This window comes from Balaenoptera musculus, chromosome 3, assembly GCF_009873245.2.
Source record: "Balaenoptera musculus isolate JJ_BM4_2016_0621 chromosome 3, mBalMus1.pri.v3, whole genome shotgun sequence".
In the NCBI taxonomy this organism is placed as follows: Eukaryota; Metazoa; Chordata; class Mammalia; order Artiodactyla; family Balaenopteridae; genus Balaenoptera; species Balaenoptera musculus.
This window is the reverse complement of record NC_045787.1, coordinates 156677117-156738064: the sequence shown is the minus strand read 5'-3', so window position 1 is coordinate 156738064 and position 60948 is coordinate 156677117. Positions and strand designations below refer to the sequence as shown.

Here is a 60948-nt window from a genome sequence, read left to right as displayed (position 1 = left end):
AACAAAACAAAAACATGATCCTCTTCTCAGAGTACACAAGCTATAAGCAAGTCCTCTCACCAAGAGAACATGAGCATTTCTGCAGGGATAAAAGGCCAAGCTCTCATAGGCAGCACAGGGCAGAGCAGAGCAAAGGAGTCACTAAATTCTTATAGTGCAGGAGTCTGGTTTCAATACGAGAATGCAATTTTTTAATGACCTTCATAATAAATGCTTTTCTAACAATTCAATGAAAATATCACTATCCTTCCTGCAATAACTGTCTTGATTTGTTTTACATTTTACTTGGAAACACATATTTAAAAGATTCTTTCATCAATCTTATATACCTTTAAGGCTGATTAGGGATAAGGTATACCACAATCAACTTTTTACTCACCCTTTTACTCTTTCTATCTATGTACACTCTGCCTACTCCCCTGTGCCACCATCTACCACAAGAATAATGAGACTGACCTTTTTAATTGTGGCACAGCAAAAGGACCTGGGTCAGAATTCTGGCTCTGCCACTTATTGGAGAGTATGGCTTTGGGTAAGTCACTGATTCAGCTTTTTCAGCCAGAGAATGGGAATAGTATCACCTACCTTGCAGCATTGTGAGAACTAGAGATATTATGAAAAGTTCCTAGTGTAGCACAAAATCATTATCATTACTATCAGCTTCATGCAAAAAAAATACCTAAAATCCAAAACTGGCAAAAAAATATTTATGTGACAAATATTTTTAAAGAAAGATACACAAGTCAATCTCATAAGATTATGAAAACCCTGTCACCTGCTTTATTTCTAGAGAGGGGTAAAGGGAGAAGAGGAAATATTCACTTGAATTTGAGGGGCAGCTAAATTGGAAGCAACAGTAGCAACAATTTTAGGCCTCTAAGGTTACTCTGATCCATAAGGGAATGCTGAAATTTCCTTGTTTGGAGATTTAAGAGTTTAATTTTCCCCTAAAGCGAGATCATCCACTTTGGCTGGGATAAAAGAATAAAGAACAACAAACTCAGTAGCACCAAATGGGGTTTAACACAGAAAATAGGGCCAGGTTTCACTTTTCAAGTGCAAAATTTTACATTAAAATATGTTTATAAATCATAATGTTTTTACTCCTGATTCAATCCTTCTCCTTCCCCTAGCAGGAGCCCCAGAAACCTGAAGAGCATGTGCATTACTGACCAGATATACAATCCAGCTGCCCCTTCCAAACTGGAATCTGATTACAAATGGACTGGCCTAGCTCAGGGCTGCCCTCAGTGATGGGAAGCAGTATCTATGCTCTCAGGGAGAATGGATACTGAGGATGCCACCAGTCAAAAAGTCGAACGCTGTGCACTGGGTCCAGGATGACTTGCACACCCTGTTCACTGCGCAATTTCCGACCTCCATGGACAGGAGAATCTTGGAACACCAGTCTCACTCGATGATGCCGCATGTCCGTGCTCACATTGATAGTAAACTGGGAGGGAAAAATAAATTCAGTACTCAAATTAAACAACCTTGTTTTCCTATGACTCACTCTAAAATGAGACAATCTAGACAACTGACATGAACTAGGCCACAAAATAATCTCTTAGTTATACCAACAGCACTATACTATCTTTTTTTGCAAAGATATTAAAAATTAAGGGTGATTTTTGTAAGTTTTTCTTAGCTTCATATATTTAAACTGTGCTAAAGAAAGCCTCTTAAATGGCTGAACAGATTAGCATACATGCACAAAGACTACCTTAATGACAATTTTAAAAAGCTGGATTAGAGCTATAAGAGATGACTTGAAGGGATTCTGATGAGATATTGTTGAGCAAGTTAAGCAAGATGCATGAAACTGATCTGATCACATTGTTTTGGAAAATAAACCACAAAATCTCTAAATATGTTTATGTATATGTAAATCTGTATAGAATTCTACGAGTAGGAAGTATATGGAGTATAAGTATATAAATAAGTCATTAATGTGGCTTAATGAGAGGTGCCTACAATAAAAACAGATATATGACATAATCTCAATTATACAAAATTATTTAAGAGAGTGGGTGTATACATGTATTGAATATATATTAACAGATACATTAAAGAACAGTTCCCCAAAAGTTAACTGCAGTTATAGGATAGCGGAAGTCTAAGTCACCTTCACTGTCTCAATGTGTTTATGTATTATTTAAATTCTTCACATGAAGTATGAATTATTTATTTTACCATTAAAAAAAGAATAAAGCTATTTTCAATGTGGAGGGGGAAACATATCTCTGAACATAAGCCTAAAATACAGAGAAGATAAATTACATGAACTCTCCAGTTGCCAATCCAGTTAAAAATGTTAAAAAACATGGAAAATACACCAGAAGCATATTTGTTGTTTACTAATCTAATTCTTAGCTAAACCTTGAATAGTCAGAGCATCACACAAAAGACAGAGCTGGTAACCCTACATTTTAATATTCCATTTATGATACCACATGCATGCCTCAGGTCCTGACATACAGTGTTCATGTATAAGCTTCATCATTAACCTTAACGGAATAATGTTTCTCAAACATTAATGAGCACCACACAGGAGATGCAAAAACATTCTGTTCACTATAGAAAAGGAAACAGAAGTAAAATATTCTCAGACATAATTAACTTCTCCACAAATATGTCTGTTCCTAGTATACAAGTCTGCTTTCAGATTTTGTTTAAAATTATTCTTCAAAGATTTCTTCCTCAATGGTTAAATTTACAAATTTCTTTCAAACCCAAAGTATAGTGAGAGTCTATGAAAGAGCTGAGGATGACATCCTGTCTCCACTTACCAGGGTAAATATCATTCCCATGACAATTGGAATAAAGATGAAATTGAGGGTGGTGACCTGCAGTAGGCAGCAGTCCTGGTCTGGGTTGGTATGAACATCTTCGTACTGAATGGGAGGCTGCAATCCTCCCATACACTTGCTCTTTAATCTAGGGGACTGAAGAGAATTAAGAATTACTCTAATGGGTTAGAGGAAATGTTTATGGTTCTAAGACTCCACCAATGAAAATGCTATGGCTTAACTAAAGCTGCTGAGATCCATTTTTCTGTTATCTCTTCTCTCTTTAATATACATATCAGTTTCTATACAGATCAAGGAAAATCTGACCTTTGAAAGACATGGAAACACATTTGGATGAGAAATGTGACAGTGGGTGCTTCATTTAGATGGTGTTTCCTACCATCTGGCAAGAAATGGAAACTTATAGCTCTATCAGAGGCTCTCCAATGTTTGAGAGATCACAAATTCCTTGTGACTTGTCAGACTCCAAAGAACATCTGCTGCACAAAAAGGGATGGAAGCAGAAGTGACCATCTAATTCCAGGCATCATAAAACAAGAGTCACAACTCTCAGAGCTAGAGGAAATCTTAGCATTCACTTTCCTGCAGCAGTTCTGGTCTTAGCTTGTATACACTGCGAAGACTGCTCCTCAGTTCCCTCCCAGAAAGGTGCTATGGTGGACTTTGTACCAACATCTAATGGATATCATAGATTGTGGACATCTTACTAAAAGCAAATGATCAGAGCCAAAATTCGTCCCTAGAACCGTGTTTTTGAAAAATCAATGTAAAAATATGATTTACTTTAAATACAAACTTATCTGGAACACACTTGTCATCAAGTGAGAGATAACTATAATTTTATTTGTAATGTGTTACCTCAGTGAGATACTAAGTAGGGGAGACAGATGGAGGAAATGAGGCTGCTGAGGACAGGAAGTAAAGACATGCAGAACAGATCTTCACTGTAGCCAAGATCTCAGGTACAGTCCAAGAAAAAGGCAGAGACAAAGGTGCAATAGTATCTACTCTTCTTATAAATAGACTCTTGGCAGTCCCTCTCCCCATGGCTTGCCCAAACTGCCTCAGATATAAAACCATATGAATTATTGTTGTTTACAAATACATTTGCTTTGAAAAACAAGAAAATTCTTAGTCAAATAACCTCACTACATTGTTATAACAAGTTTTTCCCTTTTCCCCACTTTTAAAGTCTTCAAATATATAGAAAAGTTAACAAAACCGTGCAATAAACTCCTGTATACCCTTTACCATTGGATATTTTGCCACGTTTGTTTCCTCTCCACCTCAGCTCTCATTTTATATATATTCACATATTAAAAAAAAAAACACATGAACTCTTGGGGTGGGGGAGGCAAAGCCATTTGAAAGTAACACTGGCATTCTACCCTTATTCAACATGAATAAAGACACTTATATATAACCTCAGTAACATTATCACACCTAAGAAAATTAACAATAATTTCATATAATCTAATATCCAGAGCATACTCAAATTTCTTTAATTGTACCAAAAATGTCTTTTATTGCTCTTTGTTCATTAATCCAGGATCCACTCAAGGTTTACTCTTTGCATTAAGCTATTGAATCTTTGTGCCTCTTTCATATAAAATAGTTCTTTCTTTTCTTTTCATGACATTATATGCTTTAATATGTATTATCTGATTTTAATGAGGCAATTTTATGTCTAGTAAAATTAGAGCAAGATATTACCTGAAAAACAAAGAGATGATAAAAGCACACACCTGCTTTTTGAACTTGAAGTTGAATTCCCACATTGGCTCCTGTCTGTTCCCAACAATCTTTCTGCACCAGAAAAGTAAGCACTGTAAGAAAATAAAAATAACCTTTCTGTTTGCTAGCTCTAAAGCCAGCCACGGTCCCAATGCTGAGATTTTACTTTGGCACAGATAGAAACCCCCACCTCCCCCGCACCACCACTACAATTTGACACTGGTGCAACATGAAAAGAGACAATCCCAAGACTATTCAGTAAAGAGAAGAGGTACCAATATAAGTCAACCTCAGATGCTATTGAGGTCAACCCCTACTGTTCTCATCTTTAAAGACAGAAACATGGTCTCTAGAGACTGGGGCATTATCTGAATCAGCAGGCCACTCCTCTATATTAAAATATAAGGGCAGCCAGTAGCCACCAGACAAGATGATAACAAAGCCATAAGGCAGGCAGAGACAGCCAGCCCTGTACGTAATAGGAGCAAACCACTCAGGACCTTCTGGGAGCAGACAGCCGGTATGGAAACTACAGAGGTGAGCTGAATTCAGTCTAGAGTAAGCCCCTCAAGGAAAGTCAGGCTACAGCTAGGGTTAACACAAGAAGTTAAGTACCTCCCAGGGGATAAGGGGTGGGTCGTCCGCCGTGCCAGCTGTCCTGCCCTTCAGACATGCCCTGTACGTCCTGCTGTTCCATCAAAAATAATGGGCTTGGCTTTAAGGGGCAAACACTTCTGCTGCCAACACAACGGCTCCAGTGTCCCACACAAGCTATGCTACTGAAAAGAGAGAGAGGGAGAATCAAATACGAAAAGGTGGAGTCCAGGAACATGGGACAACTTCCTTTAGGCATGCTGGCAACTTCCTGAATGCCATGCGACGTGGTTATACTAGCAAGGCCATGCATGGGACACCTGCCACTGCAGGTCCCACATCCTCTTCAGAAGATCTCTAACAACAGGCACAAAAGCAGCAGACAGGTGGCCTAGTCTTCCTGTCTGGATTAAGACCTTAGTTATCACCACCTTGACTTTTAGCCACTTAAAAGTCACTTTTTTAGTCCACTTAAAAAACTTAATATACAATTATAAGAATATGAAGACATGGGTATTTTAGATTTAGGCAGTAGCACTTGCATTGTGCACTGGAGCCGCGAGGATGTGTCAAGCATGAGGAGTTTGCCCAATGCTGCTCTGCTCCCAACAATTGATTCACCCCTAGCATGGTTAGCTTTGGGACGATCCCCACCTCACCTGATATGATCAAATGTTTTTTGGGGGAGAAAAACTATAAATGTGAAATGATACACTGTCCACTCATATTACAAGGAGAAGGAATGAAATTCTACTCACCCAGCATTCTAATCCTGCCCTAAGTCCATCAGCTAGTGTGACATTAAATTGGCTCAGCCAATGGCCCTGACCACCTCAGTCTGCAACCCTGGGGGGAACCATGATGATCTTGAAATCAACAGTACCCTTTTAATCAATATGTATCAGGTAGAATGTTATCACACTAGAGCTGAACTAGGGGAAAAGAATCATTATGTAACATCCAAAGCATAAAAACAAAACAGAAGAGAATAGGAAGTGCTATAGAACACCAGACTTTGCGTAGGAACAGAGTAATAAAAATTATTAACAAACTCAAGATACAAAATTTAGACAACAGTATTAGTTGAATGAGAAAAAGGCCGAGACATCAACTTGCCTAAATAATCATATATGCTATACTAGTCTAGCTTGGCAAAGGTGTGTTCACTAGATATTTCATTATGGCAGAAAAAAGGAGAGAATGGACCAAAGGCTTATAGACCTACTTACAAATCAGAAGAATGCCAGGACCTTGAATACAATGTACAAATATAAACTACTGGGGAAATCCCAAGATATAAGGAATGGCCTAGAACACAGGAAGAATTTTAGAGGGCTAAAGTCTATGAGTGGAAGTACCTTATAGTCTCTGAAACAATCCACCCCTGAGCCTGGCAATAGTGGGCACTTTGCAAATGCTGAAGAAGTCTACACCAGAATCTTTTAAGGTTAACAAGAAAGTGGAAATCCAGATGTCAAGGTCACATTAGAAAAAGAAAATTAGTAAGTTGTTTTATATCTTTGTATCATGATTTAAAGCACCTTTTAAGAATTATAGTTTACATCTACCATTTGAGTTGTGTTCTTCCTAGCCCAAACCATCAAACCATCTAAACCATCTAAAGTGGCCCAATGTATAAGGCATGAAAATAAATTAAAATAAAGAGAATAAGGAATATGCTAAAAGTACAAGAAAGCTTTAAGGTAAAGATAACATCAGCCAACCCAGCACAGCAGGAATGTCTTGGAGAAGAGATACCCACGAGCCCTGAAAGTTTACGTTAGTCCCTTAGCAGCCTGGTACCTACGGCCCTAGACCACCCCATCAAGGAAGCTGGAAACAAGCCATGATAACAGGCCCATTATACAAGAGTCCATTTGTTAAACCCCAACACTAATTGTCACTTACTTTGGAATTCTTTAATGTGCTAGGAGTGCTTTCTGGAATGGCTGGATTCTTGGAGATTCGAGCAGCAAATGGCTCATACATATGGTACAGAGATCGGATCACACATGCCCGGAGACAGCGCAGCTTCTCCATTGACTCTGGTCGCAGGCGCAAAGGCAGAGAGGCATCCAGCGTGTAGTGCCTAAAACATGACACATTACTCCTACCAATAAGTGACCTCTCTCTTCTGCTCTAAGACAGTCTCCTAGGACTCCTGGGCTCAGTACAAATTTTACTATACTATTCCACTGGCCAGTAGTTAGTTTGTCCCTAGTGCTCTCACATACACACACACAAATCACTATCTCCTTCACTTCTTAGCTACTTTTGCGTCTTTGCTATGCAAAACCCAATTCATATATACCTTGTAATCCTGCACTTCTCTATTCATTTAAAAATTTTAAATCCTCACTATTTCACTTTAAAAAAGGGGCAAGTCTCTGACTTTATACCAGTACAATATACTTCAGCTGCTCAAAAAGAATCTGCACTGGGGAAGATCCACCAAGTTCTCTTGTCACATGTCTCAGAAAGTTCTCTACTCCCTGATACCTCACCATCCCCTTCCACCACATTCTTACTGACGGTTTATAATCTTCACTACACTTCTAACCCAGCATCAAAAGTTAGCCCTCTTACTAATCACATCATTCACTCCCTCTTCACCACTACAACTATACACAGAGCAGCATAACTACAAAGACTATATGATACTTCAAGATGACTAGCAAATCTAAGAAACAACAAATCCAGTTGCAAAGATAAACCGATGGGCATCCATAACTTCTCCAAAATTCTAGCTAAGATAAACCGCTGAAGAAAAGTGGGTCACCATAGGGAAGACAATTACCGGATGAATTAATAATATCAATTTTAAATTAAAGAGTAGCTCAAGGAATTCAAAGCTAGGTTCATGCCCAGGCATGCAGTAGAGAAAGTGAAAAGAGGTCACCATCCAGGGAGTAGCTCCAAATCAAAAACAACAAGAAATAAGCAACGCAGCTAACACAGTGAGCTCTCTGTGGTCGCACCTTCGGTACAACCTGGTCCAAAAGGCAGCAGTGCAAGTGACAGTCCAGGCATTCTTACAAATCAGGGAAAAATTCACAATGTCCTCAGGACGGATATAGGAGGCCAGCAAGAGCCAAATATCCATGGGATACTCTTCTCCTCCAGCCCCATCCAGATCTTCTGAAACAGAAAAAAGAACTATAACTTTTGACCTTCTATTATATGCACATATAAAGATCCCCAATCATTTCAATTCTCCCAGGGCTTGCACAGTTAAGAAAATGGTTTAAATAGGTCCAAGGAAGCCTCTCAAACTCATCATTTCCTGCTTATTCTAGCTGCTGAAAACTGTTGTTTCCTGTTGCCCAAGTGAATAGGTCTTGTTCTTAAGGCCTTTATTTAACCACTATTTACATACTATTTTGAAGTTTTCAAAGTACCTTTGCATACATCATATCATTCAACTATAATAATTTTTCAGTGGAAATAAGGAAAATATTACTGTGTCCATTTTACTATAAGAAAACAGAACCTTGCAAGTATTCAAGGTAAACAGAACCCAGTTTTCTCCAAAGTCCAGCTTTTCACTATAAATTCTGCCCTTGATTTCCCTTGCAGTTCCCATCCACCAAACATTTTCTTCAATTCAGTCATTTAAAAAATAAAACTGATTTTAAGATGGTATGAGGAAACCTCAAAGTACAAACTAAATTAAAAAACCAAGTAAGTTACAGTGTAATTTCATTACTCAGTAATTGCCTTAGATATGTTTCTTTTCTTCTGGTTTCTTCTTGTTTCATTGTCAGCTTGATCTACAATTCTGGCCACAAGCATCCAGTATTCAAGGATACCCTGTGATGATGTATCCCCACCTCTTCCTCCTTCAGACCTCATCAGTGTTAATTCTCTTGACCCTGAGGTCCACAACACATGTCAGGTTCAAATAAAAATTCACACTCCACAGAGATACCAGAATCTGGGCTAACCGTAAACTTTAACTGAGACTTGGTTATATAGCTATCTAAAACACAGCTTTCTTCTTTCTGTTTCCTGAGCAAAAAGCCCCTACAACTACCTCCCTGAAGCTGCCTCTGCTTTTCTAGCTGCTTCCTGTAGCTCTATGACTCAATCAGGTTCTTGCATTAGGTTCTTCATAGCAGAGACCAATGCTTCTAAAACAACATCGTCTTTTCTGGTTCTTATGCTTCTTGAAATCTCCAGTAACCATTTAAGGCTCAGCCTACCACATTTGGGGCCCCCTTCTCCCACATTAAATCTCTCTCTAAAAGAGAAGGCAAACAACTATCGGAATTTCCTCCACTGAGACCCATGAGGACTTTTACAAAGCAGAGTACTATTAAAATTTTTCTGTCTTTGGGGACAAAACTAAGTAATTATAAAAACTGCCAATGTTTTACACACAATTATTAAGAAATTTCAAAACGTAGGAAATGGAATCAGTAAAGGAAAGCTTCATGGAGATAAGTTATGAAGGACAAAAAATTTGATATTCATAGGTTAAGGGGAAAAGTATTCCAAGTGAAATAAACAGCTAACATGAAGCCTGGATATTTAAAAAAACAAAACACATGTGAGGGCAATAAAGAGACAAGTCTAACAAGATTTTGCTGATATTAAGAAATTACTGTTGGGCTTCCCTGGTGGCACAGTGGTTAAGAATCTGCCTGCCAATACAGGCCACACGGGTTTGAGCCCTGGTCCGGGAAGATCCCACATGCCGTAGAGCAACTAAGCCCGTGTGCCACAACTACTGAGCCTGTGCTCTAGAGCCTACAAACCACAGCTACTGAACCCGCGTGCCACAACTACTGAAGCAGGCGCGCCTAGAGCCCATGCTCCTCAACAAGAGAAACCACCACAGTGAGAAGCCTGTGCACCTCAATGAAGTATAGCCCCCGCTTGCTGCAACTGGAGAAAGCCCACGTGCAGCAACGAAGACCCGACACAGCCAAAAATAAATAAATAAATTTTAAAAAATAATAATAAAGTAGCTTTAAAAAAAAATTAATAACTTTTTTTAGATGTGATAATTTTTTTAAGAGCATTTATCTTTTGGAGGTAACTACCAGAATATTTACAGATATAAAAACGGAATATCTGGAAATTGTTTCAAAATAATCAAGTGTGTATGGGGTGTGTGTGTGTGTGTGTGTGAGTGTGTGTTGAGGTGGGGATGAGGGGGTAGTGGCTGAAACAAAAGTGACCAAGAGTTGAAAACGAAGCTATGTAATAGCCACATTGGATTCATTACACTATTCTCTCTTCTTTTGTATATGTCTCATTTTTAAAAAGCTAAAAGAAAAAAGAGGGGGAAAAAAAAGACCAGTTTGATGAGAATGAAGGACCCTAATGGGGGTAAAGTGGAGCAAGGAAGTAAAAGATGAATTATAGCTAAGAGTTTGTAAACCACAAATCATGTATCTGATAAGTGACTGGTCTCCTAAATACATAAGAATTCTTACAACTCAGTAATAAAAAGATAACCTGTATTTGTTTGCTAACACATATATATGGAATCTAAGGGAAAAAAAAAAATAGGTCATGAAGAACCTAGTGGCAAGACGGGAATAAAGACACAGACCTACTAGAGAATGGACTTGAGGATATGGGGAGGGGGAAGGGTAAGCTGTAATAAAGTGAGAGAGTGGCATGGACATATATACACTACCAAACGTAAAATAGATAGCTAGTGGGAAGCAACCGCATAGCACAGGGAGATCAGCTCTGTGCTTTGTGACCACCTAGAGGGGTGGGATAGGGAGGGTGGGAGGGAGGGAAAGGCAAGAGGGAAGAGATATGGGAACATACGTATATGTATAACTGATTCACTTTGTTATAAAGCAGAAACTAACACACCATTGTAAAGCAATTATACTCCAATAAAGATGTTTAAAAAAAAAAAAAAAGATAACCTAATGTAAAAATGAGCGAAGAATTTGAATAGACATTTCTCCAAAGAAGATATACGAAAGGCCAATAAGCATATAAAAGACGCTCAACATCATTAGCATGCAAATCAAAACCATGAGATACCACTTTACATCAACTAGAATGCCTATAGTTTAAAAAGTTAGACAATAACAAGTGTTGAGGAGGATGTGGAGAAACTGTAACTCTCATTCATTGCTGGTGGGAATATAAAATGGAAACTTCATAAAAAACTTGGCAGTTCCTCAAAAAGTTAAACATAGTTACCATGTGATCCAGCAATTTCACTCCTACTGGACAGAAATGAAAATATATGTTCACACAAAAACTTGTCCATGAGTGTTCATAGTAGCATTATTTATGATAGTCAAATAAAAAGCAATAAAAAGGAATAAAGTACTGATATATACTACAATATGGATGAACCTTGAAAACATTATGCTAAGTCAAAGAAGCCAGACGCAAAAGACGACATATTATATGATTTCGTTTATATGAAATGCCCGGAATAGGCAAATCTGTAAGGACAGAAAGTAGATTGGTGGTTGCCTGGGGGAAGGGATGGGTGGGAGAGAGTTTTGGGAGGGAATGAGGAATGATACTAATCGATTTGAGTTGATAGAAATGTTCTAAACTTAGATCATGTTGATGGCTACACAACTCTGAGAACATACTAAAACTACTGCATTGTACACTTTAAAGGGATGAATTTTATCTCAATAAAGATGATTTAAAAGTCTGTAAGCTCTTCTGTGGAATGTGCTCAAAACCAAAAAGGAAAATCAAGAGAAATATCTAATACAATGGTGATGATGAGTAGGGATTTAAAGCAAGAAATTAAGGAACAAAGAAGTGTGAGGAATGTCTATTAACATTCTTGGTTCCGGAAAAGAGCGGTATCACTGACAATAATTGGTATAACTTCAAAGCAAAGTCAGTTCATTGATTCATTAATGTATTGATTATTTCAATATATTTTAACATATGCAAGAGTCTGTCATCTGATTCTCAAGTATAAGTGAAAGTTCTCACAGATCTGACACCAAAAATACATATATCATTTATTATATTAGTTTCCTCCTAACTCTAGCTGATCATCAGAACCACTTTAGCTTTAAGAATTCTGGGCTCTACCCCAAGAGTCTGATTCCTTAAGTTTGGAGCAAACCAGTGAATGATGGGTTGGCACACTGTATACCACTAGTTTACCTTTCTTTGTTTCATTTGTGTAAGTTTTATTGCCACTAATACATAAATATCACATATTTTTCTATTTCCTACAGTACCTACTAGACATAAAGCAGGTATTAACAATTACAGAGCACTTAAGAGTCCACGATAATAATCTAACTTTAGCTGAAATGAAATTGGTTACATACAATCCACATATTTGGAAGAGAGAACATTTTTGTCACAATTCTGCTTCCTTACACATTCAGAAATCCAGAAATGCAAAGGCTTTTTGTTTTCCTGTTGCTACATGGATTTTACCTGATAATGATATGTTCTCAATGAATGGCTACTACTGTTACCAATCTCCTTTCCTCTCAAATTCAGATATAAGTAGAAAGCCCTGGTATATTAAAGTCCTGTCCCGCTACAAAGATCCAAACTCTGGTTCTCCACTGGTATCACCTCTTGTGCTACTGAGAAAGTGACAGCTTCAAGTTATCACCACAGATAGGACTAATAATCCAAAAGAGAGCGAGCCCTGTACCTTTGTGCCTCTTGCTTTTCTTTTTTCTGGAGGCAGTTCTCTCATGGATGCTTTCCTCCTGGGCATCAATCTCATCACTGCTGTCGATGATGTCACAGGGCTCACCAGCCCCAGAAAGAGCTTCTACTGCAGGAACCTGGGAGGCTTCCAAGCCACAAAGAGATTTTACTAGAAGAAAATAAGAAGAGAATGAGATGGCAGAGTACCATGGCTTAGGCAGGATATCAGCATCCATAAGGAAAAGAAAAAAGCAAAAGCAGTGTGAGAGTCTGCTAAAGGAAGCTGAGAATCTTAGGGAAAAAAAAATAGCATTTTAAACACAAAAAATTGGAAAGTAATGAGCAAACTGACTCCAAAGTTGCAGAAACTGCTTCAGACCTGAAGAAAAAGGGAGTGAATTATTCTCCACTATAAACCCTTCAGGGTAAAAGCAAAAGGTGAACGCTATTTTCATTTGCATAAATTCTGAGGAGCAGTGTTTGAGAGGAATTAAACCCAATTTAACCTTATTCCTGGGCTGGAGACAGTACATATCATGAAAAGACAAGTTTCAAGGACCCCTGAGTAAGAAGCCTGAAAGTAAGAGAAGCATGAGAAAAGGAAAAGAATACTTCAAGGTCATTACACAAAGAAGCAAACAGCAGAGTTAAGTAGAGAATATATGTGAACAACAGGAATAAGATTAATAACCAAGAAGAAAGCAGTGGAAACCACAGAAGAGTATGCAAAGGGTTTTTGTTTGTTGTTTGTTTGTTTTTTACGGTAAGACAGAAATAAAATATTTCTGCTACAGAAACTGCTACTGCTCTTGGCTAATCCTTCCCCTCCCCTGAATATATGAGTAACCATCGAGGAGAGCAAACACGTTTACGGGAAGATGCCTAAAGGATTTCAATAAAAACACTGAGGCAGAATCCCAGGAAAATAAAGCACCGAGTTCTCTCTTCACTGAGTCTGAAAAGACTCGTCGGAAGCCTACCTTCCTGCTGAACAGCATTGGCGACGGCTTTCTTGACCCTTCCAGACCTCACGACGGCCGGATCCGAGTTGGCATAATCCGCCACGGTCACTGAAACACAGCACCAAACCTCAAAGGAGGAGGCCTTCTCTCCTCAGCTTCCTCCCCACCAAGATTTCCTGCTCACTCCAAGTCCCCAGTCCAGCCGCCCTCCCGTCGCCGGCAGGCGAGCACTCGCCTCGGTGCTGTCCAGCCCCCTCCCTGCTTCCAGCCCCAAGCCTTTCAACGCCCCCGCCCTTGCCCACCTCGCCCAGAGCAGGCGTCTTGGGCCCGGAACTTGAGTCGCTTTCCTCTCTTGGGCATGGCGACTGTGTCGGGGCGAGGCCGGGTTAGCGGGCCAGGACCCCGGGCCATGTTTGGGGCCAGAGACTGGGAAGCAGGAGCCAAGGGCCAACTCGGCCCGGCTCCGCGGCCATCCCGCTCCAGGACCGCACCTCTCGCGAGGCTTAGGACAGGGCTCCGCGTCGCACTGGCGGCCAACTCCCCTCTTCAGAAACCAATCACCACCTGGTCTAGGGGTACGTCATCACCCAGCGCCTAAGGATCGACCTGCGTCTGGTTCCCTAAGGGTAGGTGGCTGTTCTGGGCAGTGCGGGTTTTTAATCATACGTCTTGTAAGGTGATTTGGTGTCTCAGACCCGAAACCCACAACCCCGTTGATTAGAACTGAGTTTACATTATGGTCTCCCCGATTTTTCTGCTACTGCCTCTGTCCACACTCCAGGTTCACTTTAGTATCCCAAAAGCACATCTATTGTCATCTTCGTGCTCCATCTCTCAGGCCACGTAGACATAGTCCAACATGGGTCTAAAAGAGTCTTCACTCTAATTTATTATACAAAAGCTATATTGGGCTTCCCTGGTGGCGCAGTGGTTGAGAGTCTGCCTACCAATGCAGGGGACACAGGTTCGTGCCCTGGTCTGGGAGGATCCCACATGCCGCGGAGCAACTGGGCCCGTGAGCCACAACTACTGAGCCTGCGCGTCCGGAGCCTGTGCCCCGCAACAAGAGAGGCCACGACAGTGAAAGGCCCGCGCACCGCGATGAAGAGTGGCCCCCGCTCGCCGCAACTAGAGAAAGCCCTCGCAGAGAAACGAAGACCCAACACAGCCATAAATAATAAATAAATAAATTAAAAAAAAAAAAAGCTATAAATTTCTGAATTCTCAAAGCTGGGGGAGGGGTTCTTAAAAGTTTATTAATTTACCACCATCCTCCAAACTTAATACTAGAAAGATCGATGAGGAAAGAATGGTGTCTTTCCTTTGTATTGAGAGAAAAAACCGAGAGAAGGTTACAGAACTGTGAGGGAGCAGGATCCTGGTCTAGTATCACCAGTACGAATAAGTTATTGTGTGTCCTAAGTTAGGTTCTTTGTCCTTCTAAGTTCTTTGCAGCTCCCAAAAGGTGCTAATCCCTGGCTTGAGAAGCATGGTACTTAGGGACCAGGAATCCAAACTGTTGGACCCATCAGACAGTGCCACCCTAACATATTTAGAAACAGACTTCTGTTTTTAATTACTTAATACATAGACATTCATTAGGCGCAAACCACTGGCCTTTTACTAACATCGTGTAATGGACTATCACTAGAGATGGTGCTAATAGGGTTGAATCAATTAGGAATTATAATTGAAACTGAGTAATTGATTATAGTCGTGAACTATTCAAATTTATCTAAAGTTATAACATGAACAAGGGTCTAATAGACTGAACTAAAAGAAAATTGTTTCAAATAATTTTTCCATGATTGATGTTTGTAGTCAAAACACAGCTGGTAAAGCACCAAGGCTTCTCATTTCACAACATTAATAAAAAGTTCATAACGCCCACATGCAAGTGTATTTCTGCTAATGTGGTACCCTGTTGAAAACACCGAGGCATTGAGACTCTGGAGGAAATCAAAGGTGCAAAAGAAATAAACCCTATTTTTATGCCATCACTATCGGAGACTTAAAGGTTTTAACTGAAACATTCATTTTCAACCTTATAATTACTATTTTAATTCATTGGAATGAAAGAAGTGCTAACCCCAAAACTGTTTATCTTTCAAATTTCAAGAATATGAAGATCTAAAGCAAAGCCCCCTCTTAAGTCCTTTGGCCACATTAGTGGAACCAAACACATGTAAATCTTTTATTTCACCTTTTACTAAAAAGCAGCAATTTTTAATTAATGACACTGCTAGATTCCAAACTCAAAGATACACATTCTTTCTAGAAAGACAAGTTGTAAAAGTTACTAAAAGAGCTGTTATGTTTTTGCAAGTTCCAAAAAGAATTTTATTGAAAATTTTTATGAAAATTTCCTTCAGCTTATAGACTTGATTTGGGAATGAATTGACATCTATATACTATTGAGTCTTTCCACTCAGGAACTTGGTATGCATCTCCATTTAGTAACATCTTCTTTTATGCCCCTTAATTTGTTTTTACTCAAACTTATTGTTTATTCTTGTCAATGTTTTCTTTATCTTTTTATTGAAGTATAGTTGATTTACAATATTATATTAGTTTCAGGTGTACAACATAGTAATTCAATCTCTTTATATATTATACTCCATTTACAAAGTAATGGCTATATTTCCCTGTACTGTACAATATATCCTTGTTGCTTACTTATTTTATACATAGTAGTTTGTGTCTCTTAATCTCATACCCCTGTCTTGCCCCTCCTTCTTCCTTCTCCCCATTGGTAGCCACTAGTTTGTTCTCTGTATCTGTGAGTCTGTTTCTGTTTTGTTATTACATTCGTTTTATTTTTTAGATTCCATATATAAGTGATAACATACATTATTAGTCTTTATCTGACTTATTTCACGAGGCATAATCTCTAGGTCCATCCACATTATTGCAAATGGCAGAATTTCTTTTTTTTTTATGGTCAAGTACTATTCCATTGTGTGTGTGTGTGTGTGTGTGTGTGTATATACACATCTTCTTTATCCATCCATCTTTTGATGGACATTTGTGTAGCTTCCATATCTTGGCTATTGTAAATAATGCTGCTGTGATAATTAGCGTGCATGTATCTTTTCAAATTAGTGTTTTCATTTTCTTCAGATATCCAGCAGTGGAATTGCTGGATTATATGGTAGTTTGATTTTTAGGTTTTTGAGAAACCTCCCTACTGTTTTCCAGAGTGGCTGCACCAATTTAAAATCCCACCACTAGTGTACTAGCGTTCCCTTTTCCCCACATCCTTGCCAGCATTTGTTATTTATGGTCTTTTTGATGATAGCCATTTTGACAGGTGTGAGGTGATATCTCGTGGTTTTGATTTATATTTCTCTGATAATTAGCAGTGTTGAGCATTTTTTCATGTGCCTGTTAGCCATCTGTATATCTTCTTTGGAAAAATGTCTGTTCAGGTCTTCTGCTCATTTTTACATTGGGTTCTTTGTTTTTTTGATATTGAGTTGTATGAGCTGTTTATATTTTTTGGATATTAATCTTTTATCAATCATATCATTTGCATATATTTTCTCCCATTCAGTAGGTTGTCTTTTTGTTTAGTCAATGATTTCCTATGGTGTGCAAAAGCTTTTAAGTTTAATTAGGTCCCATTTGTTTATTTTGCTTTTATTTCTTTTGCCTTAGAAGACAGATCCAAAAAATATTGCTATGATTTATGTCAAAGGGTGTTCTGCCTATGTCCTCTTGTAGGAGTTTTATGGTTTCTAGTCTTACATTTAGGTCTTTAATCCATTTTGAGTTTATTTTTGTATATGGTGTGAGGAAATGTTCTAATCTCATTGTTTTACATGTAGCTGTCCAGTTTGTTCAGCACTATTTACTGAGGAGACTGTCTTTTTTCCGTTGTATATTCCTGCCTCCTTTGTTGTAGATTGATTGACCATAGTGTGTGGGTTTATTTCTGGAATCTTTTTTCTATTCCACTGATATATGTGTCTGTTTTTGTGCCAGTACTGTGCTGTTTTTATTACTGTAGCTTTGTAGTATGAACGGAGTCAGGGAGTGTGATACCCCCAGCTTTGTTCTTTTTTTCTTCAAGATTGCTTTGGCAATTTTGTATCTTTGTGGTTCCATATAAATTTTAGGATTATTTGTTCTAGTTCTGTGAAAAATGTCATGGGTATTTTGATAGGGATTGCATTAAATCTCTAGATTGCTTTAGGTTGTGTGGACATTTTAACAATATTATTTCTTCCAATCCAAGACCACAGAATATCTTTCCATTTCTTTCTATAATTTTCAAATTCCTTCATCAATAATTTATAGTTTTCAGAGTATAGGTATTTCATTCCTTGGTTAAGTTTATTCCAAGGTATTTATTCTTTTTGATGTGATTGTAAATGGAATTGTTTTCTTAATTTCTCTTTCTGAGAAATTATTAGTATACAGAAATGCAACAGATTTCTGTCTATTAATCTTGTATCCTGCAGCTTTACCAAATTTGTTTGTTAGTTCTAGTGGGTTTTTGGTAGAGACTTTAGGGTTTTCTATATATGGTATCATTTCATCTGCAGATAGTGACAGTTTTAAGAATTCCTTTCCAGTCTGGATGCCTTTTATTTCTTTTTCTTGTCTGATTGCCATGGCTAGGACTTCCAATACTATGTTAAATAGAAGTGGCAGGAGTGGGCATCCTTTTCTTATTCCTGATTTTAGAGGGAAAGCTTTTGGCTTTTCACCATTGAGTATGATGTTAGCTGTGGGTTTGTCATAAATAGCTTTTATTATGTTGAGATATGTTCCCTGTATACCAACTTCGATGAGAGTTTTTACAATGAATGGTTGTTAAATTTTGTCAAATGTTTTTTCTGTATCTGTTGAGATGATCATGTGACTTTTATCCTTCATTTTGTTAATATGGTAAATCACATTGATTTGTGATTATTGAATCATTTTATGTTTTTAAAATTAATTTTATTTATTTATTTTTGGCTGCGTTGGGTCTTGGTTGCTGTGCGCGGGCTTTTTCTAGTTGCAGCGAGCGGGGGCTACTCTTCATTGCAGTGCACGGGCTTCTCACTGCGGTGGCTTCTCTTGTTGTGGAGCACAGGCTCTAGGCGCTTGGGCTTCAGTAGTTGTGGCACGTGGGCTCAGTAGTTGTGGCTCTCAGACTCTAGAGCACAGTCTCAGTAGTTGTGGCACATGGGCTTAGTTGCTCCACGGCATGTGGGATCTTCCCGGACCAGGGCTCGAACCCGTGTCCCCTGCATTGGCAGGCAGATTCTTAACCACTGCGCCACCAGGGAAACCCGCGATTATTGAATCATTCCTGATTCCCTGGAATAAATACCACTTGATCATTGGTGCATGATACTTTTTATAGGTTATTGAGTTTGACTTGCTGATAATTGTAGAGATTTTTTTGCATCAGAGATATTGGCCTGTAATTTTCTTTTTTTTTGTAGTGTCTTTATCTAGTTTTGGTATCAGGGTAATGGTGGCCTTATAGAATGAATTTGGAAGTGTTCCATCTTCTTCATTTTTGGAATAGTCTAAAACTTATAGGTATTAGTTCTTCTTTATATGTTTGGTAGAGTTCTTCTGTAAAGCCATTGGATCCTGGACTTTTGTTTGCTTGTTTTTGTTGTTTTGTTTTGTTTTGTTTTTGTTTGTTCATTTGTTTTTACTGATTCAATTTTACTCCTAGTGATTAGTCTTGTCAGATTGTCTATTTCTTCCTGATTCAGTCTTGAAAGGTTGTATGTTTCTAGAAATTTGTCCATTTTTTCTAGATTGTCCAATTTGTTGGCATATAACTGTTCATAGTATTCTCATGATGTTTTGTATCTGTGTGGTATTGGTTGTTATTTCTCATCTTGTTTGTTTAGGTCCTCTCTCTTTGCTTCTTGGTGAGCCTGGCTAAAGGTTTATTAATTTTGTTTGTCTTTTCAATGATCCAGCTCTTGGTTTCTTTGATATTTTCTGGGGTTTTTAGTCTCTGTTTTATTTATTTCCTCACTGATCTTTATTGTTACCTCCCTCCTGCTGACTTTGGGCTTTGTTTGTTTTTCTTTTTCTAATTCCTTTATATGGAAGTTGAGGTTGTTTATTTGAGATTTTTCTTATTTCTTGTGATAGGACTGTATTTTTATAAACTTCCCTCTTAAAACTGCTTTTGCTGCATTCCATAGATTTTGGAAAGTTGTTTCCATTTTCATTTGTCTTGAGGTATTTTCTGATTTCCCTTTTGATTTCTTCATTGACCCATTGGTTTTTTAGTAGCATGTTGTTTAATCTCCACATGTTTGTTCTTTTCCCATTTTTCTTCCTGTAATTGATTTCTATTTTCATACCACTGTGGTTGGAAAAAATACTTGATATAATTTTTATCTTCTTAAACTTGTTGGGACTTATTCTGTGGCCTAGCATGTGCTGTATCCTGGAGAATGTTTTTTCTTTTTGCTGTTCTAATTGGGTGATTTCCATTATTCTATCTTCCCGATCACGTGTGCATTATTTTGTATCACCAAGACTGCTGTTCATTTCTTCTAATGTGTTTTCATTTCAGTTATTGTATTCATCTGTTCTGACTGGTTCTTTTTATTTATATTTTATAGTTCCTAATTAAAATTCTCACTATGTCCATCTATTCTTTTTCCCAATTCCATTAGCATTCTTATCACTAATGCTTTGAATTCTTTATCGGTAAATTGGTTATTTCTGTCCATTTGTTGTTTTTTCAGGGTTTTTCTCTGGCTTTTCAAATGAGACAAATTCCTCTGTCTTCTCATTTTGCTTATCTTTCTCTGTCTCTATGAAATTAAGTTAAACAGTTACCTATAGCAGTCTTGAAGGAGTGTCCTTATGTAGGAGCTTCCCTATAGTCTGTGTGTGTCCAGTGGCTTTGGTGGGAGAGTTGTATTTGACATGAACACAAGTCCTGTCTTTCCTCAGGATGTGCTGGCAGCTATCACCTTGGTAAGAAGTGGGGCTGAAAATAGAAGGGCTAGGGCCAGAGTTGGGTGTGAGGCGGGACTTTCTCTCTGCTTAGTGGCTGTCACTGCCCTACTGGGGGTGGGGTCAGGTCCCAAGCTACTGGAGCAGAATCCCTGAGGGTCAGTTCCAAGCTGAGTCAGTTCCCTTTAAGTGCGTGCTCTTCCCCCTCCCAACACTGGAACCCTCGCCCCAGAGGGGAGCAGTACTGGAGCATGAGGGGTTGGTGTGGGTATCTGGTGAGGGTCAAGCATGGTGTGTGGCTGTCTGGCTGCTGTCAGAAATCGAGACTGCCTCTGATGGGCTGCCTTTTGCAATCATCTGTAATGGCTGCTCCCTCCCTGCTCAGATGCTGCTTTTGGTTTGAACTACTTCGGCATCTCACAGCCAAGCCTTTTCCTTAGTCATGGCAGCCCTTGCTCCAGTGTGGAACTGCAACGCCAGGTAAGTGGTGCTGGAGTGTTCACTCGGCTCAGGCTGGGGCAGGTACCAGGGCGGTCACAAGACACCAGTCAGCCACTCAAGCAGTTTCAGTCTGCCCTCTCTGCCCTGCTTTGGAAGCAAGCAAGTGTTTATGCACTCCTCAGCAGAGTCCGGGCTTCCCACAGCCCTCCTGTTAGTCTCACTGGTCCTCCAATCAGCCAAGGGGGCTCATCATCCTTTTGTTGGATTTGAGTGTTGGGGCACCCAGTGTGTGGCTCAAAACACTCACTCTTTAGGAAGGGTCTCCACCTGTGTAGTCTCTCTTTTACTCTGAGTCCTCTCCCAGGGGCACGGATCCTGACCTGATTGCTTTTCTTCCCTTGCTACCCAATTCTGTGTGATCTTTCTTAAAGCCTTGGTTGTGCAGGAGTCCTTCTGCTAGTCTCCAGTTAGCGTTCAGTGAGAGTTGTTCCACATATAGATATATTTTAGATGTGTTCACAGGGGCAGATGAGTTCTGCATCTGCCATCTTGATTCAAGTCCAAGGAGCCGTTTTTATTTCTTTATTTAATAAAATTATTTCTTTTTATTTAATTTGCAATACCTATCACTTCTTTTTTTAATCAGATCATATATACATATATTTATTAAAGTATAGTTGATGTATAATATTATATAAGTCTACAGGTGTACAATATAGTGATTCACAATTTTTAAAAAATAAATTTATTTATTTATTTAGTTTTGGCTGTATTGGGTCTTCACTTCTGCGTGGGGGCTTTCTGTAGTTGCAGCCAGCGGGGGCTACTCTTCATTGTGGTGCACGGGCTTCTCATTGCAGTTGCTTCTCTTGTTGCAGAGCACGCGCTCTAGGCATGCAGGCTTCAGTAGTTGTGGCGCGTGGGCTCTAGAGTGCAGGCTCAGTAGTTGTGGCGCACAGGCTTAGTTGCTCCGTGGCATGTGTCGCCTGCATTGGCAGGCAGATTCTCAACCACTGTGCCATCCAGAAAGCCCGTGATTCACAATTTTTAAAGGTTATACTCCGTTTATACTTATAAAATATTGACTATATTCCCTGCATTGTACAATATATCCTTGTAGTTTATTTTATATCTAATAGTTTGTACCTCTTAATCCTCTACCCTTATATTGTCCCTCCCCCTTCTCTCTCCCCACTGGTAACCACTAGTTTGTTCTCAATATCTGTGAGTCTGCTTCTTTTTTCTTATATTCACTAGTTTGTTGTATTTTTTAGATTCCACATATAAGTGATATCATACAGTATTTGTCTTTCTGTGTCTGACTTACTTCACTTAGCATAATATCCTCTAAGTCCATCCATGTTGCTACAAATGGCAAAATTTCATTTCTTTTTATGGCTGAGTAATATTCCAGTGTGTGTGTGTGTGTATACATACACACATACCACATCTTCTTATCCATTCATCTATTGATGGACATTTAAGTTGCTTCCGTATTTTGGCTGTCGCAAATGATGCTGCTATGAACATTGGTGTGCATATATCTTTTTGAATTAGTGTTTTCATTTTTTTTTCTTGGATATATACCCAGGAGTTGAATTGCTGGATCATGTGGTAGTTCTGTTTTTAGTTTTCTGAGAAACTGCCATACTGTTTTCCACAGTGGCTGCACAAATTTACATTCCCACCAACAGTGGAACCCAGTGTTCGAGGGTTCCTTTTTCTCCACATCCTTGCCAACATGTGTTATTTGTGTTCTTCTTGGTGATAGCCATTCTAACAGGTGTGAGTTGATATCTCATTGTGGTTTTGATTTGCATCATTTCCCTGATGATTAGCGTTGTTGAGCATCTTTTTATGTGCCTCTTGGCCGTCTGCATTTTCTATTTGGAAAAATGTCTGTTCGTTTCTTCTGCCCATTTTTTGGTTTTAATTGAGTTGTTTGGGTTTTTTGATGTTGAGTTGCATGAGTTCTTTATATATGTTGTATATTAACCCCTTATCAATCATAGTATTTGCAAATATTTTCTCCCATTCAATAGGTTGTCTTTTTGTTTTGTCCATGGTTTTCTTTGCTGTGCAAAAGTTTTTAAGTTTAAAGTCCCATTTGTTTATTTTTGCTTTTATTTCCTTTGTTTTAGGAGATGGATCAAAAAAATATTGCTACGATTTATGTCAAAGAGTGTTTTGCCTTTGTTTTCCTGTAGGAGTTTTATGGTTTCTGGTCTTACATTTAGGTCTTTAATACATTTCGAGTTTATTTTTGTATAGGGTGTTAGAGAATGTTTTAATTTCATTCTTTCACATGTAGCTGTTCAGTTTTCCCAGCACCATTCATTGAAGAGACTGTCTTTTCTCTATTGTATGTTCTTGTCTCCTTTGTTGTAAATTAATTGACCATAAGTGCGTGGGTTTTAGCCTAGCTATTAGGAAGAGGGTGGAAAGAGAATGTTGTTCTAAAATTTTTGTCCTCAACAAAGTGGAAAATTTAAGGACAGTACATGAATATATATAGCGTTAGGATGGTATCTTTCTAGATTATACCCATCCTACATTTTTGGTATTAAGTCAGCCTTTATTTTGTGCTAATAGTAAATGATAATGGTGGTGTTTGCTTTTTAAAGTCCTTTCTTGTCAAAACTTAAAAGTGGCAAATCTATATGGTTTGCCAGAATCTTCTTTTAAATTTTAACAGTCTGTGAAATTCTAAAGCCTAGGCACCATTGCTTTGGCGGCATTGGAAAATTATCCCTTCTGATTTACAAAAATATGTAACAGTAGAATTTCCTTTCGGGGGCAGTGTAGTATAATAAAACAATATAGAAAACTAATAGAGTGTGGATTCTGAAGCCAGACTTACCTGGGTACAAAAAAAGTATCTCTGCCACTTATTATCTGCATGACCATGGAAAAATTAATATTTAATCTCCCTGGGTTTCAGTCTCCTTTATCTATAAATTAAAGATAATAAAAACACCTGCTTCATTGGGCTACTGGAATAATTAAATTAATTAATCCATGAGAAGTTTTAAAATAATAAATCACTCAATAAATGTCAGCTATTATTATTGTGGTGGTGGTGATGGTTAAAACTGTGGTGGTAGTGGTTGTTATTTGAGGACACCTTAGGTAATTAATTTCTTTTTGCTTTTACTTCATGAAGAGAGAAAATATAGGGAAATCAGAAGCAAGACATATCATTTTTGCTGATTAAAATGCTAGAAGACTAGCTGATATTTATTGAGTGCTTGCCATGCAAGTGACAGAATCACAATTCAAACTGATGACTGCCTGGCTTCAATGCCCATATATAAAACCACTGTATTATACTGCCTCTAAAATGAAGAAAATCATATTAAAGCATTGCCTTTGAATAATATTAGGTGTCTAAATAGGTGTGGAGTCAAAACAGTGGCTAAGATGGAGAAAATCTGTAAGATAGAAAATAAATTGAAAGGGTACTTAAACAATGAGTTTCTATGATGTGCCAAAGCTATGGACAAGGTCTGAGAAGAATCTGATTCAAAATAAGATTAAATGGCACTAGAAAAAGTACATTAATTAAATCTGGAGAAAACTGCTTTTGAATAATTTTTTATATATCCTATTTAAAATATGATAGAATAGTTTTATCTAGTTAAGATGGAGGCCAAGTGTTTTTCAGTTAAAAAAACTAGAGTAGTCTAGTAATGGAGAACTCAGATTCTAGAAGCGTATATCTGGGTTTGAATCTCTGTTCCTCCTCTTAATAGCTACATGACCTTGTAGGTGAGGAAAAATTTTTCCTCTACCTTCTTAGGTTCTGAATCTTAGGAGTCCTGCAAATTAAACTGACAAAAGACAGATTAACAAGACAAAAAAACCCCAGTTATTTACATATGTAACATACATACACGGGGAGACCTCAGTGATGAGTAACTCAGAGAGGTGATTATAATTTGGGGTTTATAAACCATTAAGAGGTGAAGGGGAGGAAAAGGAAGGCACTTACAGGAAAACAAATTACTTTTTGGAAAGATAAATGGGCTTTCAGGAAAACAAACAGGCTATAAGAAAATTTGTGATAATGTTTTTCTATCCAGGTGTAAGTGGCTTTTCTGTCTACTTTAGGGCCATACAACTCCCCTAAATAAGGGATTTGGGGTAGGTTTTATTTGCATTCTCCCTTCTGGGAGTAGATCTGCCCTGAAGAAGAATTTACGGTAGCCTTGTTTTCCAGAAGTTGCTGCTTTTAGTCAGATAAGGGAAACTCTGAGAAGGTTGTTTTTGTTTTTGTTTTGTTTTCTGTATCTGTTTAATCTCAAATGTCTTTAGCTTAAAATAATCTTTATACAAAGGTGACATATTTAGGAATGGCATATTCTTATCTCCTTTGACCTTGAGCAAATTACTTTATCTTACCAAAATTCAGTGTCCTTATCTATAAAATGGGCATAATAATGGTACCCAATTCATAGAGTTGTTGTGAGCATTAAATGAGATAATATGTGGAAAGCTCTTAGATCAGCACCTGGTACATAATAAGCATTCAATAAACATTAGCTATTCTTTTTTTTTTCACACACTCACACACACACACACACACACACACACTGGGGTTTATTTTTACAAGAGATAAATAAACTGACACCAAGCATTGTAAATGGATGACCACAACAAAAGCAACAATGATTGCAATTACCAAACACGAAACACACTCATACTATGTCATAATATTGACATTCAGTCCAATAATCCTCCACTGTAACAGCTCCTTTACTTTGCAGTGAAAATTGATTTGTATATTTTTTGCCTCTGAGTCCTTGTGGGATTTTTTTTTATTCAAACAGAAAGTCACAAAAATTATAATCATCCTCATCAGTTCACTCAGTCCCATGTAATTAATTTTTTTATCTTGATCTTTTGTTAGCACTTTTATGAATTCATCAGTTTTCCATTAGAGTTCTGAAAATGCTTATTCATTCAGTTCAGCAGTATAGTCAGTTACCAGAAACCTGTACTTATCAGAGTCTTTTCCATGAATTCCTTGAAGATGAAACCCTTCTATAGGAACATTTTTGCAAAAGCATCAGAGTACACCCAGAACTGTCTGTAAATGACAAAAGACTTAAAAATGACCATGGTTAAAGATTTGATGAAAGTTTATAATAATGCAATTGACAAGGAAGTTTAGTTATTTCTGAGATATACATTTTAAAGTAATAACTAGAATTATGACTTATAACATTAACCAGAACATATAAGATTTTTAGAAATTTCATGTAATGTCTGAAACATTTATATTAACATATTTCCATACAAATAACCCAAAGAAAGTTTAGTATTAGTTGTTTTTTTGTTTGTTTGTTTGTTTTTTTATACTGCAGGTTCTTATTAGTCATCAATTTTATACACACCAGTGTATACATGTCAATCCCAATCGCCCAATTCAGCACACCACCATCCCCACCCCACTGTGGTTTCCCCCCCTTGGTGTCCATACGTTTGTTCTGTACAGCTGTGTCTCAACTTCTGCCCTGCAAACCAGTTCATCTGTACCAATTTTCTAGGTTCCACATACATGCGTTAATATACGATATTTGTTTTTTTCTTTCTGACTTACTTCACTATGTATGACAGTCTTTAGATCCATCCACATCTCAACAAATGACTCAATTTTGTTCCTTTTTATGGCTGAGTACTATTCCATTGTATATATGTTCCACATCTTCTTTATCCATTCGTCTGTTGATGGGCATTTAGATTGCTTCCATGACCTGGCTATTGTAAATAGTGCTGCAATGAACATTGGGATGCATGTGTCTTTTTGAATTATGGTTTTCTCAGGGTATATGCCCAGTAGTGGGATTGCTGGGTCATATGGTAATTCTATTTTTAGTTTTTTAAGGAACCTCCATACTGTTCTCCATAGTGGCTGTATCAATTTACATTCCCACCAACAGTGCAAGAGGGTTCCCTTTTCTCCACACCCTCTCCAGCATTTGTTGTTTGTAGATTTTCTGATGATGCCCATTCTAACTGGTGTGAGGTGATACCTCACTGTAGTTTTGATTTGCATTTCTCTAGTAATTAGTGATGTTGAGCAGCTATTCATGTGCTTCTTGGACATCTGTATGTCCTCTTTGGAGAAATGTCTATTTAGGTCTTCTGCCCATTTTTGGATTGGGTTGTTTGTTTCTTTAATATGGAGCTGCATGAGCTGTTTATTTATTTTGGAGGTTAATCCTTTGTCCGTTGATTCGTTTGTGAATATTTTCTCCCATTCTGAGGGTTGTCTTTTTGTCTTGTTTATGGTTTCCTTTGCTGTGCAAAAGCTTTGAAGTTTCATTAGGTCCCATTTGTTTATTTTTGTTTTTATTTCCGTTACTCTAGGAAGTGGATCAAAAAAGATCTTGCTGTGATTTATGTCAAAGAGTGTTCTTCCTATGTTTTCCTCTAAGAGTTTTATAGTGTCCGGTCTTACATTTAGGTCTCGAATCCATTTTGAGTTTATTTTTGTGAATGGTGTTAGGGAGTGTTCTAATTTCATTCATTTACATGTAGCTGTCCAGTTTTCCCAGCACCACTTATTGAAGAGACTGTCTTTTCTCCATTGTATATCTTTGCCTCCCTTGTCATAGATTAGTTGACCATAGATGTGTGGGTTTATCTCTGGGCTTTCTATCTTGTTCCATTGATCTATGTTTCTGTTTTTGTGCCAGTACCATATTGTCTTGATTACTATAGCTTTGTAATATAGTCTGAAGTCAGGGAGTCTGATTCCTCCAGCTCCGTTTTTTTCCCTCAAGACTGCTTTGGCTCTTCGGGGTCTTTTGTGCCTCCATACAAATTTTAAGATGATTTGTTCTAGTTCCGTAAAAAATGCCATTGGTAATTTGATAGGGCTTGCATTGAATCTGTAGATTGCTTTGGGTACTATAGTCATTTTCACAATATTGATTCTTCCAATCCAAGAACATGGTATATCTCTCCATCTGTTGGTATCATCTTTAATTTCTTTCATCAGTGTCTTATAGTTTTCTGCATACAGGTCTTTTGTCTCCCTAGGTAGGTTTATTCCTAGGTATTTTATTCTTTTTGTTGCAGTGGTAAATGGGAGTGTTTCCATAATTTCTCTTTCAGATTTTTCATCGTTAGTGTATAGGAATGCAAGAGATTTCTGTGCATTAATTTTGTATCCTGCAACTTTACCAAATTCATTGATTAGCTCTAGTAGTTTTCTGGTGGCATCTTTAGGATTCTCTATGTATAGTATCATGTCATCTGCAAACAGTGACAGTTTTACTTCTTCTTTTCCAATTTGTATTCCTTTTATTTCTTTTTCTTCTCTGATTGCCGTGGCTAGGACTTCCAAAACTATGTTGAATAATAGTGGTGAGAGTGGACATCCTTGTCTCATTCCTGATCTTAGAGGAAATGCTTTCAGTTTTTCACCATTGAGAATGATGTTTGCTGTGGATTTGTCATATATGGCCTTTATTAAAACATTAGCTATTCTTATTTGCTACACTTACAACTAGAAACCTATTGGTTTGAATCAGTAATTCTCAACCTTGGCTGCACAGTAGACTCTCTGGTGGAATTTTATAAAGTACCAGCCACCTAGCCCCATACCCAAAGGTTCTTATTCAATAGGTCTGAGATAAGGTCTGGACACCCACATTTTTAAAAAAGATCCCCAGATAACTTTAATGCCCAAATATTGAGCACTACAGGTTTAGGTTAGGGGCCAATAAACCAGAGGTGCAGGACAAATATGACCCCTTGCTTGTTTTTGAAAATAAAGTTTTAATGGAACACAGCCATGCCTATTTGTTTATGTGTTATCTGTGGCTACTTTCACTCTACAAGAGCAGTTGAGTAGTTGTGACAAAGACCGTATGACTCTGAAAGTCTATAATATTTAACTATTTACAATACGTTTGCTGACTTCTAGTTTAGGATGAAGTTCCTGGGCAGCCTATACTACATGGGGGCAATATAGCTTCATTACAGCGTCAAGATTTTTGGGATTAATAAAGCTTAAAAATTAACTCTGTAAAACTAAACACATCAGGAATGATAGAAATGATTATATTTTTTCTATCTATAAGATCCTTTCTCTAGTTTCCAATCATACATAAGTCTGTTCTGTCTTGGAAACATCTATGCCAAACACTGCTTCCTCCTCTATCTACCATTCATGACTAGCAAGTATAATTTTTACCAATGGTCTTTGTTTTTTCAGCACCCATCACTTCTTATGTCTCCAAATTCTAGCTTCAAAACTTACCTGTTCATTGAAACGTTACTCTCCAGGGTTGCCAGTGATCTCCTAACTGCATTTTCAGGGTTCTCTTCCTTCTTGTGTTTCTATGGAAATCCTCCTTGAAAGCATCTTCTCCGTGACACTTCACTTCCTTAGTTCTCTTGCTACCTCTCTGGCCACTCTCACGGTGAAGAAGCTCTTTGTTCTTCTCCTCTAACCTGTATTCTCTTAATATGCTCTGTTTAGTATGGGTATAAGTCCATGTCAGTGCCCTATTTTGCTTTTGTAAATTCCCTATAAAGTTTGGGAATCAGATTGCTAATTTACAAGGGGCATGGCCATGGTTTAGTATGAAATGCTACCGTTAAGAAGGAATTGATGTTAATAAAGAGGTTTGATCAAGTATCATGTCCGAAGGGCAGCCTAGAACAAGTTGGGGGTGGGTGGGGGGGTGGACACAACTTTGCTCAGCCTCATAAGCTCACACACACTTAATGACCCAGTCAACTTTGAGAGCCAAGTTCAAGTCTAACCTTAGAGACTTTTATACTGTATCCTCCATTAGGGAATTCCTGCTCCATTCCTTTCTTCTGAGTAACATTGGAGCCCTGTGTGATGCCAAAAAAAAAAAAATTGCTATCTGTAAACACTGCACTTGTGGTTTACTATAATTAGCTCAGAGCTCTGTGAATTATGCTTAAAAATTCCTGAAGTCATCTCACCCTATAGCTACTGCCTCACCACTGCTACCATACCAGAAAATATTTCCACTAGACTCCCCTTCGGTATTTCTCTTTCTTCCCACATATTGGAAGATGGAACACTGTTCCTGATTTACAAAAGTGTCTTAATAGGTCATTTTGAGGGGTATTGTACTTGGCAGATGTGGAACCAAATAACCATACTGGTCTATGTATGTGGTGGCCTCACCCATTAAAAAGTGGCTAACAGCATCATCCATACATTGAGAACAGGGGAGGGGTGGTTGGTTATCCATTAAGCCAACTAATTGTTTCTCTCTTTGGATGACAGAGTAGAATAAACTGTCCTTATGGGCCCATTTTCAAGGAAAGCCTGCACTAGAACCAAGCCAAAGCAATTGAGAACCACAGGTTCAGATCAGGGCTCGGCATAGGTAGATGGGAAGTAGAAATTTTATCTATGCAACCTTGCAGAGCTAAGAATGGAAAGCTCTGCCTCTCAGTTAATGCTAAGATAAACTGAGCTACATGATATGGTTTTAAGGACCAAGTCTTGACCTACCTTCCACATGGAAAGAATAGGGAATTCCAACTGTGCATGTAGGAGCACTCTGAAACACTGGCCACGTTTCCCCCTCGACACTCAGGCTCTTCTGGCTCAAAACCCACAACCACATTATTACCTAAAAGACCCAAACCTTCTACCTTACCTCACACGGCAACTTAACCATCTCTGTAAGTCAAAAACAACCTCCCTATCCTGCCGTGTTATCAGAATCCTAGATAAATAAGTCACATACCAGGAGGTGTTTTTTAACTTGAAGTAAAGGAAACTGATCCTGACATCTTAAGTATTATTGAATATAGCTGGTTCTAAGGAATTACTCTTCTGTCAAGTGGATGAGGCTTGTATAGTATAGAGAAAGCTTATTTGGCAAGAAGGAATGAAGCAAACTCTCCAAGAAACGCAGTGCATGAGATAGAGGGACAGTATTTCCTAGATTTCGAAGGCTAGGTTTCCTATGTCCCTATTACAATTCCTCTTGAAATCCAGGTGCATTCCTTTCCTTGTTTTCATGAGACACCCCTGCGGTTTTAAACTACTCTGAGTTGGTTCTTTCTATTTGTAACTAAAGAATATTAACTAATCTCTTTGCTCTCTAAGCCTGAATCCTACTTGCACCAACTTGCAGTGTGGATTCAGCAAGCCACTGACTCCCCCTGGGGGAGGGAGGGCAGCACACTTCGTGAACAAAAAAAACATATCCATTTTTAAAAGATTGCTACAACTTCAACAGGATCACTCAACAGGATGATGGCTAACAAACAGATCACCAACATCGTGGGCCATCTCCATAGACCTGAGATTTTAATGAATTTCCATCTTTTGGCATTAGCCAAAAGAGTATGTTGGCTTCTTCTGACGGATTCCCTTGTATTCTTCCTAGGACTAATGAATGGATTTCTCATGGCCTCCTAGAAAAAATAGTTATCTGTCTAGATGACATTTTGATTTATATGCCCATTTGACCTCTCATGATTCCCTGCTCTGGGCCACAGCACCTCTGAGATAACCTTGAGCAATTTACATTTGAGAGCCCAAAGGTAGAGTTCCTGGGCAACATCATATCCTTCCAAGATGTCTATATGAAGCTGGACAAGTTATCAGTGGTCCTGGAGTAGCAAGCCTCTGGATAATGAAGGCCGTCCAATAATTTCCAGAGAATACTGGATAAGAGCAGCAGTTCAGCACTGATTCTTTGCCTAATGAACCCAAGGACCAATGGGCAAGAAAGTGAAAGGATTTATCTGGTATTTGGCTGTAGCAGGGACTTTCTCATTCCTTGGCTCCAATCTTGACCTAACTTGACCTAGCTCAGCCTAACAAGACACTTCTAAAACAATGTAGGGCCATAAAATGATCTCTGATCCTGCTTCTCCAATACCTTTGTGCCCAAGTCTAGAACCACCGGTCCTATCTCAGGAGCTGGAACACTGGAGGTCATCAGAGGTAGCTCCACCAAGAAAGAATTCTGTCTATTGCTTCTTATTTTTGTATATTTCAGTGAGTATATTTTTAGTTTTAGTTTTATAATTAGTTCTTTTTCATAGCTACTTGATCATAGCCTCTTTTGTTTTATAACCTTTTATTCTAGCTTTAGAATAGCTTTATTACCTCTTTAAGGATCTTAAATATACTTATTTAAAGCCTTTTTAAAAATTGTTCAATTGTTTACCTTTTCTCAGGAGTGAATTCTTCTATTTGTTGAGCTTGTTGGCTATTTTTGGTCATATTCTTTGCACTTTGAGTTTGCAAGCTCATCTGAAGTAGCTTCCCTTTTTTTTTCTTTCAAACATTAGATTTTTATTAAATACCTGGAGACTACAGCCTAGCCAAGTTGATAATTAAATTAACCATTACCTCAATGATAAGACTTACTATAGAGTTATAGTAATCAAGACAGTGTGGAATTGGCAAAGTTATAGACACATAAATCAATGAAAAGAGAATGTCCCGAAATAGTCTCACACAAATGTAGCCAATTGATTTTTGACAAAGGTACAAAAGCAGTTTCAGTGGGGAATAGATAATCCTGTTAACAAAGATGTTAGAACAATTGAACATCAGTATGCAAAAAAATGAGCCTCCATTAAAACCTCACACCTTATATAAAAATTAACTTAAAAAGTATCATATATAAATATAAAATATGAAACTATAAAATATTTGGAAGAAAACATGGGAGAAAACCTTTGAGACCTGGAGTTAGGCAAGGAGTTCTTAAACATGACACCAGAACCACAATCCATAAAACAAAAAATTGATAAGTTGGTCTTCATTAAGATGAAATCTTTTGTCCTGCAAAAGACACTGTTAAAAGAACGAAAAGACGAGCTATAGACTGGGAGAAAATATTTGCAAGTCACATATCTGATAGAGGACTTGAAAAAAGTCCTTTAAAGAACTCTCGGGCTTCCCTGGTGGCACAGTGGATAAGAATCTGCCTGCCAATGCACGGGACACAGGTTTGACCCCTGGTCCGGGAAGATCCCACATGCCGTGGAGCAACTAAGCCCGTGCGCCACAACTACTGAGCCTGCACTCTAGAGCCCGCGAGCCACAACTACTGAAGCCTGCGTGCCTAGAGCCCGTGCTCTGCAACAAGAGAAGCCACCGCAATGAGAAACCTGCACACCACAACAAAGAGTAGCCCCCGCTCGCCACAACTAGAGAAAGCTCGCATGCAACAACGAAGACCCAACACAGCCAAAAATAAAATAAATAAAATAAAAATAAAAAGACATAACTTAAAAAAAAAAAGAACTCTCAAGACAACCCAATTTCTAAAATGGACAAAAGAGCTAGACACTTACACACACACACACACAAAATATACGGATGGCAGATAAGCACATGAAAAGGTGTTCAAAAGATACTGTCAAAGAAAAGCAATTTAAAATCACAATGAAATACAATTATACAACTATTAGAATGGTTAAAATTTAAAATACTGACAATACCAAGTGTTGACAAGGATGCAGAGCAACTGGAACTCTCATACATTGCTGGAAATGGTACAGTTTACCATCAATTTAGTTTCTTATAAACTTAAAAATATACTTAACATATTATCCAGAAGTCATACTCCTGGATATTTACTCAGGAGAAGTTAAAAATCCATGTTAACAAAAAAGGCTGTACATGAATGTTTCTAGTAGCCCTATTCATAATTGCCAAAAGCTGGAAACAATCCAAATGACCTTTAATAGGTGAGTGGATAAACAAACTCTGATAATCTATAAAATAGAATATTATTCAGTGCTAAAGAGGAATAAACTTGTTTTACATTCAAAAACTTGGATGAATCCCAAATGCAGTATGCTGAATGAAAGAAGTCAGTCTCAAAAAGTTAGATATTGATACTATATGATTCAATTTCTATGGAATGCTCAAAAAAACACAAAACTATTGTAATGGAGAACAGATAGGATGTTGCCAGAGGTTAGGAGTGGGGGAGGGTGTGATGATAAAGGGATAGAACAAAGAAGTTTTAGAAGGGTGAGGGGGCTGTTCTGTATGCTGATTGAGTGATTATATGAGTCTATGCACGTATTAACATTCATAGAACTGTACACCAAAAAAACTCATTTAAACTCCCTACCCATTAAAAACCCTTCATTCCCTTCTCCCCATAAACTCCTGGCAACCATCATTCTACTTTCTATCTCTAAATTTGACTACATATACCTCATATAAGTGAAATAATACAATATTTGTCTTTGTGACTGACTTATTTCACTTCGCATAATGTCCTCAAGGTTCATCCATGTTATAGCATGTGTCAGAATTTGCTTCCTTTATTTTATTTTATTTATTTTATTTTATTTATTGGAGTATAATTGCTTCACAATATTGTGTTAGTTTCTGCTGTCCAGTGAATGAATCAGCTATATGTATACATGTATCCCCTCCCTCTTGGACCTCCCTCCCACCCACCCCCCACCATCCCACCCATCTAGATCATCACAGAGCACCAAGCTGAGCTTCCTGTGCTTTATAGATTGTTCCCACTAGCTATCAATTTTACGCATGCAGTGTATATATGTCCATCCTAATCTCCCAATTCATCCCACCCTCCCCTTCCCCCTGTGTGCGCATGTCCATTCTCTACCTCTACGTCTCTATTCCTGCCCTGCAAATAGGTTCATCTGTGCCATTTTTCTAGATTCCACATATATGTGTTAATATACGATATTTGTTTTTCTCTTTCTGGCTTACTTCACTCTGTATGACAGACTCCAGGTCCATCCACATCTCTACAGATGACCCAATTTTGTTCCTTTTTATGGCTGAGTAATATTCCATTGTATATATGTACCACGTCTTCTTTATCCATTCATCTGTCATTGGACATTTAGGTTGTTTCCATGTCCTGGCTATTGTAAATAGTGCTGCAGTGAACATTGGGGTACATGTGTCCTTTTGAATTATGGTTTTCTCAGGGTATATGCCCAGTAATGGGATTGCTGGGTCAAATTGTAGTTCTATTTTTAGTTTTTTAAGGAACCTCCATACTGTTCTCCACAGTAGCTGTATCAATTTACATTCCCACCAACAGTGGAAAAGGGTTCCCTTTTCTCCACACCCTCTCCAGCATTTACTGTTTGCACATTTATTATGATGGCCATTCTGACTGGTGTAATGTGATACCTCATTGTAGCTTTGATTTGCATTTCTCTAATAATTAGTGATGTTGAGCATCTTTTCATGTGCCTCTTGGTCATCTGTATGTCTTTTTTGTTGAAATGTCTGTTTAGGTCTTCTGCCCATTTTTAAATTGGGTTGTTTGTTTTATTTGATATTGAGCTGCATGAGCTGTTTGTATACTTTGGAGATTAATCCTTTGTCCGTTGCTTTGTTTGCAAATATATTCTCCCATTCTGAGGGTTGTCTTTCGTCTTGTTTATGGTTTCCTTTGCTATGCAAAAGCTTTAAAGTTTCATTAGGTCCCATTTGCTTATTTTTGTTTTTATTTTCATTACTCTAGGAGATGGGTCAAAAAAGATCTTGCTGTGGTTTAGGTCAAAGAGTGTTCTTCCAATGTTTTTCTCTAAGAGTCTTATAGTGTCCGGTCTTACATTTAGGTCTTTAATCCATTTTAAATTTATTTTTGTGTAGGGTGTTAGGGAGTCTTCTAATTTTGGTCTGTTTATATTTTCTAATTCTTTTACATGTAGCTGTCCAGTTTTCCCAGCACCACTTACTGAAGAGGCTGTCTTTTTTCCATTGTATATTCTTGCCTCCTTTGTCATAAATTATGTGACCATATGTGAGTGGGTTTATCTCCGGCCTTTCTAGCCTGTACCATTGATCTATATTTCTGTTTTTGTGCCAGTACCATACTGTCTTAATTACTGTAGCTTTGTAGTATAGTTTGAAGTCTGGGAGCCTGATTCCTCCAGCTCTGTTTTTCTTTCTCAAGATTGCTTTGGCTATTCAGGGTCTTTTGTGTTTCCATACAACTTGTAAAATTTGTCGTTCTAATTCTGTGAAGAATGCCATTAGTAATTTGATAGGGATTGCATTGACTCTGTAGATTGCTTTGGATAGTATAGTCATTTTCACAATATTGATTCTTTCAATCCAAGAACATGGTATACTTCTCCATCTGCTTATGTCATCTTTGATTTCTTTCATCAGTGTTTTATAGTTTTCTGAGTACAGATCTTCTGCATCCTTAGATAGGTTTATTCCTAGGTATTTTATTCTTTTTGTTGCCATGGTAAATGGGATTGCTTCCTTAATTCCCTTTCTGATTTTTTGTTGTTAGTGTATAAGAATGCAAGAGATTTCTGTGCATTAATTTTGTATCCTGCAACCTGACCAAATTCATTGATTAGTTCTAGTAGTGTTCTGGTGACATCTTTAGGATTCTCTGTGTATAGTGTCATGTCATCTGCAAACAGTGACAGTTTTAGTTCTTTTCCAATTTGTATTCCTTTTATTTCTTTTTCTTCTCTGATTGTCATGGGTAGGACTTCCAAAACAATGTTGAATAAGAGTAGGGAGAGTGGACATCCTTGTCTTGTTCCTGATCTTAGTGGAAATGCTTTCAGTTTTTCACCATTGAGAATGATGTTTGCTGTGGATTCGTCATAAATGGCCTTTATTATGTTGAGGTAGGTTCCCTCTATACCCATTTTCTGGAGAGTTTTTTCATTAATGGGTGTTGAATTTTGTCAAAAGCTTTTCCTGCATCTATTGAGATGATTATATGGTTTTTATTCCTTAATTTGTTAATCTTGTGTATCACATTGATTGACTTGCATATATTGAAGAATCCTTGCATCTCTGGGATAAATCCCACTTGATCATGGTGTATGATCCTTTTAATGTGTTGTTGGATTTTATTTGCTAGTATTTTGTTGAGGATTTTTGCATCTATTTTCATCATTGATATTGGTCTGTACTTTTCTTTTTTTGTGATTTCTTTGTCTAGTTTTGGTATCAGGGTGATGGTGGCCTTGTAGAACAAATGTGGGAGTGTTCCTCTCCCTGCAATTTTTTGGAAGCGTTTGAGAAGGATAGGTGTTAGCTCTTCTCTAAATGTTTGATAGAATTCGCCTGTGAAGCCATCTGGTCCTAAACTTCTGTTTGTTGGAAGATTTTAAATTACAGTTTCAATTTCATTTCTTGTGAGTGGTCTGTTTATATGTTCTAATTCTTCCTGGTTCCGTTTTGGAAAATTGTACCTTTCCAAGAATTTGTCCATTTCTTTGAGGTTGTCCATTTTATTGGCATATAGCTGTTTGCAGTAGTCTCCTTTGGAATTCTGTGGTGTCAGTTGTGATTTCTCCTTTTTCATTTCGAATTTTATTGATTTGTGTCCTCTCCCTTTTTTTCTTGATGAGTCTGGCTAAAGGTTTATCAATTTTGTTTATCTTCTCAAAGTACCAACTTTTAGTTTTATTGATCTTTGCTCTTGTTTTCTTCATTTTTATTTCATTTATTTCTGCTCTGATCTTTATGATTTCTTTCTTTCTACTGACTTTGGGTTTTTTTTGTTCTTCCTTCTCTAATTGCTTTAGATGTAAGGTTAGATTGTTTATTTGAGATTTTTCTTGTTTCTTGAGGTGAGGTCGAATTGCTATAAACTTCCCTCTTAGAACTGCTTTTGTCGCATCCCATAGGTTTTGGGTCATCGTGTTTTCATTGTCATTTGTTTCTATGTATTTTTAATTTCCTCTTTGATATCTTTAGTGATCTCTTGGTTATTTAGTAGTGCACTGTTTAGCCTCCAGTATTTGTGTTTTTTACAGGTTTTTCCTGTAATTGATTTCTAATCTCATAGCATTGTGGTCAGAAAAGATGCTTGATACAATTTTTTTTTTAATTAATTTATTTATTTTTGGCTGTGTTGGGTCTTTGTTGCTGCGTGCAGGCGTTCTCTAGTTGTGGCAAGTGGGGGCTACTCTTCATTGCAATCTGTGAACTTCTCATTATGGTGGCTTCTCTTGTTGCAGAGCATGGGCTCTAGGTGCACGGGCTTCAGTAGTTGTGGTGCACGGGCTCAGTAGTTTTGGCTCAGGCACTCTAGAGCACAGGATCAGTGGTTGTGGCACACGGGCATAGTTGCTCCACAGCATGTGGGATCTTCCTGGACCAGGGCTCAAACCTGCGTCCCTGCATTGGCAGGCGGATTCTTAACCACTGTGCACCAGGGAAGTCCTATACAATTTCAATTTTCTTAAATTCTCAGGTTTGGGACTTTCCTGGTGGTGCAGCAGTTAAGACTCTGGGCTCGCAATGCAGGGGGCCCAGGTTTGATCCCTGGTCAGAGAACTAGATCCCACATGGGAGCTGCAACTAAGAGTTCTCATGCCACAACTAAGGAGCCTGCCAGCCACAACTAAGACCCGTCACAAGAACAAAAAAATAATTTTCTGAGGCTTGATTTGTGACCCGAGATGTGATCTATCCTAGAGAATGTTCCATGTGCAGTTGAGAAGAAAGTGTATTCTGTCATTATGTCCTATAGATATCAATTAAATCTATCTGGTCTGTTGTGTCATTTAAAGCTTGTGTTTCCTTATTTATTTTCTGTTTGGATGATCTGTCCATTGGTGTAAGTGGGGTGTTTAAGTCCCCTACTATTAGTGTATTACTCTCGATTTCCCCTTTAATTGTTGTTAGCATTTGCCTTATGTATTGAGGTGCTCCTATGTTGGGTGCATAAATATTTATAATTCTTATATCTTCTTCTTGGTAGTGTCCTTCCTTATCTCTTGTAAGAGTCTTTATTTTAAAGTCTATTTTATCTGATACAAGTGTTGCTACTCCAGCTTTCTTTTGATTTCCATTTGCATGAAATATCTTTTTCCATCCCTTCACTCTCAGTCTGTATGTGTCCCTAGGTCTGAAGTGGGTCTCTTGTAGACAGCATATATATGGGTCTTGTTTTTGTATCCATTCAGCCAGTCTGTGTCTTTTGGCTGGAGCATTTAGTCCATTTACATTCAAGGTTATTATTGATATGTATGTTCCTATTACCAGTTTTAATATTGTTTTGGGGTTTTTTTTGTAGGCCTTTTCCTCCTCTTGTGTTTCCCACCAAGAGAAGTTCCTTTAGCATTTGTTGTAAAGCTGGTTTGGTGGTGCTGACTTCTCTTAGCTTTTGCTCGTCTGTAAAGCTTTTGATTTCTCTGTCGAATCTGAATGAGATTCTTGCCAGGTAGAGTGATCTTGGTTGTAGGTTTTTCTCTTTCATCACTTTAAGTATATCCTGCCACTCCCTTCTGGCCTGCAGAATTTCTGGTGAAAAATCAGCTGATAACCTTATGGGGATTCCCTTGTATGTTATTTTTTGCTTTTCCCTTGCTGCTTTTAATATTTTTTCTTTGTATTTAATTTTTGTGAGTTTGATTAACATGTGTCTTGGTGTGTTTCTCCTAGGGTTTATCCTGTATGGGACTCTCTATGCTTCCTGTACTTGGGTGGTATTTCCTTTCCCATGTTAGGGAGGTTTTCCACTATAATCTCTTCAAATATTTTCTCAGACCCTTTCTTTTTCTATTCTTTTTCTGGGACCCCTATAATTTGAATGTTGGTGCGTTTAGTGTTGTCCTAGAGGTCTCTGAGATTGTCTTCAATTCTTTTCATACTTTTTTCTTAATTCTGCTCCTTGGCAGTTATTTCCACCATTCTGTCTTCCAGCTCACTTATTCATTCTTCTGCCTCAGTTATTCTGTTATTGATTCCTTCTAGTATTTTTCATTTCTGTTATTGTGTTGTTCATCTATATTCGTTTGTTCTTTAGTTCTTCTAGATCTTTGTCAAACATTTCTTGTATTTTCTCAATCCGTACCTCCATTCTACTTCTGAGATTCTGGATCATCTTTACTATCATTACTCTTACTTCTTTTTCAGGTAGGTTGCCTATTTCCTCTTCATTTATTTGGTCTGGTAGGTTTTTACCTTGCTCCTTCATCTGTAATATATTTTTTTATCATCTCTTTTTTTTTTGGGTTTTTGATGGATTTGATTGTGTTCCTGTCTTACTGGTTGTTTGACCGGAGGCTTCCAGCACTGGAGTTTGTAGGCTGTTGGGTAGAGCCAGGTCTTGGTGCTGAGATGAGGACCTCTGGGAGACCTCACTCTGATGAATATTCCCTGGGGTCTATGGTTCTCTGTTAGTCCAGTGGTTTGGACTTGGAGCTCCCACTGCCGGAGTTCAGGCCCAACCCCTGGCTTGTGAACCAAGATCCCACAGCCACACGTGGCAGCAAAAAAAAAAAAAAAAAAAAAACGAAGGAGCAGAACAATAACAAAGAGTAAAAAATAAAATAAGATTAGAAAACTAACAGATATGTTAGAAAAAATAAAAAATATACTTGAAACAACAACTAGAAGATAAAACAGAACCACAATAGCAAAAAAGAGGGAAAAAATAGCTGGAAAAGTCCTTGGCTGTGACGGGGTGTAGGCAGGGGTGGGGTTTAGCTGGGGGACAGGGCCTATGCTTAGGAACAACAGGGCCAGAAAAGGTCCTGAGGGGGTAGGGGGCGGGGCTTAGGCTCAGGGCAGCCAAAATGGCCCGGGAGTGCCTCTTGCCTTGGAGGGTTGAGGACCAGGTCCAGGACCCCAGCAAGCTCCCTGGGCCCAAGTGGGTGGGGGAAACACTAGGCACGTTCCCCTCAGTCCTCCGATCCCAGAGGGTCCCTCCCCGTTGGCCTCTCTTCTTCTTCACCCCCCTCCCTCCTATTTCCCTAAGACCCATGTGGCCAGAGGGTGGCGTGTAAGGCAGGGGACCAGGCCCAGAAGCCAACAGGTTTCCCGGGGCCCAAGTGGGTGGGGGAACGCCCACCATGCCTCCCCTGATCCTCCGGTCCTGGAGGGACACCCTGTCTGCCTCTCCTCCTCTTCCCCCCTCCTCCCTCCCTCCTATGCCCCTAGGACCCACGTGGCCAGATGGGGCCTCGGAGGGGTGGAGGACCAGGCCCAGGAGCCCAGGAGCCCAGGAGGCTCCCTGGGGCCCAAGTGGGTAAAGGAGACACTAGGTGTGCTCCTCCCTGATCCTCCAATCCCGGAGGGCCCCTCCGTGTCTGCCTCTCCTCTTCTTCCCACCCCCTCCTACACCCCCAGGACCAACACAGCTGGAGGGAGCCCTGGAAGGCAGAGGACCTGGCCTGGGACCCCAGCAGGCCTCCCAGGGCATGAGTGGGCAGGGGAAACTAGTCGCATCTCCCCTTGATCCTCTGATCCTAGAGGGTCCCTCCCCGTCTGCCTCTCCTCTTCTTTCCCCCACAACACCCCTAGGACCAACACAGTCAGAGGGGGCCCCAGAAGGCCAAGGACCTGGCCTGAGCAGGGGAAATGCTAGCTGCACTCCCCCCGATCCTCCAAGCCCCTGAGGGTCCCTCCAGGCATGGGAACCCCTCCCCTCTCCCAGCCACCCCTCAAGGGCACCAGTCCCGTCTGGCCTCCACTTCTCCTCTCCCCTCACTCCCCGCCATGTCCTACTCAGTCACTTGGGGGTTCCTCCCATCTCCTTGGGCATCGAGATCCTCCACCAGCGTCCAGCAGGTGCCCTAGTTGTGGGGAGACTTGAACTCCGCATCCTCCCACGCCACCATCTTGACTCTGCCCCCCAGAAATTACTTCCTTTTTTAAGGCTGAATAATATTCCATTGTATGTATATGCTACGTTTTGTTTAGTCATTCATCCATCAATGTATACTTGGACTGCTTCCACCTTTTAGCTATTGTGAATAATCTTGCTATGAATATGGATGTACAAATATCTCCTTGAGAATCTGCTTTCAATTCTTTTGGGTATTTACCCAGAAGTGGAATTGCTGGATCATATGGTAATTCTATCTTTAACTTTTTGAGGCACCACCATACTGTCTTCCACAGTGGTTGTACAACACACACAGTGGTTCCAGTTTCTCCATATTTTTACCAACACCTGTTATATTTTCTGTTTTTTTTTTAAAATAGTATTCAAATAATGAGTATGAGATGGAATCTCATTGGGTTTTGATTTGCATTCCCCTAATGATTAGTGATGTTAAACATCTTTTCATGTGTTTGTTGGACACTTATATATCTTCCTTGGAGAAATCTCTAATGAAGTTCTTTGCCCATTTTTAAAATCACGTGTTGGTTTTTTGTTGTTGAGTTTTAGGAGTTCTCTATATATTCTGTATATTAGTGCTTTATCAGATATGTGATTTGCAAATATTTTCTCCCATTCTCTGGGTTGCCTTTTTAGTCTGTTGATAGTGTTTTTTGATGTACATAAGTTTTGAATTTTTAAGAAATCCAATTTGTCTATTATTTCATTTATTGCCTGTGCCTTTGGTGTCATTTCCAAGAAATCACTGCCAAATCCAAAGTTGCAAAGCTTTTGCCTATGTTTTCTCCTAAGAGTTTTATAGTTTTAGCTCTTACATTTATATCCTTGATCCATTTTGAGTTAATTTAGCATAAGGTACAGGATTCAACTTCATTCTTTTTTTTTTTTTAATTATCTATTTATATAACATTTATTTATTTATTTATTTATTTATGGCTGTGTTGGGTCTTCATTTCTGTGCGAGGGCCCTCTCCAGTTGCGGCAAGTGGGGGCCACTCTTCATCGCGGTGCACGGGCCTCTCACCATCGCGGCCTCTCTTGTTGTGGAGCACAGGCTCCAGACGCGCAGGCTCAGTAGTTGTGGCTCACGGGCCCAGCCGCTCCGCGGCATGTGGGATCCTCCCAGACCAGGGCTCGAACCCGTGTCCCCTGCATTGGCAGGCAGACTCTCAACCACTGCGCCACCAGGGAAGCCCCAACTTCATTCTTTTGCATATGGATATCCGGCTTTCCCAGCACCATTTGTTGAAAAGACTGACCTTTCTCCATTTAATAGTCTGTCAAAAATTATTTGACCACATATGCAAGGGCTTATTTCTGGGCTGTCCTATCCCATTGGCCTCTGTGTCTCTCTTTATGCCAAAACCACACTGTTTTGATTACTGTAGCTTGTAGTTAGCTTAAAAATCAGTGTATTAGTCAGGATTCTCCAGATAAACAGAACCAAGGGAGACAGAGAGAGAGAGAGGGAGAGAGAGACATAAGAAGAGATTTATTGTAGGAATTGGCTCATGAGGTTATGGAAGCTGAAGAATCCCACAATCTTCTATCTGTAAGCTGGAAAACCAGGAAAGTCAGTGGTATAATTCAGTCTGAGTCCCAAGTCCTGAGAACCAGGAGCTCCAGTGTCCAAGGTGAGGATAAAATGGACATGCCAGCTCAAGAAGAGAGAGAGAAATTCACTCTTCCATTTCCTTTTATTCTATTCAGGACCTCAATGGATTGGATGATGTTCACCCACATTGATGAAGGTGGATATCTTCTCTCAGTATACTGAATTAAATACTAATCTCTTCCAGAAACACCCGCACAGACACACCATATAGAATGTTTTACCAGCTATCTGGGCATCCCTGAGCCCAGTCATATTGACACACAAAATTAACCATCAAAATCAGGAAGTGTGAGTCCTCCTACTTTTTTCTTTCATTTCAAGATTATTTGGAGTCCCTACAGATTCCATAAAAATTTTAGGATTGGTTCTTTTCTATTTCTGAAGAAAATCATTGGAATTTTGATAGGAATTGCATTGAACCTGTGCTTTGAGTGGTATTGACATCATAACAATATTAAATCTAACAATCCATGAACATTGGATGTTTTTCCATTTATTATGTCTTTAATTTCTTTTAGCAATGTTTTGCAGTTTTCATTGCACAAGTTTTTCACCTCTTTGTTTAATTCCTAAGTACTTTGTTCTTTTAGATGCTATTATAAATGGAATTGTTTTCTTTTTTAACTTACTTATTTTTGATATATAAAATTATATGAATTGAATGAAATTGTACTAATTGTATGAAAAATGAGTGAAGGGAAGGTGGTCAAAAGGATATATATATATATACATATATATATATATATATATATATATATATATATATATATATACACACATATATATATTATACAATGCTTACATCATGTATACATTGTGAAATGGTTACCACACTCAAGCTAATTTATATATCCGTCATCTCCCATTGTTACTCTGTGTGTGTGTGTGTGTGTGTGGTGAGAACACTTGAGATCTATTCTCTTATTAAATTTCGAGTACACAGTACATTATTATTAACTATAGACACTATATTGTATATTAGGGCTCTAGAACTTATTCATCTTATAAATGAAAGTTTGTATCCATTGATCAATATATCCCCATTTCCCTCACTCCCCAGCTTCTGGTAACCCTCATTCTCCTCTCTGTTACTATAAGTTCCAACTTTTTTTTTTTAAAGACTGTATACAAATGAGATCATGTAATATTTGTCTTTCTGTGTCTGGCTTATTTCACTTTGTTTTTAGCTCAATGTCCTCCAGGTTCATCCATGTTGTAGAAAATGGCAGGATTTCCACCTTTTTAAAGGCTGAATAATAGTCCATTATGTGTATATATATATATATATATTTTTTTTTTCTTTATTCATTCCTCTGTCAACAAACACTTAGGTAGTTTCCATATCTTTGCTACTGTGAATGATGCTGCGATTAACAAAGGAGTGCAAATATCTCTTTGAGATAGTGATTTTATTTCCTTTGGATATATACCCAGAAGTGGAATTGCTACATCATATGGTAGTTCTATTTTTAATTTTGGGGGGAACCTCCATACTATTTTCTATAATCTCTGTATCAACTTACAGTCACAGCAGCAATGTACCAGGTTTCTCTTTTCTCCACGTCCTCACAACACTTGTCATCTTTTGACTTTATAATAGGCATAATAACAGGTGTGAGGTGCTAATCTCATCGTGATTTTGATTTGCGTTTCCCTTATGACTAGTGATGTTGAATATCTTCTCATATTCCTATTGACAATTTGTATATCTTTTTTGGGAAAATTCAGGTCCTTTGCCCATTTTTAAATAAAATTATTTGTGTTTGTGGGTTTTTTTGTTTTTGCTATTTAGTTGTATGAGTTCCTTATATATTTTGGATATTAACCCCTTGTCAGATATATAGTTTGCAAATATTTTCTGCTATTCCATAGGCTGACTTTTCACTTTGCTGATTGTTACCTTTGTTGTTGCAGAAAATTTTGTTGCCTGTGTTTTTGGTGTCAGTTCCAAAAAATCATTGCCTAGACCAATGTCAAGGAGCTTTCCCCCTATGTTTTCTTCTAGGAGTTTTATGGTTTCAGGTCTTACATTTAAGTCTTTAATGATGGAATTATTTTCTTATTTCCTCTTTTAGGTTGTTTGTAGTTAGCATACAAAAATGAAACTAAGTTTTGCATGTTGCTTCTGTATCCTGCTAATTTGCTGAATTTGTTTATTAGTCCAAACTTTTCTGGGGGTAGAGTCCTTAGTGTTTTCTACATATAAAGTTATATCATATGCAAACAGATTATCTTACTTCTTTCTTTTCAATTTGGATGCCTTTTTAATTTTTTTTCTTCCTAAATGCTATGCTAGAACATCCAGTACTATGTTGAATAGAAATGTGTGCATTCTTGCCTTGTTCCTGATTTTAGAGGAAAACCATTCAGTCTTTCACCATTGAGTATGATGTTTGCTGTGGGTTTTTCATACATGGCTTTTATTATGTTGAGGTAGTTTTCTTCTATTCATAGCTTGTTGTGTGTTTTTATCATGAAAGGGTATTTAATTTTGTCAAATGCTTTTTCTGCATCAATTGAGATGATCTTGTGGGGTTTTTTTCCTTCATTCTATTAATGTCGAGTATTACACTGTTCAATTTTCATATGTTGAACCATCTTTGCATTCCAGGAATAAATCCTACTTGGTCATGGCATATAATCCTTTTGATGTACTGCTAAATTCAGTTTGCTAATATTTTGTTGAGGATTTTTACATCAGAATTCATAAGGAATATTGGGCTATAGTTTTCTCGTAGTGTCTTTATCTGGATTTGGTTTCATAGCAATGCTAGCCTCATAGAATGTGTCAGGAAGTGTTCCTTTCTCTTCAGTCTTTTGAAAGAGCTTGAGAGGAATTAGTTAGTCCTTCTTTAAATATTTGTTAGAATTCACCAGTGAAGCCATCAGATCCAGGGCTTTTCTTTGTCAGGAGATTTTTGATTACTGATTCAATCTCTTTACTAGTTACAAGTCTATTCAGATATTCTATTTCTTCATGATTCAGTCTGTGTAGGTTTTTTTTGTTTCTAGGAATGTGTCCATTTCATTTAGGTTATCCAATGTATGGGTGTACAATTGTTCGTAGTACTCTCATAATCCTTTTCATTTCTGTAGAATCAGTAGTAGTGTCCCACTTTCGTTTCTGATTTTAGTAATTTGAGTCTTATCTCTTTTTTCTTAGTCCATCTAGCTAAAATTTTGTTAATTTTATTGATCTTTTTGAAGAACAGACTTTTGGTATCGTTGATTTTTACTATTGTTTTTCTATTCTCTATTTCATTTATCTCCATCCTAATATTTATTATTTCATTCCTTCTGCTAGCTTTGGGTTTAGTTTGTTCTTTTTCTAGTTTCTTAAGTTGTAAAGTTAAGTTGTTGTTTTGAGATCGTTCTTCCTTTTTAGTGTAAGCATTTATAGCTGTGGACTTCCCACTCAGCAATGCTTTTGCTGTATCCCTATGTCTTGGTATGTTTTGTTTTCATTTTCATTCATCTCTAAGTATCTTCTGATTTCCCTTGTGATTTCTTCTTTGATCCATTGGTTGTTTAAAAGTGTGTTAATTCCACAATTTTGTGGATTTTCCAGTTTTCCTTCTATTATTGATTTCTAACTTCATCCTGTTGTGGTCAGAGAAGATATTTTGTATGATATGTATCTTTTTTTTTAATTTTGTTTTTTAAAAACTTTTTATTTTATATTGGAGTATAGTTTATTAACAATGTTGTGTTAGTTTCATGTGTACAGCAAAATGATTCAGTTATACATATACATGTATCTATTCTTTTTCAGATTCTTTTCCCATTTAGGTTGTTACATAATATAGAGCAGAGTTCCCTGTGCTTTATAGTAGGTCCTTGTTGTTTATCCGTTTTAAATATAGCAGTGTGTACATGTCAATCCCAAACTCCCTAACTATCCCTCACCCCCACCCTTCCCCCCAGTAACCATAAGTTTGTTCTCTAAGTCTGCGAGTCTGTTTCTGTTTTGTAAATAAGTTCATTTGTAATATATGATATATACCTTTTTAAATGTATTGAGACTTAATTTGTGGCTTAACATATGATCTATCCTGGATAATGTCCCATATGCACTTGAGAAGAATGCATGTTCTCTTGTTGCTGAGTAGATTGTTCTATATATGTCTGTTAGATCTAGTTGGCTTACTGTGTTCTTTAAGCCATCCATTTCCCTACTTATATTCTGTCTCGTTGTTTTACTCATTGTCGAGAGTAGGGTTTTGAAGTCTCCAACTATTATTATAGAACTATTTCTCCCTTCAATTTTGTCCATTTTTGCTTCATATATTTGAAAGTCTGTTATTTGATGTGTAAATGTTTATAACTCATTATATCTTCTTGCTGTATTGAAACTTTTATTAACATAAAATGTCCTTCTTGGGCTTGCCTGGTGGCGCAGTGGTTGAGAGTCTGCCTGCTAATGCGGGGGACACGGGTTCGAGCCCTGGTCTGGGAGGATCCCACATGCCGCGGAGCGACTGGGCCCGTGGGCCACAGTTGCTGAGCCTGCGCGTCTGGAGCCTGTGCTCCGCAACAGGAGAGGCCGCGATAGTGGGAGGCCCGCGCACCGCGATGAAGAGTGGCCCCCACTCGCCACAGCTAGAGAGGGCCCTTGCACAGAAACGAAGACCCAACATAGCCCAAAAAATAAATAAATAAAATAATAATTAAAAAATATATATATTAGAGGAGACTTGAAAATATTAAAAAAAAAAAAGTCCTTCTTTGTCTTTTGTAAACTTTTTTGATTTAAAGTCTGTTTGTCTGATATTAAAAAATCCCTATTTTCTTTTGGTTCTATTTGCATGGAGTATGTCTTTTCCATTGTTTCACTTTCAACCAATCTGGGTATCTGGATAAAGTGAGTCTCTTGTGAACAGTGCGTAGTTAGGTCATAGTTTTTAAAATCCATTCTGCCAACCTCTGTCTTTTAATTGGAGAGTTTAATCCATTTACATTAAAGTAATTGCTGGCAAGGAGGGCCTTATCTCTGTCATTTTGCTATTTGTTTTCTAAATGCTGTAATAGCTTTTTTTGTCTCTCATTTCCTGCAGTACTACTTTTGTGTTTAGTTGATTTTTCATAGTGAAACATTTAAATTATCTTCTCACTCCCTTTTATGTATATTCAATAGCTATATTCTTTGTGGTTACCATGTATAATAGGGAAGAACAAATCTGACTCCATATTAGATCTGTTCCTTTTTACTTTAACCTTTGTGCTTTGTTTCCTGTGCTTAGTCACACTGAATCTGCCCATCCCTGTGACCCCAGACTGGCTCTGCACCTTTTGTAAAAGAATGTAAGCTGTGCTTAGTCATGCTGGCTCTGCACTTTTTGTAAAAGAATGTTGCCTATAGCCTGAAATATACAAGATAGCCTGTCCCAAGTCTCTGACCTTTAAGAGCTCATTCATATGGGGATAAAAGAGTTGCAGAACAGAGAATAACGTTTGTTTTGTTGGAATTTTATAGGAACATCATGATCGTGACCTGACCTATGTGGACAGCTGCTAGAGCGAAGGATCCAACAGCAAGAAGTTTGCAACAACTAATAATTCCGGTCCCTCACCTTGCCTTTAAAGAAGCTTTGCTGAAAGCCTTTGGCGAGTTCGGGACTTTTCTGGGTCATGAGCCACCTGCCTCCTTGCATGGCCCTGCAATAAACATTCCTCTGCTCCAAACTCCAACGTTTCAGTGTTGTTTGGCCTCACTGTGCATCAGGCACATGGACTTTCATCTGGTAACACATGGAAGTTACATTTAACACCCTGAATTTATAACATTCTAATTTAAATTTATACCTTCTTAACTTCAATAATATAGAAAAACTCTGCTCCTATACATTTTCATCCCAACTCATTTCTAGACAGGAAGGGGGCAGGGCACAACCTTTAAAAGAATGACATAGCCATTGAGGACATGACATAAACTGGTTAGAACCAACTAGGTCCAAGATGGTGGAGAAGTCAACTTCCACTAGACCTTGAGCCTCAGTATATGCTCATTGTAATACATCAGCATATGCTAAATGACACACCCACAGGTGCCATGATAGTTCCCAGGCCGACCTTAAAAGGCCCAAAAGTGGGTGGTGGCCTAATTCCTGGAAATCCCTGCCCCATCCCCCAAATAGTTGGAATAATCCTCCTACTCATTAGCCTATGAAATTACCCACCCCTGTAAAAGCTGACAACCGTGTACCCTGGGGCCTCTCGCCTTCTGAGATGACCCACACTCTGTCTATGGAGTGTTTTTATCCCTGAATAAACCTTCTTTCACTTTACTATGGCTTGCTCTTGAATTCTTCCCTGTGTGAAGCCAAGAACCCACACTTGGTGGCTGTCCCAGGAACTTCCCTGAGTCCTGGGACGTGACTATCCTATCCAGCCCCACTTTCTTTCCTGCAACATTTCTGTTTTGATATTGCAATGTCACATCTTTTTACATTGTATTTCCAAAAATATAGACTTATAATTGTTTTTTAATGCATTGGTCTGCTAAATCATGTAGAAAAGAAAATATGGAGTTTCAAACCAAATTTACAGAAATACTAGTTTCTGAAATAATTATTTTTTATACTGGAAATTTTATGATCATTTTAACTTTGACATAAGTTGTTTAAGAAGAACTATTTTGGTTGAGAGAGAAGGAAGAGGATGGATGAGGAGAATTTTTTTTTAAAAGACTAAGAAGGAAAAGGAGGAAAGAATATGGGAAGGAAGAGGAGAAAAAGGAGAGGAAGAAGGTGCTTATTTATCTCTGTCTCAGATGAGCCATGCCCTGTTGTGACATAATGCTGTAGTCTTATATAGCTTTATATAAAACTATATAGTTTTATATAGCTTTAACAAAACATTATCACTAAGCAAAGTTTATCTACAATTGTAGGCTTCATTCTTTATATTTAAAAGTTGAATTTAGGATTTCTATCTCTGGTGAGGATGGAGTAACTAGATCCAGAGTTAACCTCCTGTTATAACAACTACAAAATTACATAAAATATAAGAAAAATTGTTTTCAGATATCAGACAACAAGTAACCCAGGAGAGAAGGGAAACAATTGAAGTTAAGTCCTACAATTACCCAGGCTTTCTGATTTGAGGCAATTTTTGGACCACAGATTCTCCAGAGCAGAGTTCCAGAAAGGAGGAAACTATGCAGAACAAAGAGCTCCAGAAATCAGCATAGGGGTTTCCTTGTCTTTGCTGACTGCTAGGCAATACATACCTAAAGTAAAAGTCCACAAGACCAGGAAAAAACTAGGATGCTGTCAATGATAAAACTAGAGAGGGACAGATGAAGAATAAGGAAATTTCCTGGGTCAAACAGAACAGCTTGGGGGCTAGGAAAGAACTGGAGGGTTAATGACTACTTTATGGTAACTGAGGGATCTACCTAGCATTAGAGCCTGATCTTAGTCTGGAAAAATAGCATGGGAGTAAGGAAGAAAGACCCATCAGCTCCCTGTAAATTTATTTCTTCCTTATATTACATGTCTCATCCAGGTTTGGGGGAGGAGTGGTAGCTTTGTTCCATATGGTCACTCAGAAATTAGACTGATAGATACTCCAACATCTTGTAGCCATGCCATCAGGAATGCATAACCAACTCAGTCACCAGAATAGGGGAAGAGAGAAAGTAGAATGTCATATAGGTTTCTCAGTCTGACGCCAGAAATGCCACACACTCCTTCTACTCATGTTTCATTGGCTTGAGTTAGTATTGTGACCTTACCTAACTGCAAGGCGGCCAGGAAATGTAGGAGAACAAATGGAATATTTGGCGAGATCTATTATCTCTGCCATAACTAGAAAGCTGTTTTCAACACTTTCTCACTACTTGAAACTAACCTTTGCCTGCAAAGGGATCTTTCTGTGATAGTGGGGATGGTGTGCTACCTGCTTTCCATTCAGAGAGAACAATGGTTATCAAGGGATGTCTCCTGGCAGGGGACAGGTTTGGCTATCTTGTAGGAGCTATTCAGTGGCCTCATCCCACTCTGTATGGTCAGAACCCAGCCCTACAGACAACTAGCATTGTTTTCATCTCAGTTTCAGCAAAATCCTTGCTTCCTGAGGAACTTCACATTCCATTTTTGTGTGTGATCTGAGAGCCACCTGACAGACAAAATGACTCCAATGGACTTACTGTTCCCACTATGGTGAGGGTTTTCACATAGTTAGAAATTTCTGGTTACTTTCATTTTTCTTCCTACATCAATAGCCCTAGTGGGAATGTGATACATGTCTTGAAGCACTTATACTCTAATATCTTTACTTGAATCTGAGGTATAAGTCTCTACAAAAATGTTACCACGCAGACCAAATGTGAGGTTGGAAGGAGACATTGAGTTGAGCCTTGAGGAATTAGGCAGCATAATGACTAGGAGACAGGGAGAATCAGCAAAACCCAAGAGAGAACTTTAGTTTGAGATTGCGGAATTTGGAGGACAGAGTATTTGAGCCCTCTTTGGTTTCCTCTCTTTGGTGCCATTTCCATCGGATCCCAGTCCAAGAGGGTTTTAATAGCATGGCCATGTCCATTTTCTTTCCTCACCTTTCCTAAGAAGTATTCCTGTATAAGTGGATGAAAAAGTCAGTGTTAGTTAACTTCTTGTAGTCAATAAGTAGAAAATAACAATTCATCTGTAAACCCATGCAGAAGATACAGAATGTAGAGAGTGAATAGAATCAAACCCCTTGGGCTTTTTCATTCTTTAGATGGCAAAAGTTGGAATGAGCCGTGTCATGGCAGGGGGGAGAAGAATAAGGCAGTGATGCCTAGAAGTAGGAAGGAATAAAGCCAAGAAAATGGCATCTGTGTGCTTCTCTGAGTAGGAGACACAGGATCTGTATGCTGTTCACTGCACCCAACCCCTGGCATCATGCAACATTATTTTGGGAGATATATCATAGCAGTTGTGTCATTAGCCCTCTTGTGCTTCTTTCTCCATGAGAAAATGCAAAATGGTGAATATAAACTTCTTTTGGTGAGTACAAGAACCTGATAGTGTAGCCAATTTTCAACCATTAAGTAGGAAAAAGGAGAAATAAAAGTCAGTGTTAGGTCTTATCAATGTGGAACACTCCAGAATCACTGCAAATGTTCTCAGAGGAGAGAGGTTAAGACTCAGAGTAAATTTTTATATGAACATAAAAGGAAATGATATGCTTTGGTTTCTAATTTTCCTGAAGAAGAGACAATTTACATTCTTTCAATTGCCCAGCCAAGAAAGGGGAAGAGAGTAACTTGATATAACTGTCAATGGTGACAGAAGAAAGGAACAGATAAAGAAAAGGGAAATTTCAGGGGAAAACAGAGCAGCACTATACGTAGGAAATAATCAGAGATTAGATGCGTAATTTGTGGTAACTAATAGACCCACATAACAGGGGTGTGGAATGGGAGTAATAGAGATTCCACCATCTCCCTGTAGCTCTCCTTCAGAAACTCCACGAGGGTCTCTATGTTGTTGAAGGAATAATTCAAACCAACACCTGTCAACTTAATTCAAAGTTGCTTTCCAAATTCTTGGGTTTAAAACAGCAACATTCCACTGCATCTTGAAATATGGATAGGATTTGAATATGGGCAGGGAAGAAGAGGGGGCATTTTAAGTGTGGAGAGTACAACGCACAGACACTTCTAGAATACCATGCTGATTGGCAGGACCAGCATGTGATGATGATTGCGTGACTTCCCTCACCAGAGCCTGGCATGAGAGATGTTATTCTTTCTATTTCTCATATGCAGGGATTGAGACTCAGATCTAAAATAACTTCTCCCAAGTGTACAATATCTGCAAGTAGAGAAAACCAAATCCAACACAGGTCATGCTCAGGTTTTGGAATCCCCATTTTTCCTAAATGCCTCAGGCCAGCGAGGACAAAGCATAAGGTAGTTGTGGGGAAGTGGTTCATATGTGTGCATGGTCAGAATTGAGCAAAAGAAAGGACTTTAGAATTGAGGCACTATGTGTAACTTCCTTAAGAACAGGACAAAGCATTGGTCTTCAGCATCTCTCGAAGAACCTAACACAGTCTAATCCAACTTAGATGACTTTTGCCAGGCTGATTAATTGTAGGAGAGATTAGATGTGGGCTATGATCAGGACAGGCAAGTTCTTACTCTACATCAACCTAGAATTTTCCTATAGGCATTCTGCACACAACTGGAGAGCCCTGCTTCACTCACTCCAGGCCTACCACCCCTTCTGGAAGGCCCTGTGTGTTCTCATGATGGGGTAAGGATGGCAAATAATGGAGCCCTGACACTCAGTCTCATTAGTGACCGGATTCTGGGGCTTGCCTGGCCGTCCTGAAAGGGGGATTTGCCTCACAATTGTCTCCAGAGGATCTGGTGGTGAATTTCAAATCTGATACATATCCTATCCCCAACAGGAGGAACAGGACATAGCTTGGCAGATAGTTGTTGAGGAAATCAGCTCTGAAAGCAGGAACCATCTGGAGATCTTCAAGGACATACAGAAAAACTCCCTTTTACTCCAACATGCCAAGTACAAATTCCTGCCTGGAGGCCCTCCCCAGGAAAAGAGTGAGTATGTGAGACACCGTACTCACTCTGGGAAAAGGTCAGACAAGGTACATAGTCCAATAAGGAAAAGGAAAGTGGGTAAACAGGGAAAATGAGCTGGCATCTGGCAGGGAAAGGAGGGTGCTCTGAGGGTGGGCCATGCTGTAGAATTTGGTATAGTTTATAATCCTGAGTGCATTTTCTTCCCACTTGTCACCACCTTGAAGGACTAACAAGTTAAGTCCATAGGCAACCATTAAGAAGCCAACCCATAGAGAAACTCATTCATGTCAGGCCCCTCAGGGATAGGAAAACAGAATGGGAGAGGACCCAGAGGGAACCATGGGAAAAAGCCCTGGGTAGAGGGAGAAGAGGGCAGGTGGATATTGACCCACTGTACACTAGGCTGCCAGAATCCTTTGGTGTCATATGTCCCTGGAGATCCTCTAATCCAGGTCTGGTTGATCCATGATAGCTGAGATAACTCTGAGGTCAACGCCAGGCTGATTTGCTAAGCCAGCAAATTTATCTTTGGTACATGGCAGCCTTTCACATTAGAGGGAGTCTTGTCCTTCATAAAGATCCCCCCAACAGCCTTTCAAAGCAGTGATCAAATAAAACAACTTCACTACTTCCGACCAGAGATTAGCCTCTGGATTACACTCTCCTAGGGAGAGGAAATGTGAATTTGTCATAGGTATTGTAAGGGGAAGACCTAGAAGGAGAGACCTAGGAACTCTTCACCATCTTGGTGCTAAAAGCTCCCTTATCTTTCCCCACGCCCAGGACTCCAGACGGTGGGGATTTCCTCAGTGCAGCATCTTAATGGGTGCTACCTCTTGGACACCTTGCAGTCCCTGTTCCAAGCTTCCTCAGAACCTGAGGTGAAGTATATTGTGGTGCTGGTCTACCTGTCAGATCTTGACCCTGAATGGCTCAGCCAAATGATTGCCAGTATTTCAGACATCTTCATGTTGAGGCCCAGCAGCTGCTCGTGATCCATGGTCATCTCAGTGACTCTCCTCTCCCAGGAGATCTGAATAACGTTAATCACTCCTCACCCTGTGAAACACTTTATTCCAGGCAGAAAGTAGATTACGCCCTCCTCATGAACTTTGCTATCAAGCTCTCTGAATACTTTATGATGCTGGAAGATTATGTTAACTGCACCCCCAATTTTATTTCTACCATCTATTGGGCATTATCAGCATAGAAAGAACTACCTTGGGTGATCCTGGAGTTTTCCAGCCTGACCTTCTCCAGAAATGTTTTCCACACCAGTGACCTCTCCCGCTTGAACTCTTTCTTCCTCCTCTTCCATAAGGACAGTCCTATTCACTTGCTTCTCTCAAATTTTAGTTTCCTCTTGGGCCAAACAGCTCCAATTAGCCTCATTCCCAACTTCTTCCGCTCTCAGGAAAATTATTTTACCTCTAAAGACACATGTTACCAAGAGGAAGAAGGAGAGGAAAAGGAGAATCTTAGTAAACCTGATAATTCTCCCACCAAGATCTACACTGACATGATGGTGAAAAGCTCTCATTTCCCAGAACATGCTTATTTTCTGAATGAAAGTTACTTTGAGATTCAGTATCCCATTCCAGGCAACATATATACTTTGATTTTGGATCAACTACACAAGGTGAACCAGATACAGGTGCTCACAGGCATTGGTAAGCTGGGGATATATCAACTGAAACAGAGGCAGGTGGAACTGGGCTATGATCCCATTCAGGAGAAAAAAAGGACTGTCCGCTATACCCTGTTGAGACCACTGGTGAAGGAAAAATTTGATCAGAAGGTATATTATGAAGTAGATTTTGTGGAGGCAGTGAGATATGTATCTGTACAACTGCTGATGAGAGCCCGGCAGGAGTCTAACCTATGGATTAGACAGATCAGCATCTGGATTAAGTCTGAGAAAAGGTAGGAATATAAGGGTCAATGTGCATTCCAGAAGTATCAGGTTTGGGGATGGACTTAACACAGGTGACAAGGAATTAAAACTTTGAAATTGGTCAGGAACATCACATGCGGAGTCATTCTACACTACTGAATATAGATGACACCGATTTATAAGCAGCAAGAAGAAAACTCGCAAGAGCCAGAGAGAGGGAAGTATTCACCAAAATCTTCCCCAGTTTTCTCTCTACTCATATCTCCAATCGTAGGATCTCTCCCTGAAGTAGATACTGTTTTATAGAGTATTGGCAGTGCCTAAAAAATGAACATGGGCATAACATTTGATTTCATGCAAGGTCTAATCCTCCAAACACCAAACATTGGACCTCACTGAGAGTCAAAACATGACCTTTTAACTGTCTACGAATTTTTAAGCAGTAGATGCAAATATTTGTATATCTACACACCTACATTTTTCTAGGGCAAAGAACCATAACTCTCATCAACATTCTATATGCAAAAAAAAAACACACAAAAATTATTAAGTTAGTAGATACACTTTCTTGATGGCAGTAAACAATTTATTACCTAAGGGCATGAAACTGTCTGTTCAGTATTTTAAGTTTAGGATTGAGAGCATACATTAATTCATTCCTTCATATATTCATTCAGAGTTATTTATTTTGTGAGTTCTTTTTGTTGGGGCCTATTCAAGGTAGCAAAAATTCTAAAATGAGAAAAACACCTAGGTGGTACTAGCAAGAGGTTAATAGCAACCACAAATGCTTAGTATTCAATATGATAATTTGTCTATAGATTCTTTTGGATTTTCTTTATTTACAGTCATGTATATATGATAAATATGTGTAAATTCAATGCAATCCCAATAAAATTCCAAGTTTATTTGTAAATTTCCCTATATTTGACATTTTTATTCCGTATATATTTACATATATATTCTGTATTCTATATTTGACATATAAAAATAAACATGTGAAAATATTCAAGAAAATTCTTTAAAAGAGAACCTTATTTTACCAGCTGTAAATACATCACTAAGAGTATCAAATACTTTCCTAAGAGCTTTTCTTCTATTCTCTTAGTAATAGAACTCTATCAATGTGGAATTGATATTTTGTATGTAGTATGAGTTAGGATCATTATTTTTTTCTTCAGATGGGTATCCACTTGACCCAGCAGCATTTGATTGAAAAGATCATCGTTTCTCCACTCTACTATATCACCTTTGTCATTAATCAGGTGACCATATATGCATGAATTTGTTTTTGGACTTTCTACTCTGTTCTATTGGTCAGCTTCTTATCTTTATGCCGATACCATACTGACTTAATTACTATAGCTTTATAATAGATCTTTATAACTAATACTGTAAGTTGTTCAACTTTGTTCTTCAAAACTTGCTGTTATTGACACTTTACATTTCCCTATCAGATTGTCAATTTCCACTAGTAAGTATTTCTTGGAATTTTTATTTGTATTGCAAGAATCTAAACCTTTACAATATTTAGTCTTCCAATCCATGAATATAGTATATTCTTCCATTTCTTTATATCCCTTTTAATTTATTTTACTAATGTTCTATATTTTTCAATTTACAGGGCTTTTGTTAGATTTATTCCTAGGATTGATATTTTCTGATGCTATTATCAGTAGTATCATCTGAAATTTTTATTTTCTAATTATTTGTGTTTAGTATATAGAAAATACAATGGATATTTACATCTTGACCTTGTACTCAGTGACCTTGCTAAATTCACATATTAATTCTAAAAGTTTGTAGATTCTTTGGGATTTCCCTTGTATAAAATCATGCTACAATTTCATTTATTTATTTCTTTCCAAACCATATGGCTTTTCTTAACTTTTCCTCCTTGACTTATTGAACTGGCTGGAACTGCAGTACAGTGTTGAATAGAAGTTGTGACAGAGGACATCATTGCTCATTCCTAATCTCAGGGATGGGGAGAGCTTTCAATAATTCACTATTATATAGACAATGGGATATTATTCAGCCTTAAAAAAAGGAGGAAATTCTACCACTTACAACATCAATGAACCTGGAAGACAGTGTGCTAAGTGAAATAAGCCAGACAGAGGAAGACAAATACTGCATGGTATCACTAACATGTGGAATAGAAAACGAAAAAGTTGAACTCATAGAGAGTGTCATGGTGGTTTCCAGAGGCTTGGGGGTGGGGTGCAGGGCGTGGAGGAAATAGGATGAGGTTGGTAAAAGAGAGTACAAGTTTTTAGTTAGATAAATAAGGTCTGAAGATATCATGTATAACATGTTGACTATGTTGGATAAGATTGTGTTGAATAATTGAAATTTCAGAGAGTAGAACTTACTCTGTTTTGGTGTTCTCACCAAAAAGAAAAAAGGTAAATATGTGAGGTGATGAATGTGTTAATTAAGTCGATGATAGGAATCCTTTCACAATGTATATGTATATCAAACCATCACAGTGAACACTTTAAAGGTAAATGAATATAAATAAATAAATAAATAATAATTTACCATTAGTATTTTGTGGGAAAGGGGTAAATACTCCAAACAGATTAAGGAAATCTCCCCACTGTTCCTAGTTGCTAAGGGTTTTTTGTTTTGTTTTGTTTTTACCATGAATGAATGTTGCATTTTATCTAGTTCTTTTTCTTTATCTATCAAGATAATTCCTGGAAAATGTATCATTTGGTCATGACGTATTATGCTTATTACTCTCTTTTATATATTGCTGGTCTTGATTTTCTAATATTTGCTCAGGATTTTTACATTTATGTTCTTGTGAGAGATTGGGTTGTAATGTTCCTTTCTTATATTGCCCTTGTTAGATTTTGGTATTAAAGTTATGCTGGTCTCAAAAATATTGGTTGGAAAGTATTCCCTTCTCTACTTTTTGAAAGGATTTGTTTAAGATTAGTATTTCTTCCTTAAATGTTTAGAAGAATTCATCAATGAAGCTATCTGGGTCTTTACTTTTGTCTGTGTGGAAATTAATAATGAACTCAATTTCTTTAATAGATATAGAACTAATCAGATTTACTATGTCTTCTTGTGTTAATTTTTGTATGTGGTTTTTCAAGGGTTTGTCCATTTCATCAAAATATTGCCAAATTTATGGCTTATTATCTTGTTAGTCTCTTAATATTTGTGGAGATTTGTTTGTGCTCTTTTTTCTTGATCAGAGGTTTATCAATTTTATTACTTTTTCTAAGATACCGATTTTTGGCTTGGTTAATTTTCTCTATTGCATTTTTTTTCTGTTATACTTATTTCTGACCCTATCTTCATTACAGGACATGTAAAGACACAGTGTGTGTGTGAAAATACAGTGTTATGGGAACAGAAGTGCTAGACATGGAATGGTGGGAGATGAGGCTTATAGTGTGTGTTCAGTAAGAAAAGCACAGGGACAAAGATGACAGTGCAGGAGAACAATTATGCAAGGGGTGGATGGAGGGAGAAGGGACCAAAAAGGAAATAGAGAAAGTATGAGAACCAGAAGAGTGCCATCTCACCAAAAGTGAAGGGAGTCTGAGCATTCCAGGAAAGAGGAGGCTGCCAACAGTGTCAAGGATCAGTGAATGCATACTAGTTAAAACTCTTTGAAAATAACATCAGCCAGAGAGGGAGTAGCCAAGATGGAGGAATAGGAAGACCCTGAGCTCACCACCTCCCACAGGCATACCAAAATTACAACTATTTACAGAGCAACTATAAATGAGAATGACCTGAAGACTAGGAGAAAAGATTTTCCAAAACTAAAGATATGAAGAAAGAACCACAACAAGAAGGGTAAGAGGGGCAGAGACACGGTATAGTAAAAATCCACACCCCCCCCCAGATAGGTGATGACAAATGAGGGGATAATCACAATTGCAGAGGTCCTCCCCAAGATGTAAGGGGCCTGAGCCCCACATCAGGCTTCCCAGCACTGGAAAGCCTCTAGAAATGTCTGTTTTTAAGGGCAGCAGGGCTTGCATACAGGAGAACAGGAGGGCTGTAGGAAACAGAGACTCTGCTCTTAAAGGGTGCACATGAAATCTCACATGCTCTGAGACCCAGCACAGAGGCAATAATTTAAAAGGAGTATGTATCAGACCTACTTGCTGATCATGGAGAGCCTCCAAGAGAGGCAGGAGGCAAGTGGGATTCCCTCTGGGAACATGGATGCTGGCAGCAGCTACTTTTGGGAGCTCATTCTACCATGAGGACACTGGTGCTGGCAAGCATCACTTTGGAGTCCTCCCTCTAGCCTATTAGTGCCAGGACCTGGCCCCTCCCACCAGCCAGTTGGCACCAGTCCTTGGAGACCCCCTGGTTGAGCAACCAGTCACATGGGTATTTGGCCCTGCTCACCAATGGACTGGCACCAGCCCTAGGTCCCCCAGGCCCCATTTCCAGCTGCTCTGGGACCCCCTAGGCATGCATGCAGCCCTGGGACTCTGAAGGTCATGGTCCTATTCAGTAGCAGGCTGGTGCCGGCCCCAGCCCCTTTCACCTGAAGCCAGTTGCCCTCAGACCCAGCTTCCCCCGCCAGTGGCCAGCAGTGTCTGCACAAGGCTGAGCCTGGCAGCCAACTGGGCTGGGGAATACAGTGTTATGGGAACACACCCAGGACACCCACAGTAGTCAGCCCCACAGTAGTCAGCCTACCAGCACACCCCCAGTAGTCAGCCCCGCCAAAATAGAAGGGCCCACTCAGCCCATATAGGGGACATCCCTAGATCATATAGCTCAGGTGACCATAGAGTGTGCTGCTGGGCTCAATGAGACATCTTCTAAATAAGGCCACTTCTCCAAGATCAGGAAATGTAACTAACGTACCTAATATATACAGATAAACACAGAGAATTAGGCAAAATGAGGTGATAAAGGAATATGTTCCAAATGAAGGAACAAGACAAAACACCAGAAGACAAACGAATTGAAGTGGCGATAAGCAATCTACCCAACATAGAATTCAAAGTAGTGATCATAAAGATGCTCAGAGAACTCAGGAGATGAATGGATGAACACAGTGAGAGGTTTAACGAGGGGCTAGAAAATATAAGAAGAACCAAACAGAACTGAAGAATACAAGAACTGAAATTAGAAATATACTGGAAGGAATCAACAGTAGATTAGATGATACAGAGGAACAGATCAGTGAGTAGTGGAAATCACCCAAGCTGAAGAGAAAAAAGAAAAAAG

At 38.6% G+C, this 60948-nt stretch overlaps 1 protein-coding gene across 4 annotated transcripts; it reads right to left on the bottom strand.

The window, feature by feature from the left end:
• Nucleotides 1–286: 286 nt before the first annotated feature.
• TMEM183A (transmembrane protein 183A) lies at nucleotides 287–14242 on the bottom strand. 4 transcript variants are annotated; one of them, XM_036848074.1, is made up of 8 exons: nucleotides 14026–14216; nucleotides 13742–13831; nucleotides 12763–12930; nucleotides 8117–8276; nucleotides 7047–7227; nucleotides 4556–4636; nucleotides 2790–2937; nucleotides 287–1453 (listed from the first exon to the last, which is right to left on the bottom strand). In XM_036848074.1, exons 1-8 carry the CDS (start codon nucleotides 14132–14134, stop codon nucleotides 1359–1361), a joined length of 1032 nt encoding a protein of 343 aa, XP_036703969.1. In that variant the 5' UTR covers nucleotides 14135–14216; the 3' UTR covers nucleotides 287–1358. The 4 variants fall into 4 exon arrangements, with proteins under 4 accessions (XP_036703969.1, XP_036703968.1, XP_036703970.1 ...); XM_036848073.1 differs by having other exon boundaries at nucleotides 2790–2945; nucleotides 8117–8273; XM_036848075.1 differs by having other exon boundaries at nucleotides 8117–8273.
• Between the last annotated feature and the right edge of the window lie 46706 nt (nucleotides 14243–60948).

Excerpts from the sequence above, each read along its gene's own strand:
- TMEM183A (XM_036848072.1), bottom strand. The coding sequence starts at position 14,134 with ATGGCCCGGGGTCCTGGCCCGCTAACCCGGCCTCGCCCCGACACAGTC. Across the intron at positions 4,637-7,046 it reads GCACATTAAAGAATTCCAAA|TGCTTACTTTTCTGGTGCAG; the intron begins GTAAGTGACAAT and ends ATTTTCTTACAG. Across the intron at positions 2,946-4,555 it reads ACTTCAAGTTCAAAAAGCAG|TCCCCTAGATTAAAGAGCAA; the intron begins GTGTGTGCTTTT and ends AATTCTCTTCAG.